This window comes from Lissotriton vulgaris, chromosome 1_1 (genome assembly GCF_964263255.1).
Source record: "Lissotriton vulgaris chromosome 1_1, aLisVul1.2, whole genome shotgun sequence".
NCBI classification, from domain to species: Eukaryota; Metazoa; Chordata; class Amphibia; order Caudata; family Salamandridae; genus Lissotriton; species Lissotriton vulgaris.
In genome coordinates this window covers 803724516-803796604 of record NC_141685.1, presented here as the reverse complement: position 1 = coordinate 803796604, position 72089 = coordinate 803724516, and positions in this window count along the sequence as shown.

Sequence of the window (72089 nt, the reverse complement as noted above, 5' to 3'; positions counted from 1 at the left end):
AGAATGGCAAAGGTGGCCCCTCAATTAATACATACAGACCAGAAGGGGTTTGTCCCGAAAAGACAAATTCAAGAACTAATACTATCATTGATTGGAACTATGGACTTAGCAAATGCACGCTCGATCTCCTTGGCAGTGATTCCCATTGTCGACTCCAAGGCATTCAATCGTGTTAGTTGGGCATTCCTCTGGGCAGCTTTGGAATCAATGGGCTTTGGCACAGTGTATATTATGGCACTTAAAAAATTATATGAATGCCCTATGGCTACAATCCTCCTAAATGTCTTTGTGACAAAGAGTTTTAATATCTATAGAGGTACAAGGCAGGGTTGTCCTTTGTCTCACCTTCTGTTTGACATTTATATCGAACCTCTGGCACATTTTTTGAGAAAGACGGTCGGATAATCCCTGTCCATTCACTCCCCTCTCACAGTAAAATAGCATTATATGCAGATGATTTGATAATCTACACCTCAGATCTGACCCGAATACTACTAAGGGTGGAGCAGCTAACGAAAGAATTTGGGTAGATATTCAGTGAATATCTCCCAGACAGAGGTGATGAGTTGGAATCTGGAGGGTTGGGGAGGTAGAGTGTGTGCCGAGATAAAATATCTAGGGATTTTCATAGACAACTAAATTGACGAGATTCCATTGCAAAATGTAAAGTGGGTGGCCAAGGAGGTTGATTGGTCATTATCCAGGTGGAAGAACCTTCCATTAACCATCTATAGGAGGGTTAATCTAGTAAAAATGTCTATTCTCCCTAAGCTGACATATTTATCCAGCTCATGTCATGGTTTTCAACAACCTTCCAGGAGACAGGTGGGATATGGGATTTTGAGGTCATCCTCCAGGATTTTAGTGTAAAAAGTAAAGAAGTTTCAAAGTGGTATGGGCAATTCCTGGAAGCAGAGGAAAAGAAACTGGAAACTCCTCATGCGATCTGGCGAGATACATTCCGAGAAGAGAATCTACGCCTGCTTTGGATGGACTCATTAAAATCATTATACTCAATAGTTACACCTGAAAACTTTAAAAGACATATTTTTTGTAACAAATAGGTTGTATGGGTCTCCTCAAAGAGTGGCTAAGTTCATGTTACTGCCAGTCCCCAGATGTAACAGATGCGATCTTCCAAAAGCCAATGATGTTCTCATTTTTTCATGTGCCCGCAATAAAAGAATGCTGGAAGGTAGTAGAAACTAGTATAAGAGATATTTTAGGGAAACCCATAATCTTGAATGTGGCCTTAGTACTCCTAGGGGTGGATAATAATTGACATAATACTTTGAACAGTAAGCAAAGGGGCCTGATATTTTGGGGCAGATTTACAAGCCCCTTGCGACACATTTACGCTGCCGTTGCGTCACTTCGGCGTAAACCATGCACCATGTTGCGTCGTATATACAACGTGACGCATCTAGGGAGATGCGTTACGTTGTAAAGCCATGCGTCACATGAAACCTGCATCAGGTTTCATGTGGGCGTTCCCTCGCAGGCAATCCTCGTAAAAGTGATGCAGTGAAATCTACAAGATTTTACTGAGTCACTTTTACTGCCATGCTGCGTCAAAACCCTGCGCCTGCTTGAAGCAGGTGTAAGGAGTGATGCAGCATGTTAGTCATAGGGCGCCCCCGAGCCTTGCTGGACTCCAGAATTGCGCCGCCTTTACGCCAGGGGATGCAACACGCATCTGCCCATCCGTGCACCACGGCGCGCTGCAGTGTAAATGCGGCGCATCCGTGGTGGCGCACGGGTGGCTTTGCATGTCGCATCCGTTCTGGCGCATCCCTGCTGATTTGCAGAGATGCGCCAGAACTCGTAAATCTGCCCCTTTATCTATTGCTTCTAGCCAGACGCGAGATATGTAAACATTGGACAGACCCTGTGCCCCCACATCCCACAGAATGGTTAAAAGTGGTTAAGTGGACTAGGAAAATGGATACTGAATGCAATCCATGATGGTCGGGGGAAATTTGGGAGGACTTTATAAAGTGGGCAAGGTAGCACCATTGTACAAAGTAGGGCTGTGTCAAAATATAACAATATCTTCCATAGTCCTATGATTACACCAGATCATGGTAGCTTGGGAGGTTATTACCCCCTGGATGCGATAAGAGCTTTGGAGGCTCAAGTGAGTGAATGCAACGGACCATGAGACAAATAAGGGCACCAAAAACGGTCCAAGACTTGCAGAATGCCATGGTGATATGAGGACTTTAAAAAAAAAAAATCTGCGCAGCATTAAGCTATAGCAAAAGAGCAACCACAGCACTGGTGGATAAACTTTCATTACAGAGATCGCACCCGGCAAGCAGTTCTTTCTCTACAAGGTGGGTAGTTCTCCACTGGTACCTTCATGTGTGATTTGAGTGTTTCTTCGGTGCCTCTGAATGCTTTCAAATTAAAGGCATATTTCTATGTTATTGTCTGTTCCAATGTATTTTGATCACATGACCAATTTTTTTTAAAAATGCGGTCACTTTTCCCTGTGCAACTCTTCTTTATCCCATGATTTACTTGCACCTGGCACCCAACTATGTCCATGGATGCCTAAATTTGACACAGTAGTCCATTTCTGTCTTTGTGATGGTAGACACTCCATGAAGTGGAAATCATAACTATGGTTAACTTGAGGTGCAAAACACCCAAAAATAAAATAAAGTAAGAGTACAGCGAAAATAAAATCTCTTTAATACCAAAGACAGCTAACATAAAATGAAAAAAAATAATGATGGGTCTATGAAGTTGCATTCAAAACTCTTATCGTACTAAACTGTTGATTCTGCCGCCAATCAAGTATGGTTGCCAACCCTGGCTGTAGTTTTGGATCTTGAGCAGCGAGGTCGGTGGCTACAGAACCAGGGTAGTCTTGCTTGGACGTCCACATGGGTTGCCAATTGGCAGATCTCCTTGCATAGGGCCTCTGGCCTCGACTCATAGGAGTCTGGTGGTCTCTTGGCCACAGCTGCAGGAAGGGACGGGGTAGGCATTGCTTGCTGGGGTGGGGGTTTTGGCTTTGAATGTTTTGTTGCCACTCCTTTCTAGAACTCCAGTTCAATCCTTCTCCTAGCCAGCAGGGTCAATGTAGTTGTTCAATGAGTCATATCTAAGTGGACATTCCTGCGGTTTTGAGCAAGTGCACTATTTTTGTGGCAACATGCAGACATTGTTAAAATTCAGGACCAAATTACTAATACTGGGGGAATTACGACTAACGATTACAGGGGAATTATGATGTATCCAAAGACCATCACTTAATATTACTGGAAACAGATCAATTAACTTAGTTGGTCTAGTTTTCCAACACATTTTTAATATGTCTTATTGATCAGCTAATACAATTTTTTTGATACAACTAAGGCATTTTTAAACTCACTATTCACACGTTTATCACTGACACTATCGCTTAGCTCCCACATCTTCACATTACCCGCTCAGCAGTAAATCTGGCATTGAAGCACACTGGGGTGGCACTCGGTCACTCCCACTGGGGCCCAATGATGAAGCATGTCACCGACCAGGTCGGTGAGTGAGGGCTTTCTAGACACACCAAATAGGTGTTGTTTTCCTTTGTGCTTGAATACTCCTTTGTTCTATAGTTAATAACACTCTTTCATTGTTGTTCATGTAGGACCATTTTCTACATATCAGATTGTTTTCTGGAAGTAAAGTCTATAAAATTGTGATTCCTGTGTCAGCAAAAAACAAGAGTTTTTGGCTGGATAGGAATATCAGCCAATACGAAATAAAGGCCTTTGAGGTGAACCTATGGGCTCCTGGCCCCTGTAGTGTCTGTGATGAGATAATGCAGCCTTTTTTTAGCTCAGGACCGCTCCACTTCACATTCGGCCATGGGAAGGGATGTCATATGACTCCATTGGCGGTGCTGGCGGAGTCTCTGGGTGCCCAGATCATATCAGACGCTGACGACACCCAGCTGCTCTTCACCTTTAAAAGGGCATGGAGTTTGACGGGGAAAGCATCCGTGTTTGCCTTGGGGCTGTTTTCGACTGGTTTCAGCGAAGCAGCCTCAAGTGCAACCCCGACAAATCGGAGGTGCTCTTTTTTGGCTGTCAAGTAGACCCGCCTTGGCAGGAATGGTGGCCAGTGAGCATGTCACCCCCTTCCGCTTCCTCTCTGGTTGCAAAAAATCTGGGGGTTAAAATCGACAACACCTTATCACTTAAATCCCAAATCTCAGGTCTTACCAGTACCTGGTTTTGCATGTTAAAAATGCTGCGTAAATTCCTTCCACTTATTCCTCTGGTTCACTGGAAACTGACGGTACAGGCCTTAATTTGTTCCAGGCTTGATTATTCAAATATCCTTTACCTTGGCTTGCCTGACTACCTCCTGCACAAACTACAGGTAGTCCAAAATTCTGCAGCAAGGGCCATTTTTGGCTTACCCCGCCATGCTAGGGCCTCGGAGCTGCTTCTGTCCCTTCACTGGCTTCCTGTCAGGAAGCGGATTACATTCAAAGCTCTCACATTGGCCCATAAGGCACTCCACTCGGTAGGTGCCCGCTACATCCAGAAACGGCTTTCCTTTTACAAGCCATCTCGATCTTTGAGATCTGAAACTCTTGGCCTGGCAACTGTTCCATCCATCAGGAAAGTCAGGACAGGTGGTCGTTCGTTTAAGTATCTCGCCCCAATACTATGGAATTCCCGTCCCGTCGAGCTGCGCCTCATTCCCAATCTACTGGCCTTTAGAAAGGCCTTGAAAACATGGCTCTATAATCAATAACTGTTATGTTCCCTGCTTTCCTTTTCTTTTCAGTCATGGGTCAGAAAGCGCTGGGACACTCCTCGGAGTAGCCGTGCGCTATATAAGACACCCATTAACATAACATAACATAACATATATGATGTGTGGGATCCATTTCTGCTAGGCCCTTAAGATCATGAATAGCAAATACAAGCTCTAAGAAGCAGGATGGTAAACTTCCATTGGAAAACATCCTTTACAACGCAACCATTACATCGCACTACACTTACAAAGCATTTCTCAAAACAAGGGGGACCCACTAGGTGGCTATGGACCATGGGTATCAGTTAAATTATGAAAACAAAGGTCCTAAGCCTAGAGCAATATTTCACACCAATGTTATATAGACCACAATAGGCTGCTATATACTTTTCCTTTGCCCAGCTGGGCAAGAGATATATTTATAAAATATAACAAGTATTTAGAACTTGGAATACATTTTGACAACAAACATTTTTGGGGAAGCACCAGTGGACCCACAACGCGGCCGACTGCCTCGGATATCATTCCTTCAATCGCGGATCGTGTATTCTACCGACCGCCACCTTAAGACAGGGCCGCCACACGGACCTGTCATGACATCATACACCGATCCACAATCGCGAATCATAACTGATACGCTCCCCACCCTGTATCCAACATCACGCGCTTCCTCAACAAACTACAATACCGTGCCATTCAGGACAACTCCTGCACGTATGCGCCAGCGGTTATTTATGCCCAGCGCCGGAGCCAACCCTCCTCTGCCTGAAAACCAGTTACCTCATATCGTTGCAGAGGCGTACATACTGTTATACCAGGCAATATAATTTCTAAGTCCTGAAGATGATCCCTTTATAATTTGAGCCCGGGATCGAAACGCCGTCGACTCTTTTTAGTAGACATACAGCTAATTAATGTATACTACTGTTTGTATGTGCTACTCTGGGAATTACTGTCAAAGTTGATGTAAAACAGTGCCCAGTTTGCTCACCTCTCTTTGCCTGAAGTAAACTTTCCTTTCTATTGTACTTTTTTCTTAATCTCTTCTCACCTTTAAGTACGGCACAGGACTGTGCTTTACTGCAAACAAAAATGTTTGTTGTCAAAATGTATTCCAAGTTCTAAACACTTGTTATATTTTATAAATAAATCCCTTGCCCGGCTGGGCAAAGGAAAAGTATATAGCAGCCTATTGTGGTCTATATAACATTGGTGTGAAATATTGCTCTAGGCTTAGGACCTTTGTTTTCGTAAATTAAAAAATACACTTACAAAGCAGTCATTACATCGCAACATCCTTTACAACGCTTGCACTGCAACACAGGCATTACAACGCATGACACTACATTGCATGTCGCTACAACGCAGGCATTACAACGCATACAATTACAACGCATACCATTACAACGTATAGTACCCTTACACTATCCAAAACTTACCCTACTGTTGCACCCCCTGGAGTTAGAATAGTAATTTTTACCCCTACACTATCAAAAACTTACCCTACTGTTGCACCCCCTGAAGTTAGAATAGTAATTTTTACCCCTACACTATCCAACACTTACCCTATTGTTGCACCCCCGGGAGTTAGAATAGTAATTTTTACCCCCAAACTATCCAAGGCTTACCTTAAATGCAATGTAATGGTATGTGTTGTAGTGGTATGTGTTGTAAAGGTATAATGCGATGTAATGGAATGCGTTGTAAAGGAAGTTTCTAAAAATGCGATGTAGTGTCTTGCGATGTAATAGAGTGCCTTGCAAAGGATGTTGCGATGTAAAAACTGCATTGTAAAGGCATGTGTTGTAAATGTATGCGCTGTAATGTCATACATTCCTTCCATTGCTTCTCCTTATGCTTTTATCCCTGAGGATAGCCTGGTTGCAGTGGATCTTAGACAACACATGCATGCCAGGCCAATGATACTCATTAAACAACCCAATGACGCATGTACACTATGCTTTGTGTTTACAAATAGTTTTACCTCTTCTAGACAGGTAGTGATGAATCCAAAACCTCAGTGCTGCACTCTTGTTGCTAGCCATGACTATCATACTTCCCTCCCATGTGACTGAGTAATCACCGCCCAGGAGGTCATGCTTCAGTTTGTTTAGAGAAAAGCATCACCCAACTCAATTCATACATTTTTACAAATCACGGCAATGTAGTCAGTCCTTTCCACACATACCCAATGCTTCCTAAGTCCCATAAATTGAGTTTTCATGGATATTCAACATCACTCTCCTCTTAACAATATCATCACGTAATGCTGTTTGAGGCACACTACAAACGGCCATCCTCAGACAGCACACACCAGACAGAAGTGTAAGACCCTCATGCGTATATAGCACCAAAGCCATGCACTTGTCAAAGGGCTGCCAGCCAAGAGCAGTCAAATACCACACCAAAACTCAACATAAATACACTACTCTCCTACACACCCAACATTGCATCTTAATTACCTACTTGCATAGTGTGGAGTATATAGAGAGTGCTTTGTTTCACCTGAGCAACAAGAAAAACACCATCCAGAGCAAAGAAAAGGGGAAACAGACTTCATCTTCATTACATCCATTAATTCACCTACGACATTATAAAGATTTTCAAGATGCAACTCATTTCCCTCTAAGACTGCTCCACAAAACACCCATAAAATGAGCATTGAGCAGATCTCTCTACCAACCTCACACAAGCATCAATAAACAACAGTCCCAATTGAAGCACTCGTAGGCCCACACGAAAGAGCGTCCAGATTGCAAACGTACTGGGGTGAAATAATAATGATATTATGCCCTCTACAAATGTCAATGACTTAGCATGACCCCTGTACTCGACCACACCCTGTCCTCACTATGTTTAACAAGAACCACAGTCGTCTTACCTTTTCGTATACTGCAGGTATCATTGTATAGTGACTGGGTAACAACCAAAAATGTTGACCTTGGTAAAACACACCTACTTCTTCTCAAACCTGTCTTCTGAAAAATACTGAGACTTGGAGCCACGTCAATACCTACTCATTGGGATCTATTCACAAAGGTGAATTTGGTCTAAATGTATGTTTATTGCTGAATTTACATTAATTACACCTGCCAGGAGTTCACAAAGGGATTCCAGGCTTGCATAAGTGCAATTAAATGTGTGGAGATCTTCGCCTGGAATGCTGAGTTGTCTGCACCCATAAGACCTATTAAGAAGTGGCAAAGCAGTTGTTGCAATCCATGGTTATCCTAATACGTTTGTAAATGTCCGCAAACATGGCTGTTTTATTGCACTCAAAAACTCTTCTGATCAGTGGCGGCCTGTACGTTTCCGGGGTGGTGAGTGAGGTGGCTCGGGTGGTGGGAGGTTTAAAAAGAAAATTCGCTTACCTGATTGCCGCATCTCTCCTCTGTCTCTCCCACACCATCCCCTCGATCCAGTCAGAAGAAGGAAGCACTCAGGCTCCCCAGAGGCAATCACAACACTGCAATACCGCATTGTGATTGATATGAGCATTGAGGTTTGGAGCTCAGACAGGGAATGGCCGCCTGGGCATATTCTCCACCCAGGCAATAAAGCAGCCTGGGTGGAAAACATGCAAACTGCGCATGATGGTTTGGCCCGGCCATGATGTCCGGCCAAACCATCACGCACACTTTAGAGTGCAGCCACCATTCCCTAACCCTTGTCACAGGAGTGCAGCCTGCTCCACCCGATACTAAAAATAAAATGATAATAACTGATGTTATTATCATTTTATTTTCTCTTTTACGCTGCTCCGTGAGCAGAGGGGCAACACTCCTCCACCTTAGCAGAGGAGCCGCCACTGCTTCTCAGTCCCTTTCCGAACCTGGTAAAGGTTGGATTTCTTCTTCAGCCAAGGGCTGGCATAAATCGTTTTCCAGGATGGAAAGGGGAATCCCAGATTTTGGAAGGGCGGAAGAACCAAGCTGTGCATCTGCATATGGGATATTATTTATCCTGTGCTGAGTTTGCAGCCATGAAGAACTCTGCCAGCAGGAATAGGCTCTCACTGGAGATTAATGTGATTAACGAATGAAAAATTAGGAAATTCAAAAGTGACACCCTGGACTATAAATTAGGGGAAGTTTGCAACTGGGCAGATATTTATGCCTGATGCAGACAGCAAAAAACGAATACCGGAAGATCAACAGATGAAACATCGTCATCCGATGAATCAAAATTCAGAAGACAACCTCTATTTGGGAGACAGGAACATAGCAAAACGAGCTAAAAACCATCTACATCCAGTGGAGGATCTCTATCAACCACCTCCAATGTGGCTTTTTTAGGAACAGGTCAGACTCCCTTAGAAGCACCAGGAGGAGCCCCAGAAAAAACAAAATCACAATAAGACTCAATAGCAAGGAACACGAGGAGTCAAAAACCTTAGTTATCAACACTTCTAAACAAGGTTTTTTCAATCTCAGGCACTACAGAAAGGCACATCATATGTAATAAACATATCACTCCAACCTATTAGATACTCAGGTCTGTACCTATAAATTGATGAGATCACTAAGGTTAAAACACTTTTTTCTAATGTCGTCCAAACCTCTGAAGAATCACATAAGGATACCCTAATAGGATTACGGAACAAGAGCAAGTTTGTACCACCTACCAGTCATAAGGTACTCAATGCCTTTGAAAAGGTAATTTCAAGAGACATAGAATGGATTTAAAAACAACCAAAATCCAAATACATGAACCTTTCCACAAAAGAACAACAAACTCTAAAACATTTGGCTAACAATCCCAACATAACCATTCGGCAGGCAGACAAGGGTGGTGCCCTTGTAATTATGGACACAGAATTCTACGAGGATCGTTTAAATGAACATGTTCATGACACCAATACATACAATAAAATTGATATGGATCCTACCAAGGAGTTTACAAAAATTCTAACTACCATCATTGACCAAGCAATAAGTCGGGGAATCATAGGAAGTAAGGAAAAGGAATTCTTGATTAAAAATAATCCAGCAATATCATATATTTAAATGATCCCTAAGGTTCATAAACATCCCACCTACCCTCCATGCAGACCCATAGTGTCCATCATTAACTCGATTCATGAGCCCATCGGGATGTATTTGGACAAAGATTTACAGCCAATTGTTCAAACAATGACCACTTACATAAAGGACACAACTAATTTCTTAACCATTCTGGAAGAGCATGAAGCAAAATATACCAAAGAGATGATTTTATGTACAATTGACGTAAAATCTTTATACACCTCAATCCTCCATGACCCCGGATTGGAAGCGGTTGCATAATTCCTAATGTTGTCGGAAATGGATCAAGAGTTAAAAATATTTCTCATGGATCTTCTCCATTTCACCCTTTATCATAGTTACTTTAAGTGGAACAATGAATATTTCAACCAATAATCTGAAACTTCCATGGGAAATTGCGCAGCACCTGCCTATGCGAATGTCTTCATGTATCGTTTCGAGATGGACAACATCTTAAATCAACATCAATTGTCTGATAACCTTATTTTATATAAGAGATACATTGACGACATTCATTCTATGGAAGGGATTTGAACAAGCCTTACTTCAAGCAATAGTCAAGTTGAACCAGGTAAATGACAGAATCAGTTTTACTCACACAATACACAAGGAACAAATTACGTTTTTAGATGTCATGATACACAACGTTGATGGGAAATTGGAAACCACAGTTTACACTAAAGCCACTGATAGAAATAATCTCTTACATTTCAAAAGCTTTCATCAATATTCTCTAAAGAAACATTTATCATACTCCCAATTACTGCTAAAATTACAGAAATAAAAAAAAAAGAATTTCATCGACAGAAAAATCTTTTAACGAAAGTATGCAGAATACTTTAACCAAATTCAGAGAGCGAGGCTACCCAACAGGAATCCTAGAAGAAGCAGGATCTAAATTCCAGAAATTAAAGCGTGCTAACTTGTTAAAACGACAAGTCAAGTCCAAAGAGGATAAAAGAATGGTGTTTATCTCAAAATACTCCACTGAAAGTCAACATATCAAGAGAATTCTTCTCAAACATTGGCCTTTATTAACCCTTGAGGATGACTTCAATGTAATATTTTTAAATCCACTCAGATTTGCATACCAATGCACCAAAAACATCAAGGAACCATTAAACCAAAAAGAGGATCAAAAATGTCTTACATATAAGGGTACCCTTCCATGCCACAATTGTGGGAATTACAACGCTATCAGAAAAGGAAAAGAATTTCAACATCCTAACCAATGAACCAAAATAAAACTAAGAGTGACATCAATGTGTGACAGCAGCAATTTGATTTACATGATCAAATGCCCATGCGGCCTGGCCTATGTGGGAAAAACAGAACGAAAGATGAAAACCAGGTTAAATGAACATAAAAGTAACACCTGTACTAGTGATGGAGCAAGGATTCGCACGTAAAGCGACTTGCTCTGATTCAAGAACCTCGCCTAACTTGTAATCATATTAATTCAACCTGTCCGTCATTTATTTGGCATTTTCCCCAACACGCGGGAGTCCCCAGGAGGCTTGCCTGTGTGTCTTTTCATCCTAACACTGCTTGCACTACGGAAAAGGCTGCTTTGCAGAAATCCAGTCTGCGCATGCGTCGGTCATACTCACGTGATGTGACGCACTCGCATTCTGGAGGGATTATGTTGCTCATGCGCACTGTTGCAAACATGGCCGCTTGTCTCTCACCACGCTCTCTGCTTGCCACCGCTGCTTCAGCCTATCTGTCTTTTTGCACTAAACTTTAATGCTATAGATATTATAAAATAAGGGATGCAGTAAAGTCTATAACGGTATGCAGTGTGATCATTTTTACGTATGATTCTAATTTGTTTTCGCTTACTTTTCATGTACCGCGTATCTGGGGGCTGGGGAAACGGGAGCTGCGCCATACTTGAAGCTCTTCTGAACCCTGTCACGTGACATGGGAGAAACCCACTGCGCAGAAGCTAAAACAAGCCAGCTGGCTCCTGAAGCACGATGCGCCTGGGAACCCATCTCGAAGATGCCATATTCTACCTTGACCAAGATACACTGTTGCTATATGCTGTGCACTTGTATTGTCTTCTGTATTCCTATGCCTGGGAACGTGAACCCAAAGGGGCGGGTATGCAAAATTTCATAATAATGATGTGAACACGAAATTCTAGGAGGTGACAATGACCAGATCACCTCTCCTGACCAATCATAATGTGGGAAACTGTCACTTGCAACATTTGTGGGTGGTCTAAGGGTCCCCAAACCGTATAACTGGCCTAGGGTAACTTAGAGAAATTGTCCGACTTGTCCGAGTAGCAGACCTGTCACTGACCCTACGAACTCTATAGGTGATCAATCTAGAGTGCTGCTGAGCACTCTGTCCATACTTTCCACAAACTCCTAGGGGTGGAAATAGTCCTAAGTGCTGGCAAAGCACTTTGCTGGGGAAATTCGAAAACCCAATCGGTGTTACTGGCGGATTACTTGCAGAGAGGGGTAACGCAGGCGTTGCATCCAAAGCTGTGGGTGTTGGTCGTACCTTGGTGAGCCCAGTCCTGACCCAAATCCTGAGGGGTATCCTGTCCTGACTGTCCGTGAGCTGTACCTGCTCGCATTCTGGTATTCCATTCCTTGAGGGTCCTTGTCCCCGTCTTCCCAAACTGACCCGTGGCCAGGGTTAGTCCTCATTCCTATCTAGGTAATTATCAATCTGTGGGTTTACGTCTTCCTATCTCTCTTTCTTCTCTTCTTAATAAAGCACTCTTGCCTGTGATATTGCCCTATCACCTTTGAATGCAAATTATATGCAATTGTTTATTAGAAATGTTCCACTTCTCTCCCTACCTGTAGGAAATTATTAAACTGTCGTATTATATTAGTGTGCTCCATTTTTCCCTCCCCTTTAGCATGGTTGCAGTGAACTTAGTAAGAATAGCATAAATAGCCTAGTTTAAATACACATTTTAGGTCCTGTTCATGTCCCATGCCCTAGTTTAAACTTATGGTGAATAGCTCTGTTCCTACTTCCCATACCTTGTAGGGTTCTCACTTACTCTAATGGTACTTGCCCTAATCCATAGTTACATTGTGGCATTAGTTTTATTGATTGATGTGTTAATTTGTATTTGGCTTATTATCTTGGCATATTCATTCTGAAAATTCTTGATAAATCTTTAAAACTCATCAGGTGTCTGTGGTCATTTACAGTATAAAGTGTGGATAAATGTGCTTGGCATATAAAAAGTTTTACTCCCTTTAGGAATCTTGTCACCTGTCCACTGCTAGCTCCTGATCCGTCAGGAGTAATGTGCCTGTGGTAAGTCAGGTACATGAATAGTAAGTGGTGTAAGAGTCACCCCCCGAATTACTCATAGTAGCGTGTAAGAATCACCCGGTTCACGCAAACTCAGTCATCATATGCACGCCAGGGCCCAGTGCGTGGAAATTGGTAAACTAGTGACCCGGGTGACCTGCGCGCTCTATCAGTAATTTTCTGGTAGCAGTAGTATGGTTAGGACTAGTTAAGATAGGTAGACAGGATAGTTGATAAACAAACCGTGAAAATAAAATGTGCTGCTGAAATTTCTATTGCATGGATTCAAATATTGCGCAAATGTTTAAAGGATTTGTATATGTATGTAAATGATTTTTGCATTGCTGCTATAAGTGTTATATGTAAAATTAACAAAGAATTGTTTGTAAGTGTTCAGTGTAGTCCGAATCCCCGGGGAGGTAAATAGCTAACGGTGAGCAGAATCCGGTTAGCTGGAAAAGTCACTTGTTGTGAGTCATTAGTGCAGGGTTAGGAATACCTGGAAGCACTAATTAGGATCTTTTTGCATCTGAATAAATGATAGCTACGAGTCCTTTTGTATAAAACTTCCATTGTGATATCACCTAGTAAGGGTCACATGCGGAAGGAGTAATAGGGTCTCCGAGGCTTGAATGGTAAGTAAATTAGTCCGCTGGTGAAAGCCTGGCTCAGTATATATCCCGGAAAGAAGTGGATGAGTCAGAGGAGTAACAGGTTCTATATTGCTCGTGTGAGGGGTTAGGCAAAGAAGTCTATCCGGAGTGAATGAAAAGTAGACAGAAGTGGTTTACTAGTAGTGAAAGAAAATTTTTCTACCTGTTTAGAACACTCAGACACAGTGGCAAAAGTTGCGTGTTGTTGACTAAGATTTGCATTCGCACTTTAGGAAAAGTTAAAAGTTTCCGTTACCTTGTGAAGGAGGGAGTCAGTCGGAAGACTGCTCTGACGTCACTCCGTGCCGCTCTGGGATTGGTCGAGACAGCGGGTGTGTAGTTGAGCCGAAATTGTAAGGGAGGGGTGAGTGCCGGAGCGTGAGACCTCGTCTCGCGAAAGGGCCGCGCACCCATTGGACAAAGATTTTTGTACTCACAGAGTTGATTGGTTACTACGAAATAAAAGTCGCATCAGCATTGGAAGCACAAAGGTAAACAAAATTAATCAACAGGAGCTTGAGAGGGGTCTGGAAAGGTGTATGTGGTATCCTGAGTTCTTACCTAATCCACAAAACTTAGGCTTCTATAAGGAACAGATTTTACGAGGTAGACCGCACATGATGTACGGAGTAAAAAGAAAAATGTCATTTGCCGATAAAGTAAAGAATTTTTTTTAAACGGACAAGCCCATTAGAACGAGGGAGAGGGTGATCATCCCTCCACCGAATACTCCTGCTTCCTTCATGTTGTTTGAAAAGGGGTATCATACCTGTGTATGGCTAGAGAATTGGGCAAAGTATACTGCAGATGATGGAGTTCTGGCATTTCCTATTGATGGTACGTTTAATGGCAGAATCTTGTTTAATTTGAGGACCCGCATGAATGAATTACATCCCAGACCCAGGTTAACCCAGTAGGAAGCCCTAGAAGAATGGGAAATTGAGGCTGTGGAAAGAGATAGACCCCGGATGGACAAGGGAGTAAGCAAATGGTATCCGAGGGTCCATAGAGAAACCAAAGAGCAGAAAATGAAACATTGGAGACAAAACATGATGGTGGAAGGATTGTTTCCAATGATGGGGGTATTAGAACAAGGGAAAGGGAAATGTAAAGAGAAGACCCATCACTTAATGGCCGTGGGGGACTCTGAAGATGAGCACCTAGAGGATTTATTGATGAAAACCCCCCCTCCCTATGTCGCAGAGTCAGAACCGCTGAGTTCACCAAACCCGTTTTCCAAATATCCTCGATGTCGGAGGGATAGTGAGACAGATGGAACGGGAACAGATAGTAAAACCAGCGATGGGTATGGGTTTTGCAAACCTAGTTCTACGGTCCCAAATTACCGCCCGTTTGGAGAAGACCCCCCTCGGTTGGTTACTCCGACAGCCCCAAGTATATACCCTCCCTTGGTACCCCATGTATTGCACGACAATTCTGCAGAAAATGCTTTACGTGAGCGAGAGAAGGAAGCCCTGGCTAAACAGCGAGATGATTTAATTCGGACTATCGCCCAGATACATCTTCATCCAGATTCACTGACTATCCCAGTAACTATCGGTCCGGCTATTCCTCTTTACGGAGATAGACTGGCTAGTCCACGTCCCCCTGTTATGACCCCAAATATGCCCACTCCTAGCATTCCACTCCCGAGAAAAGAAGTGCTCATAGATGATGATCAAGAAAGTGAGTGCGAATGAGTGGTCCTGATGGATATGCCCATTAGGGAATCTAGAGCTAGCATGCCAGGACCAAGGAGTCAGAGTAGGGCAAAAGAAGTTCTGATTGAAAGCACATCAGGGGTTAGGAGTGCCACAGTAGTATCTCCCGAAGAATTGGACAGATGGACCAAAGAGTTAGAAAAAGAGACCACACCCCAACCCAAACACTTAGAAATCTATAAATTAAGGATAGAAATAGAGGAGCTAATGGCTGGAAATGTAGGATTAGACCGATTAAACTCCTTCAGCGAAGAAGAGTTACTGTTCATCAGCAAAAACCTTACCCGGAACGCTAGATTGCTCCATGAGAGATTGATGGACACAGCCACAGAAATGGGAATCGATGTCAGTCGCTCCAAAATCCTTCAGAAACCCTACAGAGTAGATTTTACAGACAAAGACTTAGAGAGCTTGAATGTGGCAGGAAAACAGATCCAGATAAAAGAATTACTGAAGCTCTTACAGAAATGGGGGGATGTAGGAAAGTGGAGAACCCGGTGGGCAAAGAAAAAGGAGGACAGTAGGGCTAAGTCTCAAACTTCAGAATACGTGCTTAAAGAAGTAGATCCCGCAGAAAAATTGTGTCCCATGAGAGAAGTCCCGGGGGGAAAATACGTCCATGTTCCTTGGTCCCGACAGGATATTGTGTCATTTACAAATGACTTTCCAAAGTTACGGGAAAAACCAGTTGATTGGTACAGGCAGGTCGAGCGCTTCATAAAGGTTCAGAAATGTCTCCTAAAAGACCTGGATGGGTTTTTCGACATTGTGGTGCCTGTAGACTTGTGGACCGAATGCAAAATTGAAATTGATTGGCCCAATGATGAGTATGTGAGAGACCCCAAAACTGGAGCTCCCTCACCCGAAGTAATGAGGAAGTAGGATCAAGTCATACAATACCTCAAGAAAAAGGTGCCCGCAAAAGAAACCGATTGGACCCGGATAGATAGAACTACCCAAGAGCGCGATGAAACTGTCCACTCCTTTTATGAAAGGTTGCTACAAGTATTCAAAACTTACAGTGGGATTGATAATGTGGACATGAAAGACATGACCCATTTCAGTTACAGATTCGTGCTAGGATTAAGGCCTGAAATATCCCAATGGATTCGAGACAATAAAATCAGTTGGCAGGGAAAGCCCATAGATGATGTCCTTAAGTACGCCAAGTACTGCGAAGATGAAATAGAGAATAAAAAGAAAGCCCTCAAAGAGAAAGTTATGTGGGCACAAGTGAAATTGGCTGAACAGCAAGAAAAACAGTTAAGTAAATTGAATTCTAATAATAATGCCCAGAATACCAATGCTGGGGGAGGAGGGAAGCCCCGGGTAAAATTGAGTCGGGAAGAGGCTATGAAGAAGTTCCCCTGCCACGGGTGCGGCCAGATAGGGCATTGGAGAGACGAGTGTCCACACCTACAGGCCGGTAATGCCCCTATAAATGGTTTAAATCCACAGGTGCAGAAAGAGGGGACGCGAAAGAACCAGCAACAGGTAAAGCTACCTCCAGTACCTCGCGCTCCTAGACAGAATTGTAAGAATCAGGGTCAGCAGAATGAAAGGGCAGAGATATGGGAAGGAGAGAATGAGAGAAATGCAGCAATTCCGCAGTACTTGTTAAACGATTCTTTCCTCTGTGATGAACAAGATTGACGGGGCCTGAGGGGGGAGGATAAGGAGTGCGTGCTTGGCACCTCCTTACCGGTAGACCAGACTGGACCATACATTGAAGGAAAGGTTGAGGGAAAAGACGTCACCTTTCTGTTGGACACTGGTGCTACCCGGTCCACTGTGAGAACAGTGGATGTTCCTAACCTACCCCTCTCGGGAGAAGCAATCCAAGTAGTGGGTGTCTCCAATCAAATAATCAGTACTCCAGTAACCGAACCCATGGAAATCTGTATAGGAAATTTTAAAGAAATGCACAGATTTGTGGTCTGTGATTCCAGTCCTGTGAACCTATTAGGACGCGATTTGTTGTGCAAAATGAACTGCACCATCTTTTGCACATCAAAAGGTGTCGAAATTCAGACCCCCGATGAAGATGGCTTGTACAAACTGATGTTAGTGAGACCTGACACTGATATTAGACCCTTGTCTGTTGAAGACTTACCTGAAGAGCTCCAGTTAAGAGTGGTACCTGAAGTATGGGATTTCACGGGAAAGGATGTAGGCTTAATGGCAAATGTGGACCCAGTTAAAATAGCAATAAAAACAAATGCTGTATACCCCAGAACAAGACAGTACAAAATGAGTGCAGAAGTAAAAGCAGGAGTCGCAACTGAAATTAACAGATTGCTCGAAGCAAACATCATACAGGAAGTGATGAGCAGTCCCTGCAATTCACCCATCATTGGGATTAAAAAGCCTAGTGGAAAGTACCGGGTAGTGCAGGACCTACGCAAGGTAAATCAAATTGTTGTACCTTGCTGTCCCATTGTGCCCAACCCTGCAGTGATACTATATCAGATTCCTTGGAATGCGGAATGGTTCACTGTCATTGACTTGTGCCATGCATTCTTTTCCATCCCATTACATCCAGAAAGCAAGTTCCTTTTTAGTTTTGAATTTGACAGCCATATCTATGTCTGGAATCGTGTCCCTCAAGGGTACACTGAAAGTCCATCGATTTTCAACCAGATCCTAAAGAAATGCCTTGAATCTCTAGTACTGCCAAGAGAGTCCGTTTTGGTGCAGTACATAGATGACCTGTTAGTGGCATCTAAAACTCAAACTGACTGTGTCACAGACACCATTGCCTTGCTGAATCACCTAGGAAAGGGAGGACATAAAGTATCACCTGACAAATTACAGTTCTGTAAAAACTCAGTAAAATATCTGGGGCACCAGATAGAGAAAGGGATCCGAAAAGTCACTACAGAAAGGATCAAGATAATTAAAACAATGGACCTGCCCCGAACTCAGAAAGAGGTAAGAATGTTCCTAGGAGTTGTGGGGTACTGCAGGCAGTGGATTGTGGGATTCGCAGCTCTAGCCAAACCTTTGATAAAAATGACCAAGAAAGGAGTAGAAGACCCAGTCAGTTGGGACAGTGAAAGCATGTCCGCTTGGGTAACATTGCGAAATTGTCTATGTACCGCTCCTGCATTAGGTATGCCTGATTATTCCAAGCACTTTGAACTGTTCTGTGACACAATAGAAAATTGTGCGCTCTCAGTCCTGACCCAGGAGCATGGGCTGGTCAGGCGTCCCGTGGCCTACTTTTCGGCCACTCTAGATCCAGTGGCTGCTGGATTACCCGGATGCCTGAAGGCAGTAGCTGCTACTTGTGTCAGCCTAGAACAGAGTGAGAATATTGTCATGGGACATCCTGTCACCGTATATGTTCCACATTCTGTTGTAATCCTACTGACAAGAACCAAGACCCAGTATCTCACACCTAGTCGGCTGACTAAGTATGAGAGAATTTTGATTGGTGCTGAGAATGTAACAATTTCTCGGTGCAATGTTTTAAACCCTGCAACACTGTTACCTGTTCCTCTGGATGTAGACGCCGAGGATGAAATGGAACATAACTGCATCGATTTAACAGAATTCAGCACTAAGCCTCGTCCTGACATCCGAGAAATAGCATTACTTGATGGGGATCTTACAATCTTTGTGGATGGCTCGTGTTTAAGACATGAGAGTGGAGGTCTGTGTGCTGCCTATGCTGTAGTCACATTGACAAACACCCTGGAAGCCTCTTACCTATGCAAAGTGAAATCTGCACAAGTAGCAGAGCTCATCGCGTTGACAAGAGCATGTAAGAGGGGTAAAAACAAAAGAATAACTGTTTATACCGACAGCCAGTACTGTTATGGGGTTGTTCATGACTTCGGCCAACTATGGTTACAAAGAGAATTCATGACTTCCTCAGGTACCCCTATCAGGAATGGAAAGGTGGTACAAGACTTGCTGGAAGCTATTCAATTGCCCAAAGAATTGGCTGTGGTCAAGTGTGCGGCTCACAGATCCGGAAATGATGATGTGACAGCCGGAAACCGATACGCTGACCAAATCGCCCAGTTTTGTGCCCGTCACCAAATGTCCCTCCAAATTGGGTTATGGGGTGGAAACAGCTGCCAACTGATGTTGTTTGAAAATGTGTCAACATGGGAGGAATTGAGAGACCTACAACAGGCAACAGACAGGGAAGAAAAAGGTAGATGGAGGGCGAATGAATGCAGAATAAGGGATGATGGTGTGGTGGTAAACTCAACTGGGGTGCCTGTACTGCCCGACAGCCTGATAGATCCCATGGTCAGGATGATACATGAACCAACACATATGGGAAGGGACGCAATGTGTCGTGTGTTTGACAAGGTGTTCTATAATTCAAAGTTCAGGAACCAAGCGGAAAGGCTTTGCCAGAGGTGCCTAGTGTGTCAGCAATTCAATGCAGGAAAGAGGACTGTAGTAGAACAGAGTACCATTGGAAAGGCAGTAGGTCCCTTTGTCAGGATGCAGGCGGACTTTATAACAATGCCCAGATGCAAGGGATATAGGTATGTCCTGGTCATAGTGTGCCTGTTTTCCAGGTGGGTGGAGGCCTACCCAGCAAAGAAAAATGATGCCCTAACAGTAGCCAAACTGTTGCTCAGGGAGTTGATACCTAGGTTTGGAATTCCTGAGACGATTGAAACAGACCAAGGTGGGCATTTTGCCAACGATGTCCTAGACGAACTCTGTACAGCATTTCAGATGAAGCAAAGGCTGCACTGTGCCTACCATCCAGAGGCTTCTGGGGTAGTTGAGCAGATAAATGGTACAATCAAGTCCAGATTGGCGAAGATGTGTGATTCCACCAAAATGAACTGGATAGAAGCTTTGCCCCTTGTGCTGATGAGTTTGAGAAGTGTTCCAAATCGAAAAACAGGCCTGAGCCCCCACGAAGGGCTAATGGGGAGAGTGATACGACAGGCATGGGTACCTGGACACAAACTACTAAGCATTTCTGATGATTTGGTACTAGAATACTGCAAGCAGCTGGGTGACCAAGTGCGTTCTCTCTCTCACCAGATTGGAGAGACAGCTGACGACTGGCCCAAGACTCCAGCACATAAACTGCAACCAGGTGATTGGGTGGTGTTGAAGAAACACACCCGGAAGAGTTGCCTTGGACCAAAGTGGAGAAAGCCAAGACAAGTGATCCTTGTCACCACTACTGCTGTAAAGTGTGCTGGTGTACCGAAGTGGATCCATGCCAGCCACACAAAGCGGGTAACCGGAGAAAACGCGACTGAAGCTGAAGGCAGCACAGCTGAGGAGACTCCCGAAGAGGGTCCGGATCTCGCTGACATCGAACTGCCGAGCACAAGTCGAGACGTTGATTGGTTCCCTGCCGACGACCAGGTTCTTGATCCAATACGAACCAGGAAATATTCCTACCTAGACAGTGAGTGGGATAGTCCAGGTGAGACAGAACTAGAGGACGAAGGTCAGGTCAACGAGACTCACATCACACCTGATCAGGAAGTAGGCCAAGTAGGGACAGATCAAGACATCGACACTCCTCCTGAAACTCCGGAGTCTGGAAAGGGACAGATAGTGGTCAAGGTTGAAGTTCATGCGGAAGAAAATGAAGGGAACGAAGTGCATGAACAGGAACAGATAGAACTAGATGAACGTGTTCAGGAAGTAGAAACCAAGTCGCAAATACAACTCCAACCTGAACAAGGCCAACTTAGGGACCAGGCAGAAGAAATAGATGAAAGTCCTGGGACTAGTCAGACAGGAAGGGAAATAGACTCTGTCAAACAGAAAGAACTAAAACAAAGTGAAATAAAAAGAGTGCACGAGGAAGGCCAAGTGTCCTCGACCACTGAAAGTCACAGAAGCAAGGGTGAACCCCGATACGTCAAAAGGCTGAGACTCCGAATAAAGACAGTTGAAGAAAAACTGAAAGACCAAAAAAGGGCTGAAAGTGAAAGAAAAGCAGCCCGAGGCAAGTCTCTGAGAAAGAGCGACAGAGTAAAGAAACAGAACAGGCTGTATAGGAGCCCTGAATGGACATACTTGGTGTTAGAAGAAATTGATGAGCCTAACCACAGTGGCAAAAGTGACGAAGAGTCCGGTGCTGATCGGAGTTCTGACGAAGACCCTCCTTGAGACAAACCCGAGTGAACTCTTGGTGTAAGAAGACAAAAAGGGGTTGCAAAAGCCACCTGTAAGCTATAATGTCTGATTCAAGCGTAGCTGGAAGATCCAGATTTAGGTGTTGCAAAACGTGCTGTAAAATATGCTTATGTAATATAGCTTGTTTTATAGTGATGTGGATAGGACTAACAGTCTTTATACCTTTTATGATAAGTAAAGATCCTAACTTGTCCCCTACTGAACCTGAAATGTTAGACACAGACGTTGTACAGACTGTAGAAACTCCACGAAGTTTAGAACAACATGACAACCCAGTTAGTCTGAGACACACACGACCAAATTTAGAAGCATCAGATGAGGGCGGACTACATTTTCACAAGATGAGAAACCGGACACATTTAAATGTTTTCGCTAACCTTTTAGTGCATTATGTAGAGGCTATGGAAATAGAAGATTGTTATGTCTGCATGAAGCTACCCACTTCTGTAGCTGAAGGTGTGACATATCATCACTTACCCCTAACCTACGGAATTTCCTGTAGTATATTGGCAAGCTTGTTTTAAAGAAGCACTTTACAGTACTACTATTCAAATGCTGACGTAATCTTTTCTGAACTTCCTATTAGGGGACACCTGAACCTTGTACATATTAGGAGCGAGGTAACCCGTTATATGGGAGAATATTTCCTGACAATAGGTGACATAGACTTAAATGAAGCAAGACAAGCTAATCTGACCTGTTCTTTGCAAGAGCAGGAAAAGATGTTTATAAAAATGGCAGACAGAAGGAGGGAAAAGTTTCAGAAAAAGGCAAATGACGAAAAGGATAGAGTCCCTAGGTGGGCAGAACACATGGACAACACCTCGCAAGGCGAAGCTACTCCTGCTTTGTTGCTGGATTTTGAACGGAAAGGGAAACTTTGTCTCCATAGAGAAAGGACAGAATATTATAACAATGTATTCATCGGTTCCAGCGAGTGTGAACATAATTACAAGGTAATTGGAGGTTGGGGTTTCAAAAATGGGTCAGAACCTGTGTTTCCCGGAATTTATTATATATGTGGGAACAAGGCTTATTTCAAATTGCCGGATCACTGGTATGGAAGCTGCTACTTTGGCATTGTTTTCCCGAAAGTATACCATGTGAATAATGCTGCTGGAAGCAATGAAGAGACTAATGGCTTAGCGCGTAGAAAACGTGAAAGCGTAGGTGAAATTATAGGTGATATTTTTAGTGCACTGATACCTGGAATGGGGGTAGTTCTGAATACTCACAGAATCTGTAAATTGTCTACAGTAGTGGATCGGTTATCAACTGACACTGCTGCTGGATTCCTGCTGGTCAATACTGAAATGATTGCGATCAGATCAATGGTTTTACAGAATCGCCTTGCTCTTGATACCTTATTGGCAAAAGAGGGCGGAGTCTGTAGAATGCTGAAGGCGCAACATTGTTGCACCTACATACCTGACAAAAGTATCGAACTTAAGAAATATGTAAAGAACATAACTAATTTGGAAAAATAACTCAAACCATTGGAGGTTGACAGTGCCTGGACGAGACTGACTGGAGGTCTCTCCTCTATAGGTAGTTGGTTTTCTAACTTAGGTAAAAATCTTCTGTGGAAAATACTGATGCCAATAGCTGGAATAGGTGTGGTTGCACTGATCATATTCATCTGCTGTAAATGTCAAAAATGCAAAAAGTACACCATAAATAAAAGAGGAATAAAACGTAATATTGATGAGTTAGAATTAGAAGAACTAAGGAATCAAATATACAAAAAGGCAAAGAATCACCACTCTCATAGAGAAGCCGAAAGAAAACTTAACAATAAGTTTGTAGAAATTGAAATGCATGATATGGAAGAATGAAAGTTGGCATCTGTTTCCTTTGTAGTGATGATAGTAAATATCATCAAAGAGGGGATTGATGGAGCAAGGATTCGCACGTAAAGCGACTTGCTCTGATTCAAGAACCTCGCCTAACTTGTAATCATATTAATTCAACCTGTCCGTCATTTATTTGGCATTTTCCCCAACACGCGGGTGTCCCCAGGAGGCTTGCCTGTGTGTCTTTTCATCCTAACACTGCTTGCACTACGGAAAAGGCTGCTTTGCAGAAATCCAGTCTGCGCATGCGTCGGTCATACTCACGTGATGTGACGCACTCGCATTCTGGAGGGATTATGTTGCTCATGCGCACTGTTGCAAACATGGCCGCTTGTCTCTCACCACGCTCTCTGCTTGCCACCGCTGCTTCAGCCTATCTGTCTTTTTGCACTAAACTTTAATGCTATAGATATTATAAAATAAGGGATGCAGTAAAGTCTATAACGGTATACAGTGTGATCATTTTTACGTATGATTCTAATTTGTTTTCGCTTACTTTTCATGTACCGCGTATCTGGGGGATGGGGAAACGGGAGCTGCGCCATACTTGAAGCTCTTCTGAACCCTGTCACGGGACATGGGAGAAACCCACTGCGCAGAAGCTAAAACAAGCCAGCTGGCTCCTGAAGCACGATGCGCCTGGGAACCCATCTCGAAGATGCCATATTCTACCTTGACCAAGATACACTGTTGCTATATGCTGTGCACTTGTATTGTCTTCTGTATTCCTATGCCTGGGAACGTGAACCCAAGGGGCGGGTATGCAAAATTTCATAATAATGATGTGAACACGAAATTCTAGGAGGTGACAATGACCAGATCACCTCTCCTGACCAATCATAATGTGGGAAACTGTCACTTGCAACATTTGTGGGTGGTCTAAGGGTCCCCAAACCGTATAACTGGCCTAGGGTAACTTAGAGAAATTGTCCGACTTGTCCGAGTAGCAGACCTGTCACTGACCCTACGAACTCTATAGGTGATCAATCTAGAGTGCTGCGGAGCACTCTGTCCATACTTTCCACAAACTCCTAGGGGTGGAAATAGTCCTAAGTGCTGGCGAAGCACTTTGCTGGGGAAATTCGAAAACCCAATCGGGGTTACTGGCGGATTACTTGCAGAGAGGGGTAACGCAGGCGTTGCATCCGAAGCTGTGGGTGTTGGTCGTACCTTGGTGAGCCCAGTCCTGACCCAAATCCTGAGGGGTATCCTGTCCTGACTGTCTGTGAGCTGTACCTGCTCGCATTCTGGTATTCCATTCCTTGAGGGTCCTTGTCCCCGTCTTCCCAAACTGACCCGTGGCCAGGGTTAGTCCTCATTCCTATCTAGGTAATTATCAATCTGTGGGTTTACGTCTTCCTATCTCTCTTTCTTCTCTTCTTAATAAAGCACTCTTGCCTGTGATATTGCCCTATCTCCTTATGCAATTGTTTATTAGAAATGTTCCACTTCTCTCCCTACCTGTAAGAAATTATTAAACTGTCGTATTATATTAGTGTGCTCCATTTTTCCCTCCCATTTAGCATGGTTGCAGTGAACTTAGTAAGAATAGCATAAATAGCCTAGGTTAAAGACACATTTTAGGTCCTGTTCATGTCCCATGCCCTAGTTTAAACTTATGGTGAATAGCTCTGTTCCTACTTCCCGTACCGTGTAGTGTTCTCACTTACTCTAATGGTACTTGCCCTAATCCATAGTTACATTGTGGCATTAGTTTTATTGATTGATGTGTTAATTTGTATTTGGCTTATTATCTTGGCATATTCATTCTGAAAATTCTTGATAAATCTTTAAAACTCATCAGGTGTCTGTGGTCATTTACAGTATAAAGTGTGGATAAATGTGCTTGGCATATAAAAAGTTTTACTCCCTTTAGGAATCTTGTTACCTGTCCACTGCTAGCTCCTGATCCGTCAGGAGTAATGTGCCTGTGGTAAGTCAGGTACATGAATAGTAAGTGGTGTAAGAGTCACCCCCCGAATTACTCATAGTAGCGTGTAAGAATCACCCGGTTCACGCAAACTCAGTCATCATATGCACGCCAGGGCCCAGTGCGTGGAAATTGGTAAACTAGTGACCCTGGTGACCTGCGCGCTCTATCACTAGAAGTTCTAAATCACCATTGGCCACACACTGTAATATTCACAATCACAATCCTAGCCAGTAATGGTTCCTAGTGTTAGAGCAAACCCAGATTCTCCCAGGAAGAGACAATACGCAACATCTATTACGCGGAGAGATATTTTGGATTAACTTTTTAAATACTGTATATCCAAAAGGACTTAATGATCGAGTGGATTTTAATTGCTTTTTGTGAAACCACCTAACAATGAGGACATTGTAAATAAGCATTGATATAGTTGGTTGGAATCACGACAGTGAAAATATTTTCAACAATGTATGTAATAACCTTTTGTATTTTGTTCTCAGTTTAATACACAGGCACCTTTGACATGTATTGCGGCTGTTTCACACTGAGCCTTATTTCAAGCCCCCCTTTTTTTAAGCACCTATGTTCGGTATGAATAACTAACCAGGCAGTCTATAGCAAATCTCTTCGGGGGTCTTTTTTTCCCTCGAATACCATCCGATTATAGAATTTTTTTATTCCGCCTGTGCGGTCATGTGGCACTCTTCCGTCGATTTAGGGTGTGGCAAACAATTGTTTACAGACGCTGAACACGAGGAGGCTGGCGTTTTTTTGTACTCGTGGTAAGAGGCATTCCCAATTTATCGCGGTTAGTGTTTCGCGTAGAGATAATCTAGAGAAATGACGAATTTTCTTACGTTTTGCTGTTGTTTCAGCACAAGACACGCCCAAAACTAGACATTAACTACCGCATGCACACGCAGTTGGAACTCGTGAGTTTTTTCCTCTTGAATTGTATTAAACGTATCACAGGCTTGTCGATTTGTCGACTGTGGTAACAGTTTCCATATTTGTATATTAATTCAAAGGCCAGACACTATTATTATTGTTTGGAGCACACTGCGCTAGAACCTTGATCCTGAATGTAAGTTACTATTTTGTTTTTGACACGAAGTTGGGTGAATGATACTCTTGTGACATTCTCGCACACAATGTTCCTTTATTATTTGGTGAACCCTTTGAACTCGGTTTACCATGGTTCTTTCGACACAAAACCTTTTTGCCTTTTTACTTTCACATGTTTTCATAGTTTTTTGTACCATGACTACACGGTTACAACCAGCGTTTTTGCCGAGGTGCACCTTGGGAAAAAAGGTTTTTTCAAATAAGAAACAGCTTGAAACTGTGGTTCATAAAAGTGAGATGTTTACCGTTTATTATAATGCTGTGTATATCCTTTTTGCTTACACAAATAACAGCCCTTGATGAAGGGCTAGGCCCAAAATGCATTGGGCAAGGGCTTTAAATTATTGATGAACATGATTTGTGTTTGAAAAATATGATGAACAATTGGAAAAGAAAGAACATTTTAATAAAATATTGCAAGAAAGATCTTTAAGAAATTGTCAATGAACTTTATTGAAACTATATTTTTGAGTGCACATGGGGGACGTTTTCCACTGTTGGGATAACACTATTCTGATACATTACCTCCGGAGTCATATGCATGGAAACCTGCGCGCGGGGCAGCTATCAGTGTGTATTCTTGCGAATGTCTATGAATTCCAGAAAAGGGTAAATCTACTGTCACAGAGTGGTGCAAATCCAAAACTGCTGATTTGTTATTTTCTTTGTGAATTGAGCCCATAGTTGCTGACAGTGCATGTTCAGGTAAAATAACTCAAAAATTGAATATTGTGGTTTTATGTGAGAGCTGGAAAATGTCTCAATCATTCATTTTTAACACTGGTTGGTCACCAAGCAAGCTTGTCAGATCCAGAGCTGGTAGCTGTGTGTCAAAACCTTTAAGATTAAAAATGATTTGGTCTCAGTCAAGGGAATGGGCTCACTTTCTGTTCTAGGATATATCCACAGATGATATACTCTTTAGTGAACAATTGACCTATTATGTATCTTGCTTTTCTGTATTTCAATCAGATCTTATGCATTTCTATCTTTAGGTCTTACTAGTGTGACGTTAAAAACAAGGTTGGTGGAGGGTCTAAGGGGAAAATTATTTAAAGACCAAAGGACAGACAAACCCCTTATTCACAGTATAACAATACAAAAAGGACTGTCAATGGTCTGTACAACTAATGGGGGCAAATGAAAAAGAAAAGAAAAATGTGACGGACTCTGTGTCTACCTGTAAGGTGTGTACAACAAAAAGGAAATGAATCCCATCAGCCCACCCATATGGCAGAGCTTCATCATCTGGGATAGAACCAAAGATGGTCCGGTTAAGGAGCCACACACCTGTTGGAATTATGTGCTTCTCCAAACCCAAGGAACCACCAGTGATGGATCGTACCAAAAATCAAAACAGTTTGAGATGGTGTGGGATATTAAATTACAGTGAGAAAAAAATCAAAAAGTGTGATGTAACATTGGCTCCCATGATTTAAGGAAAAGTTTATTAGGGAAAATCATGGTGTCAAGATTAAAATGAGTGTGAGACAGTTTGAAATAATAACTGTCTGTTAAGGATGGTATTTGGTCAACATGTTTCAGCCATTGTAGGAAAGTTTAAGCCTACCCGGCTTTCGTCAGGACCTCTTGAACACTACAGCAATTAAGCTTGACCTAAGCTTAGTGAAAAAAGCAAAAATTAACACAAATTAATGATACAAAACATCCTACCGTACAATGGATTTTCCAGACGGGGGATGTCTGTTTCATAAAGTATTTAGGATTCTTTCCTAAAAAGGGAGATACACAACAACAAATAAGTAGAACACAGACACACATTTTTACTTTTTTGGCGCCATATATTTCTTTATGCCAATAGGTCATTCTCCAAAACGATAGAGATATGTTTTTTTATTTATTTTGACTCACCCAAAAATGCTTGGGAGAAAGCCTCACCTCTTCCTGGCCACTGCTCAGGGTTGGAGGCCCGCTCTAATTTGTGAAATAGAATAGTGGGTGTCTGGTTAGATCACATCCATACTAATGATTCACTGGCACAAAGTGCCAAAAACCTAGGCATTGTTTCTGAGTACATGACAGACAGCAAATGCAAGGGCTGGCGTGAGAGTGAGACACAGTTAGTAACAGATCTCTGATTCTAACAGTATATCAAAGTAAGAGCAGTAAAAAAGCTCTTCAAGGCTAGCTGGTAGCGAACCTAGTTCATTTAGTAACAATAATACATAAGGAGCTCATCAAACTCTGCTATATCATTGTAATCCAACAGCCTGTATGTTGATATCCAGAGCGCTCTCCTAAACGCTCTCCTAAGAATAAAAACGCTTCGCTGTGTAAAGCTGGAAAATGAGCGCTCTCCTAAGTATAAAGTAGGAAAGCGCTTCGCTTTAGAGAGCTGCATGAGCTTGGCTTGCGTCGCCTCCTCACCTGTCCGTCGGTACCCCTGGACTGATCCTGAGCCGAGGGGGAGGTATCGACTGGAATAGGGAGGACGTTAATATATGTTACATGGGCCAATGGGGATGCTCCAGAGCTGTAGGATCAGAGTGGAAACTGCATTATCAGCCAATGGAATCATTTTTACTTAACTGGAACAGGGAGGAAGTTAATAAGTATTGCATGGGCCAATGAGGATGCTCCATAGCTGTAGGACCAGAATGGAAACTGCAGTATCAGCCAATGGAATCGTTTTTACTGAAACAGGAAATGGAAACTGCATTATCAGCCAATGGAATCGTTTTTACTTAACAGGGAGGAAGTTAATAAGTATTACATGGGCCAATGAGGATGCTCCATAGCTGTAGGACCAGAATGGAAACTGCAGTATCAGCCAATGGAATCGTTTTTACTGAAACAGGAAATGAAAACTGCATTATCAGCCAATGGAATCGTTTTTACTTGGCTGGAACAGGGAGGAAGTTAATATGTGTTACATGGGCCAATGAGGATGCTCCATAGCTGTAGGACCAGAGTGAAAACTGCAGTATCAGCCAATTGAATCATTTATACTAGAAAAGGAAGTGGCTGCTTCTCAAAGGAAGTACTCCACAGTACTTGGACCAGCCCACACACAGTGTAGCTATAGGACCATAGTGGAAACTGCAGTATTAGCGAATTATAAAGTGTTTATTTATTTGCTTATGAGTAGTTTCATAGGGAGACCTGCACACACCGACTAAAAGGGATCACCTATGTTGGTGGGTACAAACCCAAGTTCTTAATTAAAAATGTGTTCCTAAAGGTCACTGAGGGTACAAGAGATAATATTTACTATGAGACTCTCCCCTCTATGCTGGGTCCTGCTTGTTGTTGTTGCTGCAGATGGCCCTTCCCGATTCGGGTGTTGGGAAAAGATGGTTCGTCTTCCCAATGAACCTGGGGCTGGCCTCTCCTTCTACCTCTGCTCCGTCCACGGCCGTCCTGAAACAGCCTGGTCATTAAACCATTGTGGTGGAGGCTGAAAATTGGGCATTGGTTGCGGGAATTGTGGCTGATGATATCCGTCACATTTTTCTTTTCTTTGCCCCCATTAGTTGTACAGACCATTGACAATCCTTTTTGTATTGTTATACTGTTGTCTTACTAGTGTGACAACATTACAGGTTTGCTATTATGGCCAGTATCATGAAGCACTACTTTATATCCTCAGTTACCTCCACTAGATCTATACTTCTTGTACACAGGATCTGAGGCTGCCAAACACCTCAGAGGTGATGATGTGGATGTAAATTGTAGTATACTTCAAATATTCCTGAATTTGAAGTTAAAGGTGACAGGATTCATTAGATGGAATTCACACAAAATTTTCATTTTGTGTTTAACTGAGTTAAAGTTGATAATAAACAAAGGAAAATTGGCCACACAGAAAAATAATGGTTTATATCATTATTTCTCTATTATCCAGCAATACAATTCATGTGGGTTATTCCTATACTAATATAAATCCTATTTGTTAAAGTACGAACACATCATCACCTTAAGCGTTTCAAGCCGCTGGGAGCCGTCTGGGAAATTGAGTGAGCTATTGCCCAGAGTTAGATGTTGCTGAGCTGAACTGCCGCCAGCGATTGAACTGTGAGCCCCTCGCTCCAGATTCAGTTGCTCCGGCTGCTGCGCCACACCTCTCAATTCCTGTTTAACAAGAAAAAAAAGCTGTGGGCAGATACAAAAGCAATTAAAAGCAAGAACTGGGATTTGATTTATCAGACATAAAGAGGGATAAGATAGTTAGTTGGCAGTTCAGGGGTTTGGTCCTGGGCCAGTGACTAACCTCTACTGTGTATGGCCAAGGCCTGTGAGCAGCACAGCTTGGCCACCTTCATGTCTGGCCAAAGGTCTTTGGCTGTTGCAGTGGTTGTTCACCACCCGCTTGTATGGGTGAATGGGGTGGTCGAAGCCCAGGGTCTGATTAACCCTTCCTGCTCATGTCCTTTTGCTCCGCACAGCAAGGTTTGTCTCATGGTAGGTTGGGTTGAGCGGGTGACCTGTGATCCAGCGGGCTACCAATCTGTGGACATATATCACTATATACTTATCTGGGCCCATAAACACACTCACTCATATAGGTCATTGAACAATGCTGGGGATCAATTTATAGGGCTAAAATTGTAGATTCAACTTTCTACTCTATTACTGATCCGAAGCCCTTTCTATAACTAATGGATCTATTTTAGTCGAATAGGTTTTTATGATTATATCATTATTTTATTTACCTGATTGTCTTATTGAATAATCACAGACTCAGGTAAGTTTTAAATGCTTATCAAATTAATCATAGGAGCAAAACAAATTACAGTGTTAACTCCATCTTTCAGAGGAAGTAAGATCGGTTTATCTAAATTTAAAATAAGATTTACATCAACAAGTACCTCAGGAAAGAGAGGATAGAGAGAGAAAGGACATTGACACAATACACATAGTTAAATTTACCTAGGATGGTGCGAAAATCATACCCTCCGGCCAAGTGTTAATGGGCTCCTTAGAAAGATCAGGTCACAGGTACTTCAGAACAGGATAGGACAGGACAGGTGACCTCTTCTGGATTCAACGCCTGCGACTCACCCCTCTCTGACACTAACTTCCTCCTTGATTCTTCTGCGATCTTTTTCTAATTCTAATTGCTTTAAAATTCTAAGTCTGCTACTTCAGGTAGTTGATCAGCATTCGGACAGCATCTCAGTATTCCAACGTTCTGGCTGCAACTGCTCTAACTAATCTAACTAGCTACCTCAATTATACTTTCTCAATGGCATATACCACCCCTAAATGTTTCAACTTTTGAAACCCCTATTTCTGATTGGATGGGCTGAAGGAATGATCATCACATCATACTAAGTTTTTAATACTTTTCTTACGTTCATTCTTTTAAGTTTCCACCCATTAATTTGTTCTCCCAAGCTTTATTTCCCACCAGTATTTACACATTTTGTGGAGAAGTTTGGAGAAGTGTGGCTCACTGGTTAGAGTGGCAGACTCTGAAGCAGAAATCAGGCCCGGGACCAGGGTTCAAGTCCCGACGCTGCAGGGTCTTGGGTTCAATGTCAGTGGACTCGATAATTCTCACCTCGGCACCTACTCAAATCATGGGTCCCACGCTGCAACTCTAGGCAATAGCTTGCTTAATCTCCATAACGGCCCCTACAACACTGGGATGCCTTGCTTCACCTTGGGGGTGCCCAGGAGGGGCATCTCACAGGGAGAGCCAGGAAGGGTTCCACAGCGTTATATAGCGTTGGGGCAGCTGTGCGCTTTACAAAATACACTACATTTACATTTTATCAATAACAATGTATATATTTGAGAGTTGACTATTGATTCTTCAGGATGTTCAGCTGGTTCCCAGGATATGTGTGGAGAACTTCCTTGGATGAGTTTCAAGACTTGAGGTCACTGTTTCGGAGTTGTACCTCTTGCGCATATAGGCAAAACCACATGGGTGTCAGCCTTTAGCATCATTCAGAGGCCTAAATACGAACTAATAGAGAGGTAAAAAGAAAAAGTATTACATTCAAAATAAAATGATTTCACTGTATACCATCTGTCTCTACTCTAATCCCATTTACTTACAAAGACTATTTATGCATAAGCACTTAGTATATAACTCGGTTTAGTTTAAGCAAGGCATATGCTTAGCACATGAGTTTCCAAGAGGCCATATTAGATGCTATTGCGCAGAAGAAGAATTTTCCCTCCAAGAGTTAGGACGTATTGCAGCTGACACATGCGGAGTACATTTTCCCGCGTTAGCAGCCATCTTTAATTACACTCAGGTTACTTGTTAGTAAAACACATAGGCTAGCTTCCCCTATCTAGAAATATATGGAATGTTGTGCATATTAGTATTACGAAACATTATTAATATTTTGTTACGTGATTATATGAGAGGATTGCGTCCATGCAAGTCTCTGTTTCACGAGTCCTTGCTTTATCCCCTGAATGAAGGAAAGGGCCCCGATCATTACTGCGCACAGCCTTAGGTCATGTAGTGTGGCAAGACCTAGCCACAGGCTGCTTTCAATCACTGCTGCATACCACTGAAGGATGTGCGCAGCAGGTCCTGGCCAGGGTTTTGTGACGGACAATTCATTATTCCTAAAATGAAGGGGCATATTAGCAAAAACCTTGTTAACCCCTTCGATGCTCATGATGGAACGGTTCCGTCATGAGCATCGGTTGAGCTGTGCTCATGACGGAACCGTTCCGTCATGACCACGCCCATTAACATTGGGGCCCAGCATAGGGGATAAATCTGGGCAGCAGCCAAGGTGTTAAAGTTATTGCCGTTTTAGCGGCAGGAAACTGCCGCTAAAACGGGCGATAATGGAATTGCTAATATGCATTATAGAATTCCAATAGAAGCCCAGGTTAGATGTCCTGCACATCTAACCTGGGCTTCGATTTGAATTTTATAATGCATATTAGCAAGCTCATTATCGCTGTTTTAGCGGCAGTTTCTTGCCACTAAAACGGCGATAATTTTAACAAGGTACTTGCTAATATGCCCCTAAATGCTTAAGTGATGCATAGACTTACTTTGGTGATTCCAGTGTGCACTTATTGGAACTTTGATAAAGAAAAACACACAAGGCCGCCTGCAGGTCTCTTTCAGAAGCCCCAGAATCCCTGCTGAAAGTTCTTCAACTTTCTCCAAGTTCATGAAAAATGCAGACATTCGAGGCTTTCTGCTATGAGCCCACAGATCTAAAAGATCTATATTGGCCATCTGGAAATCACGTAAACAAAACCCTTTCATACATAACACATTGATTGTATATCAAAACACATGCATGGGAATGCGTAGGCTTATTGCGGTATTTACAAAGTGCATTTATTATAAGTTCATATAAAGACAAATGCATGAGGTCTGTTGCCCCGGAACAGAAAGCCAGGTGACCCGGAACAGAAAGTACATCACCAAATTTATTTAAAAAAAAACTGCCTATGCTAAAGTGCACAAGAAGTCCACAGCTCGCAACCTAAATCCAGCCCTAAAACTTCACTGGTAGTGGGGACGGGGCGAGGGATGGGGACGTTTGCTTGCAGTCCCACAGAAATCTGGAACTGACTTGCTGACTTCCCTCGTACAGAAAGAGGGTTGGAAGTCTGTAATACCTAGCAATGACTTCATTTAGCCTTTTAAAATGTAGAGAGGTAATGCATCCGTTCACCTTTACAGGGTTCATTCATAGTGAAGTGAGAGAAAAAACACACACGTGGTCTGTGGGCCTATGAAAGGAAGTCCCCTCTCCAAATCTAGTAAAAGTATTATGTCTATGGGACGTTTTGTAGCAGGGTCCTAGACTTACACGAACCCTGGCAGCCGTGGGTGAGTGAGAGACGTGGTCAGTTAATTTCATCAGAATACTTCCACTTCTAAGACAGTGCATGTTTCTTGAAAAAAAAGGATCTCGCCTTTGTGCATTGGGATCGGTCTGAGGTGGGGACTACAAAGTTACACTAGTTAGTTCCCTGAAATTGCTTGGGATGGCTTCAGGCATGTCCCAGACCTCAGCGTCACAAGCAGAGACACCTGAAGATGTCATAAATATAAAGAGCACTTCTGATGAAGCGGAGACAACCAAGGTGTGAGATGTGTGGGAATTATATCATTACCAAACTCACCAAAAGAAAAATATGTCAGCAATTTAACTTTCAAGCTTTGCAAGCTAGTCCATAGTCCGGGACAATCTGTCCTGAATTGTTTTGGGACATGAACCAAGCCCTAAGCCCAGTGTCTACAGCAGGAAGGCAGAAAAAAAGAACACCAGCCAGGAACATCTGGAGGCTGAAGATGCAACAAACCTTCCTGAAATAAATCATGGAGAAAAACTGCCGGAACCTGTTTCTGGGATGAAGAGGTTATGAGCGACTGCAGTGCCTGTGCTCAGCCCTGGTCGCCCCCACGCTCCTGTGCTGCTCCTGCCTTGCCAGCCGCTTCCTGTGTTTGCCTGCTGCTGCCGCTTCCGGTTTCTTCGTGCTCGGGCGACCCAGCCGCCGCTGAGCCGGGGTTGTGAGCGATTGCAGTGCCTGTGCTCAGGCCTGGTCGCCCCCACGCTCCTGTGCTGCTCCTGCCTTGCCAGCCGCTTCCTGTGTTTGCCTGCTGGTGCCGCTTGCGGTTTCTTTGTGGTCGGGCGACCCAGCCGCTGCTGAGCCGCCCGCCCGCACCAGCTTCTTCCCGCTGCTGCCTCCCTGCGGCCCCGCCCCCTGCCAGCCCATTCGCCGCCCCGCTCCCGCCAACCAGCTGCTCCGCCCACCCGGCTCCCTACTTAAGGGGACCGTGCCACCTCATCGGGAGCGACTGCAGTGCCTGTGCTCAGGCCTGGTCGCCCCCACGCTCCTGTGCTGCTCCTGCCTTGCCAGCCGCTTCCTGTGTTTGCCTGCTGCTGCGGCTTCCGGTTTCTTAGTGGTCGGGCGACCCAGCCGCCGCTGAGCCGCCAGCCCGCACCAGCTTCTTCCCGCCGCTGCCTCTCTGTGGCCCCGCCCCCCGCCAGCCCATTCGCCGCCCCGCTCCCGCCAACCAGCTGCTCCGCCCACCCGGCTCCCTACTTAAGGGGACCGTGCCACCTCATCGGGAGCGACTGCAGTGCCTGTGCTCAGGCCTGGTCGCCCCCACGCTCCTGTGCTGCTCCTGCCTTGCCAGCCGCTTCCTATGTTTGCCTGCTGCTGCCGCTTCCGGTTTCTTCGTGGTCGGGCGACCCAGCCGCCGCTGAGCCGCCCACCCGCACCAGCTTCTTCCCGCCGCTGCCTCCCTGCGGTCCCGCCCCCGACAGCCCATTCGCCGCCCGCTCCCGCCAACCAGCTGCTCCGCCCACCCGGCTCCCTACTTATGCTGCGCTCACGCACGCGCAGCGTTGACGCGTAGCGGGCGCGCCGATTGTGCGCCAAAGGCGCGCCAAAGGCAAGCCCGTCTGTGCCCATCTGCGCCTGGACCGCGCCCAGCACCAGGACCCCTGGCCTCCACCGCCGATGCAAGACTACATGACAGACCTACGACACCGCCACTCTCAACGCACTTAATGCCGGCCGGAACCCTGCCTGCTACCGAGCCACCCCGAGACGCACCCATGGTCCCTTCGCCTGCAGAGCCTGCCAATTCACCTGCTACTGGACCTGTACCACCCCCACCGAGTCCAACAGCAACCACCTGAAATGCATCCTGCTCAACACCCGCTCCGTCCACAGGCACGCCGTGGAACTCTGGGACCTGGTCGACGCGACAGCACCAGACGTCGCCTTCCTCACCAAAACCTGGATGAACCCCTCCTCAGCGCCCGACATCGCCATAGCCATCCCGGACGGCTACAAGATCACCCGGAGAGACCGCGTCAACCAGACGGGAGAAGGCGTCGCCATCGTACACAAGAACACCATCCGCATCTCGACTAACTCCGACGAAACCTTCACCGCCGCCGAACACCTGCACTTCCAGATACACACCCTCAGAGGCACCCTCATCTACAGACCACCGGGACCACGCGTTCAATTCAGTGAAGACATCGCAGACTTCATCAGCCCGCACGCCCTTCCCTCCGCCGACTACATCCTCCTAGGGGACCTCAACTTTCACCTGGAGAACAACAACGACAGAAACACCACTGCCCTGCTGGACAACCTCGCCAACCTCGGACTCAAGCAACTGGTGAACACCCCCACCCACTATGCCGGCCACAGGCTTGACCCCGTCTTCTCATCCAGCAAGCACATCTCCTTCAGCTACGCCACCGGACTCTACTGGACCGACCACAGCTGCGTCCACTTCAGCTTCAGAAGAACTACAACCCACCACCACCCGCAACAGGTCCCCGCCGAAGCTGGAGCAAGATCACCTCCGAGCAGCTCACCGCCTCCCTCAGCCAGAACACTCTGAACAGCACAACGGACCCCAACGAAGCAGCCAGCAACCACACCAAGTGGCTGACCGCCTGCGCCGATGACCTCGCACCACTAAAGAACCCTCCCAGCAGACCCGGCAGCAAGAAAATCCCCTGGTTCACCGACAAACTCAAGGAATCCAAGAAGAACTGCCGCACCCTCAAGAAAGCCTGGCGGCTCGACCACACCACAGACAACAGGACCGCCCTCAAGCACGCCATCCGCAAACACCATCAGCTGATCTGCGCCACCAAGAAGACGGCACTCAAAGAACGACTGGATAACAACACCCACGACAGCAAGGAACTCTTCAGCATCGTCAAAGAGTTCTCCAACCCCAGCGCCAGAAACAACGACATCACTCCCTCGCAAGACCTCTGCCACTCACTCGCCTCGTCCCGCACGATGAACTCCATCCACTCCGGATCACCAACCGACCCGTGCCCACACCACGTCTTCAACAAAGCCGACGCCACCATCGCACCCCATCTCAGAGACACCATCAACTCCTCCTTCCAAACCGTCACCTTCCCGGAGACCTGGAAGCACGCCGAGCTGACCGCCCTCCTGAAGAAACCAACGGCGGACCCCACCGACCTCAAGAACTACCGTCCCATCTCACTCCTTCCTTTTCCGGCCAAAGTCATCGAGAAGACCGTCAACAAACAGCTTGCCGCCTTCCTCGAGACGAACGGATCCCTCGAACACTCGCAGTCCGGGTTTCGGGCCAACCACAGCACCGAGACCGCCCTCATCGCCGCCACCGACGACATCAGAACCCTGATCGACAACGGGGAAACAGCGGCCCTCATCCTCCTGGACCTCTCTGCAGCATTCGACACCGTCTGCCACTGCACCCTAGTCGAGAGCCTCAGCAACGTCGGAATCCGAGAGAAAGCTCTGGATTAGATCATCTCGTTCCTCACCGGAAGAACCCAGAGAGTCCGCCTCCCTCCGTTCAGATCCGAGGCCACCGAAGTCATCTGCGGCGATCTTCACTCAGCCCAACCCTCTTCAACGTCTACATGAGCCCCCTCGCTGCCATCGCACGCCAGCACAACCTCAACATCATCTCCTATGCCGACGACACCCAGCTCATCCTCTCCCTCACCAACGACCCCACCACCGCCAGAGCCAACCTACATGAAGGGATGAAAGACGTCGCCAACTGGATGAGAAACAGCCGCCTTAAACTGAACTCAGACAAGACGGAAGTCCTCATCCTGGGATCATCACCCTCCGCCTGGGACGACTCCTGGTGGCCCCCGGCCCTGGGCACCGCTCCCAAACCAACGGACCATGCACGAAACCTGGGCTTCATCCTGGACTCCTCCCGGTCAATGACCAGACAAGTCAACGCCGTCTCATCCTCGTGCTTCAACACCCTGCGCATGCTCCGCAAGATCTTCAGATGGATCCCCACGGAAACCAGGAAGACCGTAACCCAGGCACTCGTCACCAGCCGACTAGACTACGGGAACACCCTCTACGCCGGAACCACAGCCAAACTTCAAAAAAGACTCCAACGCATCCAGAACGCCTCCGCACGACTCATCCTCGACATCCCCCGACACAGCCACATCACCAGACACCTGAGAGACCTGCACTGGCTCCCCGTCAGCAAGAGAATCACGTTCAGACTCCTCACCCACGCACACAAGGCTCTCCACAGCCTGGGCCCCAAGTACCTCAACGACCGCATAAGCTTCTACATGCCCACCCGCCAGCTCTGATCGACCAGCCACGCACTCGCCACCGTACCACGCATCTGCAGAGCCACCGCCGGAGGAAGATCCTTCTCCTACCTGGCAGCCAAGACTTGGAACTCCCTCCCCACCCACCTTCGGCGAACCCAAGACCATCTCACCTTCAGGAAGCAGCTCAAGACCTGGCTGTTCGAGCAGTAACCTACCCCCACCCCCCCCCCCCCCCCCCCACCCCACCCTCCAGCGCCTTGAGACCCTCCCGGGTGAGTAGCGCGCTATACAAAAGCCTTGATTGATTGATTGATTGATCAGTCAATTGCACTGAATATCATTGGCGATGTCACACGTGGTAGCATCAGTGAAGCCATCAATTATATAATTTAATATGTATTGGTGATGTCATTGAAGATACATTTTGAGATGTGCTTAGTGATAGCAAGTGTGAGATTATGAGCAGTGCATGTCGATGGCCTGAATGTTGATTTGTGTAGCTTACCATAACTTGCTAATTTCAGGATTGTTGGGGTTTCCCTTAGTAATTATAATACCTTTTAAACTCAGGAGTGGCCCGGGCAGGTAAGAGCGGACTGAGTGACTGAGTGGGGGGAGATTTTAACAGACGACGATGAGGGGAAATTATTTATTTAATTTTCCCTTGTGGTCATCTGTTGAATCCCACCCCAACCGGGCCCCACAGTTCTTACCTGCAACGGCCCCTCCTGCTTTAACTGTATCTTTTTTCAGGACACTTTAAAACTTCAAAGGAGATTTAGAAAAGATTCTCGCCCTCATCAAGAGTATACTGCTATTTGCATGGGGATACTCTAGTTCTGGATGGTATCCTTGCACCAAATTCAGAATCCTTGCACCAAAATTGCAGTGATTACAACTTTTCCCCTAGAATTGGGAATAACTGCACAGACCCGGTATTACCGGATCCTTTTCCATGAAGTTCTCCCAGATATGAGCTGCAGGCATCCAAGGGGGCCGAATGGGATGGTGTCTCTAGGTTTGGAATTATCAGGAAATACTAGGTGTGGAGTTTGCAAACCTGATAATTTCAGTCCTGGAGACATATTGATTTGCAGGTGGCAAACTTTCACTTGGAGATGTTACTCAAGATGAAAACCTACCACTCGTACTGAGGATCTAAGAGTCAGTATGGAGTGATATGAATACAGAGGTCAAATTTAGAGAGTAGAATAGATATAGTATAAAGACTTCATGAGAACTGAGAGTGCTAAAATTTGACTGCTGAATAGAGTAAAGATAGAGGCTATTTGATCTGTTTTTCCAGAAACCAAGTTGGCATTCTGTGACTGCAAGAAGTCTAAATACAAATGTTATATGGAGGTATTTATTATGAGTGATGAAATTAACATGTAAAAACGTATTATCCTAGGGCCATATGTAGGTAGGTGTTTTGCGATCGCAAACCTTGCGATTTGCAGAATCTAGGGTGTTTGCGATCGCAAAAGTGAGTGTTGCGCTGTAGGTAAGTATTTTGCCTCGCAAAATTGGGAATCGCAAATTTAGAGATTAGAAATTTTGCGTCGCAAGGAATCTGCGAAAATAATAGCGAAATCGCAAGCTGCGTCCCAGTATTTGCGAAAATCGCAAAATGTGTTGCGCAAAGTGCGAAATCGCAATTTGGTATGTAGCAAAAAATCGCTAATAGCGATTTAACGAAATTCGCAATTTTGCACTTCTCAAATACCACCAACTCAGAACAGGTGGTAACCAGGTGCAACCTATTTAAACAGGCCCACAATGCCACAGAGGCTTCTCACAATGGCTGGCCTGTATGTAATAGCCAGGAGGCTGCGTATCCGAGAGGCTGAACAGAGAAGGAGACTCCAGGAGAGGATCTACAGAACAAGCATCACCCTCTACCAGCGCACTGAGAAGGACATCCATGTGCACTACAGGCTGCACCTGGAGCTGATAGAGGAGCTGACACCCGTACTTGAGCACCCCACATACAGGGCACACACCATTCCCACCCACATACAGGTGTTGTGCTCACTGCACCTCCTAGCATCAGGGAGTTTTCAGGGGGTAATAGCCGCAGCAGGAGGGGTCTCCCAGAGTGCACTTTCACGTTTTTTTCACGCTTTCCTTGATGCTATGATGCAGAGGATGCATCACCACATACAATTCCCAAACACACAGCAGGCACTTGACCAGACCAAACAAGATTTTTACCAAATAGCACAATTCCCCCACGTGATTGGCTGCGTAGACGGAACCCATGTCGCACTGTCACCCCCATCACACAATGAGTATGTGTTTAGAAACAGAAAATCCTATTATTCTTTAAACATCCAGGTAGTCTGCAATGCTAAACATGTAATCACAGATATAGTAGCAAAATTCCCAGGAAGCATACATGATTCCTTCATTTCCGACACTGTGGTTTACATCGCAGACTCACAAATGGCGAGTTTGGCGAAGGATACCTGCTAGGTAATTGCATAGCACACACACACACACACACACACTAGTAGGAAAGGTCTGAACTGGCAGGACATTACTTAACATCAACCTACTTTTACTCTGTAGGAGACAGTGCATATGCTGTGCGGGACTACATCCTCACACCCTACCTCAATCCAGGCACAGCAGCAGAGCGGAGGTACAACAGTGCACACAGAGCCACAAGATGCACCATTGAGAGGACCTTCGGAATTCTAAAAAGCTGTTTCCGGTGACTCCATAAGAGTGGAGGTACCCTCAGTACAGCCCTGAGACGTGTTGCAAAATTGTGGTGGCCTGCGCAATGCTACACAACATCGCTACCAAGAAGGGCACCCCAGTGGATCTGACAGATGCAGACACATCAGATGAGGAGGATCCAGCTCCCCAAGCAGACGTGTAGGTGGAGCCGGGGCAGCTGCCGGGCGCCTGAGACGTGATGACATCACACAGAACTACTTCTAGGTGAGAAATGAGTACACAATGCCAAATGATGATGCCCAAAAAATAGGTTTATTCCTTTAACACGAGGGTAGCTAATGTCACACAGTGTGACTGTAAGTATGTTGGTAGCACATGTTGATGTCACAGGGCCTCCCCAGTTGGTTCAGACGCCAACAGGAAGTACCGACGGAAAGTGCGGTGCTTCACTCTAATCCCTGAGCCACTGCCAGGTGGGGTGAGGCCTTCACTACTTACAAGCTATGTGAACGACATAAGCTGTGAGTCATTGACAAGACGTTTCACTTGGATACCGCAGGTGATCTCTGTACTTGTCTGTTACACCCTTTTTTAGTTGTCACTTATCATTTAGTTTTATGTATGCAGTAGCACGCAATTGTTAGTAAGGTCCTGATGAAAGCAAGGACAATTGTGTCCCTTGGTTGCTGAAACATGTCGACCCAGTTCCACCTCTAGACAGTATATTTTCTCTAACTGTCTTTAACAATTTTTCAACATTGGCGGAGTGAGCACCATCTGAATAAAGTTTGTTCTGTGCTCCCTCATCCAATTTTAGTTACACACACTATTATTATTACTTTTCACATTTTTAGCACTGCACTTCCCCAGTCACACCACATTTTGACCATTCACTAGCCCGGAGGAGTGGCCGACCATACCATCGTCTGCTCAGTGAAGGAGACCTTTTCACGTCTAGGTCTCTTTAATACTGAGTAATACATACCTGCATGGATGGTTTTGAAAATATCCCAAATGATGAAGGGCGGTATCGAGTGGTGACTGATGGGTGATTCTGACCATCTATTTAGGTTGTCATTATACACCATAATTTACAGGTCAGCTTTAGGCGTTCCTTGTCCCTTGTCTGTACTTTATACACCATAAGTCCTCACTTCTTTGGTAGACCCTCTGGCACTTCTTTGTTGTTTTGATGTCACAGTGCCATCATTGTTCTGAGTCAGTTGGTCCATATGGCATGTGTTGCCTCACAAGATGCCATAGGTGCAGGCTGCCCCTTCATCTCCAGCCTGCACACCCTGTTGCCCCTCCTTCTGGCTGCGCACTGGCCTCACTGCTGTCTTTCCCTGCTCTGGCCTGACGCCTACTCCAGCGCCTTTCAGCAGGAATTGGAGGAGTTGGGGTGCTCCTGCTGGACTGGCCATCAGTGTCCAAGCTGCCCGGTGTCCCAATGCCACCGCTGACTACAGCACACAGTTGATCAAGCGCATGCTCGACCTGCACCAGGCCCCTAGCCACATCCTGGCAGCAGTGTGCCATTTCGTGTTGCATGCTAACACATCTTCTAGCTAGCATGGAGATTGCAGTAGATTGGCGGGTCACAGCCTTAGTGAAGAGGTGCAGGCGGGTGGTTAGGCGATGTTGTTCCATACGCCTGGCCAGCCTGTCTCTTCTGTTCTCCCTACAATGAGCCTCCAAAGCTGCAGACATGGTAGTTACCCCAAGCCTCAACTCTGACATATGGCGGTTATGAGTGGCTAGTTGGGGCTGTATTGACAAAATCTATTTGCCTTGCAGGCGGTGTGCACGCAACATGCTGCCCTCCAGGCCTGCAAACACTGAGTCTGTTTCTGAGGAGGCATTGCTAGTGGTGGCCCATGCCCTGCCTCTAACTCCCTCTTGAGGAACTTTTGTTTCCTCTTTCGGCTGTGTTCTTCTGGCTGCTTGTCACCTCCCTGAGAATCCATTTCAGCTCCTTGCAGATGCAGAGTCAAAAGCACACTCCGTCCTCACAGTCTCTCAGGCAGCAAATGAGTCAGAAACAGGTGCAGGCAATCAGGTGCAGCATGGGCAGTCACACTTCCTGGTTGTGATGTCATCATTCTGCACCTGAATTGCTACTTTCCATTTTTGTGATTCCTTATTAGCGATTTCGCTATTAAGGAATCGCTGTTTGAGTAATCGCTATTTAATTCTGCGAATTTTTGGTAATCGCTATTTTTTAGCGGTTTTTACCTACATTGCTTTTTACGATTCCGAAAAGGCGATTTGCAGAAAATCTCATTTTTGGAATCGCAAAACTGACTTTACCTACATATGCCCCCTAGTTCTTTATATTAGTCAATTTGCTTAAATGCCCTTTATGAAAATTACGCTGAAATATAATTTGTATGCATAATGTTTTAGACGATGCGAAAAAGCACAAAATGCATTGAGTGTAATATGCAAACATCACATTTAAATGAAACTAAATTGAGACTGACAGATGGAAAGAAATTGAAATAAGACTTGCATGAAAGTTATGCAAATAAATTTAATTGAACATTTAAATAAGACGTGGGGTACAAGGGTGGAGATCTAGTTGGTTTGTGCAGCAGGGGCTAACAAAATGATCCCCTTAGCAAATTACAGGAATGCTAAAAAGTGAGTTGTCTGCCACTCAGTGGGGGCCAGCTGCAATTAACAGAGGTAGGGCGCCAGGCACACCGAAGGGATCCAATAAAGTAAAAAAAAAACAGCAGTGCACTTAGGCTCAAAGCTCTGAATCGTGGTACGATTTAAACTGTATTTATAACAGGCCACGACTGAGAGCCCTGAATTTGAGATTGAAGGCACTTAGAGTTTCTCACAGTGCCTGTCAGTTAATTAAAGGAACTTAATATAACAAATTTCAAAAGATGTACTTACCTTACTGACCTCATGCTGGGGTCTCCTCTTCATCTCTTGCCAGGATCCATCCATTGAATGGGAGCCTGGGCATGCTCTCCAACCAGGCTGTAATGCAGCCTGGGTGGAGAACATGCAAAGTACGCATGACTGTTTGGCCGGCTGAGAGGGCCGGCCAATCAGTCATTGCGCACTTACAGTGCTTCCACCACTCCTCACTTCTGTCCGAGTGCAGGGGATCCCCACCCCGCAAATACACCCGCAGCAGGATCAAATAAAATTATAATAACAACAGGTATTATCATTTTATTTTCCCTTTATTTCCACTGCTGAAAGCAGTGGGACAATGCTCCTCCGCCTTAGCACAGAAACCGCCACTGCGTCTCTCATCAGTCCTGAGCTGACACACATCTTGCAAGTTATTGGGTTCACAGAGGATGATGAGATCACAGTGCAGCCACCGCCCCACTGCTGTTGACAGGAAGCACTGAAAGGAAGGGTTGACACATTCTGAGAGTGAAGGAAGATACAGTTGTCGCACCACTGGTTTCTGGCACATCTGTCTCCTCTTCAGCGCTATTTTGCAGTTTATTCAAGTCTTAGAATTCTGAATTACTCCCTTCTGGGTTTTCTGAATGGTTGTTCGAGGAAGTGTGGGAGAGGCAGAAAATGGTGTGTTGGAGAAAAGACGAGGAGCTAGAAAACAGAGGAGGAAGCGAGAGGTGAAATCTGGATAGCATATAGGGGTGTAGAAGTAATTGAACTGATGGGACAGACGGCAAGAGGGATCACTGGGAGAATGATAGCAGTAGTCACACATGTTCTCTATTTACAAAGCCCCCAAAAAAATATAGACTCAGGGTTTGGTCTTCAAAAGTGGCCACAGCTTGTTACTTTTTTAAAGCATCCCACGTGCAGAAAAAATACCACAACAAATGAAAAGGTTGAGCAAGGACTATTTCAAACAAATGTAGAAACATCATGAAAGGAGCAGAGAAGTGATACAAAACACATTTTTTGGTAAATAGTAATGAACTTTATAGAGTGTGTAAGACAATTCTCTTGGCAATCTTAGTGCAATTTAGCAAAGTCAACAGCAGGCAGCCTGATATATGGTCAAGAGAAGACCAGTCTGATATGTACATTTTTCAAGAAACAATAATTTATTGGCAAATCCTTTCATATGTATAACGAGAGATTTAGATGAAAATGACTCAAAGCATTTGGGGGCCAGAAATCCATGGCCAAGCCCGAGCACACCTCCCCAACAGAAAAATTGTTCCGATACGACCAACCCCACCGTAGGGCCTTTAGGCTAGTCTAACCACCAACCGGTCATGGGTTAAAATCCTATCTAAGTGTGTGAGACACAGATTATATAGCAATACGGAGTGTCTCTTGTGCTTACCCCTCAAGAATACTGGTCAACAATCTGAAACAGGGTGTGGGAGGCTATCAGTGAGAATGCCCTCCTCCCTGCCTAAGCTTTAGTTGGCATGCTCATCTGGCATCTTAAACTTTTTCTAAAAGCAGGCAGTTTTCATTGTCAGATACATGTAGGTCATCTTCTGCAAATACATTGCTGCATTGGGATTGTAACAGGCCATGCCTAACAGTGGAAAAGAAGTAGCACTAGAAGAGTTTTTTTCATTCATCTTATTCAGTTTTGTAATTGACCGATTTTGGATTTTCGTGCTTACCTCAGGTTTTTTAAAATGCCCGGGGGAATATTTAAACCACAGAATAGTTGCATGGGAAAGTATATTTCTTACATTATCCAGTGCATATAGTATTGCATCTAAGGCCTCCCTTCCTTTTAATTCTGGGGACACCATATCATTACCTCCTGGGTTGACGATCAAAATATCTGGTTCAGCTACAGACTTTGCTCAATAGAGGATTGCAAAATGAGGAATAGTTGATGCACTCTCACCAATAAAAGAATGTATGCACCCCAAAACCCTCATGGAGGGGGAGGGCATGCCTTTTCTTCTGTAGATGGAATAGAGAGCAAATATATATTTAAAGGGATACTGAATAAAAAAATGCCCCCGATCCCCAGAGACATTTCCAAAAGTATGTCCCCTTAAGCATGTTGAGATCACACCTAACGCTCACCACAATTGGACTTCCCACTGTATCTGACTGTGGTCAGCTCCAGGGTGGCAGCAGTAGTTGCAGCTCTAGCCCTAAAGAAATAGAAAGCATAAACCTATGTGGATAATTCCAACTTGCATAAAAACCTTTGGAATACTTTAATGAAATAAGGACGAGTAAGGGGCATCATAAGCTCTAGTTCACATGCTGAAATGGCACCTAAAACTTTCTCTTTAAACCAGTCCATTCCATCATCAGGTACATGTACGCTATCTTCTGCAAATATTTTATTGTGGTGGAATTGCAGCAGGCGACGCCCAACAGTGGAGATAGGGTAATGCTTGAAAAGTTTTTCAGATTTAATGTTCTGTTTTCGAATTGACGGCTTCAGGGCTTCATCATGCAAGCAGTTATCCCTTACTTTTAGTACTGCATTTAAACTAGGGATGGGCCGAATTTGCGTAGTTGCCCTACACATATTATCGCAAAATTGCTCTAAATCTCAGCGAGCACGCAGAACTTACGCTAAGGCACCGAGATGGCTTTTCCCTCCCGCTTGGGATGTGTTTTTGCGTGCTCGCAGGGAAATATATCTCTAACTTGCCCATGTGGTCGCTAATGGGCGCAGCCATCTTGCTCGCGATGCTTTTTCCTGTTCTGGGTCGAATTATGTGTTCGCGATCGCAAACTCTCGCAGGATAGCGCGACTGGCTACCAACAATCCAACATCTCGTGGCACGCGCGAATGGATAGGAAAACTCGTCGGCAAACGCAGGGATCTGGTAAGTCGCTACCGCGCGCACGATAACGCATTTTTTAACACGAACAAGAAAAAACTTCTGCTACGCAGCGGATAGCGGACGTTTTGACATCTCCGTGTTCTACGCGGAATACAAAAATGTCCAAACTTCGCAACTTTCGCGAGCGGAACATAATTTTCCCCCTAGGCCTAATCTAAATGCACCTTCTTCCAAGATACAGCATATAATTGCCTCCTAAGTGGGTGATTAAGATATCTTTCCCAGGGAGGTAAGCTTGCACAAAACAGAATTGCTGATTGACTCTCACCCAGCCTACTCCCAACCAGTGGTGTTCTGTGTCCCTGGTCTATGTTGCATTCATCAACTTTGGATTTAAGCATCTCTCGGTTGCCCAGCAGATGAAGGAATTTCTGTACCATAAAACGCTCACGGGGACTAGCCTTTTCTTCTAAAGAGGAATGACATGATCACATACATGTTGAAAACGGCACTGAGGAACAAATTATCCAGATCACATACACATTAAAGGGGACACTGAAGAACAAATGCCTGGTGACTCCCGCCGTCAAACCCCAAAGTCCCCCTCCCCATTTTTGTGCCTTTATACTAGGTGGGGTTACATATTGATATAAGGTGCAGACTGTGCAAGTCAGAATCCTTCCTGTCTTTATTGTGTGCATGTCTAGACCTCATGAACAGAATCTGCAGCAAAGGCCCCTTCTCTTTCTATGAACATTCATACGTATCGTCATGCCCTAACTGCATATCTAGATGGGGAGAACCTTCAACTCAGTTGTAGGTATATCAAATGTATGTCTGCAACAGAAAAATACTGAAATATTGGAGGATAAAACAATTTAATTATGAATAAAATATAAAATAAAAATGTACAGCAAATACAGAAAGCTTGAGTTCTTGAGTTTGTAAATATCTATTTATGCATGTACATATGGGACTTCATCCAGTACAATTTTATATCTCCTGATATTTTTCCATGTGAGTATCATGTTAACATCTCTATATATGTCTACCTCTTATGTATGGTTAGGTATCTACATATTATATATTTTGCTCCCCTGCAAACAAAAGACAATTGCCCCAAACCTCATCAAATCACCACTCTATGACTCATCCTATTTTTCTTTAAAATATTACTACTTCTAGTCTCTGACTCTTCCCAAATCTCTTTTGCTACGAACTCCTAAACAACTCTTTCCAAACTCTTCCATCCTGTATCCATCCTTTATCCTACTCATCTAAATAACTTGGTCTCTGGCTCATCCTAAACCTATTTTACTACAATGAACTACAAACTAATCCTTTCTAAACTCGCCCCTTCTCTATCCATCCTTTATCCTATTCATCCAACTAACCGACTCTCTGACTCATCCCAAACCTCTTTTACTACTATGAACTCCCAAACAACTCTTTGCAAACTCTTCCCTCCTCTATCCATCCTTTATCATATTCCTCCAACTAACAGACTCACATGTCTACCACTTCCGACACTCCCAATAACAATTTATATTTCCCCCTGATATTTCCCCACTAATCTACCTTTGGGTTCCGGAGTAGCGTGCTACTTCCCAAAAAGTGCTTCAATGCCTTGTCAGGGCTAATTAGCGCTATATATATATGGTTACAATTACAACTTCAACAGTTGGACTTCCAATGCCCTGTGCCCTGTATCTGAGAGGGGGCCCAGTGGAAGAAGGATAATTATATACAAATTAAACTCAATACAAAGACAATAAATGCGTCTACAATGTTTTTCAACACATTATAGAACAAACCAAGGATATAGTATCCAACAATATCATTTCGAAAAGGTTGAGTAGTGCCCCTGGAAGTGAGGAATGAGGTGATATAGTGAGGGTAGTGCAGGTAGGAAATAGTGACAATAAAAACAGATGTGTATCTGATGTATCCAAAAATCAATTCTGAATATACATAACGGTCAATGATCCAAACTAAATTTTTTCATAGAACACATGCCGCACAATACATAGTATGTAAAAATAGTGGATAGGGGGCTGTGTTTGAGCAGGGACTTGTCGACGTTTCGACCCCAGACAGTGCAGGATTCAGTGGAGTCCTTGCGGCGGGGTCTTCATCAGGACAAAAGGGGGCTAGCAACCTATTAACCGCATGCGCGCTAGCGGAATTCCGCTCGCACGCTGGGTTTTGCGAAAACGCATGTTACGTGACGAGCTGGGCTCGTCATCAGCGTGCGAGTGGGCTACGCCATGACGAGCCCAGCTCGTCATCAGCGTCGAAGGGGCTAATATCAAGTAATAGGTACACATTACTTGTCTACTCAAAAATGCCTTAGTCACACAATTAAAATTAAAATGAACACACCATTAGAGGGCCTACCTATTAAATTGGTGCCTTCTGTCAGATAATCACATTCAAAAAAATCCGCGAGAAGACCGGTACGTCCTGCGGAGAGCTCAAACATTGTATGAATATTTTTTTTTTTAAAAAGGGAGAGGAGAGTGGAATGAATTACATTAAGTGCATTTAGATGAGTCAAAAAGACTTACAATTAACTTGTAAATGATGGCGTTATGGCGAGATTAGAAGGTTGGCCCGGGGACGCTGGGCATTGGAATTCACTCGAGGTATCTACACAATTAAAGAATACATTTACTGATTGTACTTCTAAGGCTTGCTGAAAGGAGGGAGAGATGATAATCCGGCAGAAGTGGCTTACCGGGTTATAATCATGAAAGTAGAAAACGTCCCTGTGGAAACACGAAGCTCCGCATAAGTCAGGGTTCGTGCGCTGAAAGGACGGAAGAGTAGAGCAACGAAATTAGTGTTGCGCTCAAAATTAAGATAATAATCAAAGCATAGATATGGAATTAGTCGCTGTGTATCAAGCACGCTTACCGATTCGCGATGCGACCGGCGTCTTCACGGCAGGGTCGGGACTAAAGGCAGCATTTCCTATTTTGTCCGTAACCCAGGCAACCAAGGCACGTGACCGCGTTAGAGCTAGTGAACAGACTACGAGACACTCGGCACACCGGCACACATAGGTGCTCAGAGAAATCCATTAATTACTGCATAATGCGGACCCGACTGGATTGGAAAAATTAAGTGGGCAATGTGTCAAAATGTGTCAAAATGCCGAGCCTTCCTGAACAAAGCGTACCAAGGAGAAATGTGTTTATTTCTCCTTGCTACTTCCTCTTTTTATACGTGCTGCTGTAAGACAGACCCTCTTGCACTTTGTTGCAAGGATACCAGCGTTGGCACTAGGTAGCACACAGTGCACCAGAGCTAAGAGAGAGCAGAAATGCACTACATCTTAGTACTTATGGTTCCTTTCTGAAGTCTCCTTTTCACGCAACGCAGCAACTTTACTTGCTGCCCTGTGCTGCTTTAAAGTTTAGTAAATATTCCCCCAAGAGTGGTGGCCAGATGTACCCATGTCCCCTTACTCTCCATGCCAGTAGTAGGTTTTCATGATCTTTTCATACAAAGTGTGTTCCCGTAAAATAAAGACTGGAGACTTGATCTCCTGAGAAGTGTCATGTGCTGCCAATACTGCAAGCTTGGGCTCATGCAAGCCCCAAAGAAAGCCAGTGCGCATGCCAACTTGAATACAGGTGTTTCATAATTTGATCAGCAAACCGTAAGCAATGAACTCAATAGGCTACCCAGCCTGTCCGTGACTTTAGGATGTCTAGCGAAATCTATTGTCATGGGTACCTGGAAAGAGTCTTTTCCAGCTATTGATAGCTTTTGCACCAGTAAAGCATTAGAGCCATGTAACAAAAACAACGATGGCGATGGCTACTAACTGTTTTCTAACAACCCTTCTGCACTTTCCATAAGTCCTTTGATCTGGTTGAACCTCAATACATTCCATGAGGTGAAGGGTGGAAAATTATTGTCTGCCATTTCACCTGACAGAAAGGATGACACTTCCCTCTCATAGACTTTGTGCAATAGGTGCGATGAGCAGATCTGGGAGTATGGAGTACTAAGTCTCCATAGATCCAGTGGAATAGGAAGCCTCAACTTGTCTGGTTCTGGTGGAAGGGTCAGAAACTCTGTCATCTTAAAGTGAAACAAGACATCAGTGATGGTGTTATCTATCCCAGGACATGACTTGCTGCAAAGTGGACGTTGTGAAACCAGCAAGCTAGACCCAAGCTTTTAACAACTTGAATACAAGATATCACTTAGAGTTCTTAAACTTCTTCCCAAACCTTTATTGCTACTACTATGAGGAACAGTTCTAGGAAATTCAAGCTTCTGTTGAGACCTCTTTCAAGGTGAATCCTCCATGCACATCCACCAGTGCTTGAATATAGCCCCGAAGCCCATTCTTCCAGCCAGATCAGTATAAAGGGCCAGATCAAGGTTTGAGGAAACCAGCTGGGGCCATATGGAAGTGTTTCAGGAAATGTGCCCCTATCTCCATGTCCCTGGAAAACCTGGTGTGGTTGTGCTTTCTCTTTGGCCCAGACAAAGCTCTTTCCATGATGAAAAAGGGCGACCCATTGGAATGACTGCGACAGCAAAATTCTGTTGCCTCACTAGAACCTGCAGTTGGTTCAGCATCCCTTTGGAGGTGCTTAGACCACATTTCAACACCTCCTTAAACTGGGGTACTTTTGACCTAGGTAGAGTACACGTGCCCTTTATAGAATCAATTCCAATTCTCAGGAAAGAGAGCTTGGTGGTTGGACATTTGATCTTATTTGAGGCTGGAAAGACTCTTAGGACTTAGCAAAGGGCCACAAACTCCTGCAACTTTCAGCTGCATTCCAGAGAGTTTGGGTCTCCAAAAATGAGAACCCACCCTATTGGCGGAGAATATTACATCACACTGTCTTATCCTTGGCCACCCATTCCAGAAAAGAGCTGAAACGCACACTATGGGCATAAATGTGTTTACATGGCATTTATCACCAAATGAGATCCTCAGGAAGCTGAAGTCTTGTGGGTAGGCTAATAGTTGCCTGAAAGTTGACTCTATGTCACATTCAGCCATCATCTGATTGCATGCTGCTCTGCGTTTGTCATCATTATTGATAAATTATGAATATGGTGGTATCTTCCTTGCTCTTTCTTAGAGAACTAGTTCCAATGTGAAACATATGAAACATATGAAACCTGGCAAAGGGGAATCCTTAAATCCCCCTGCTACCTTGCCTAAAATAAAATTATTTTCAGTCTTTTCTTTTGCCAAGCGTGGGGCAGTGAAACTGATTTTTGATTGATGATTAGGTATAGTTGGGCTAGGAATGGCCTGTGAAGGACTGTGGAAACATCATGGAAGCTGTAAAATGTAGTTATGCATCCTAATTCTGGTCACTTCTATCATGAAGGTGCTCCATTAGCCTCCTGAAAGCTTTGGTGTTTGATGCTGCTTTCACCTGCCCTGCTTTTTAAAGCACTTAGGGGCGATTTATCAAACTCATGCAGCGCAGTACAGCACAGCACAGCAAGCCACCTTACTGTGTGGAGGAGCAGGAATGCGTGGTATTTCACATTATGCTGCACATACATGTCATTTCCTTGCACTGGCACCCGTGTGGCTTTCTAGCACTAACACAGGCACCCTTGTGCCATGGTCCAAGGGTGCCTGCATTGCGGGCAGGATAGCTTTTGTTCGGAAAGGGGCATTTTCCTGCACAATAACAATCCTCAGAGGCATTTTCTTCTTTTTAAGTGTGCTGCAGAAGGCAGCACACTTAGAGGAAACAATGAGGAGAAATAAAGATATTTCTCCTTGTTGCACCTCCCCTCGGGAGGCATAGCATTATGGTGCAGATCTGTTGGTAAATCTGGAAATGTACCAAAATCCATGGGTGGATGCATGGGATCACCTATTTTCCACCCATGGAACGGCTCCCTTGGACAACAACATAGTGATTTGTGCTGCGTGGGTCCAGATTTGCCAAGCCATGCGAGGCAGTGCGGGGTGACCTTGCATGGCATGATACACCTTACTTTAGTGTTGTTTCGCCCTTGCACATTCCATGCATAGACCAAGGGTTACACAACACATTGATCAATTATGTCAATTCTATTTCCTTACTATAAGGTCCCTGTAACATTAGTTTTTTTCAGTGAGTTTCAAAACATTTTTATGTTTTATTTCCTAGCTGTAACCTGTAACCTTGGAGAACCGATATGTGAGTGAGTGCATAAGTAGGTGAGTGGTTTTGCGTTATTTAACCCCCATGGAGGTGGTGGTCCCGGAGCTTATTGAGCCATGGAAGCAGGCCCCGTGTGCCCCCTCCTTGTTTTATCAATAAAGCCCTAGGGAGGTGGTCATCCCCATGGGCTCAATGAGCCTTAGGGGGGGTGCCCTGTGCACCCCCTCCTTTTTTATAGAAATGCCCCCAGTACATGACCAACCTGTGGACTCTTATCAAAACAAGAATGGAACCCAATGTTTTTTTTTCTGCAGATTTGCAGCTTCGTGGCATTTACATGCCAAAATCTTTTTTTAAGGGTTGTTTGGCGCTGTCAGGGGCAACAGGGTGACCTCGGAATCACGGTTAGGGGGGCAGGGTATTCCTACTCTGCCCCCTTTTGTTTGTTTTTTAAAAACGTTTTTTGTGGGACTTGGCTGAAGTCCCAAGATGGCTGCCAACACTTCCTGTTTGAAGTGTTAGCAACCAATCAGATTTCAGCACGGGGACTGTCGGAACCTCGATATGTAAATGTGATCCTTTTTTTAATATCTTAAAAACTACTGAATTGATTTACACCACATAGCAATAAGCAATCTTTCTGGACCAAGAGCTAGCTTTCTGCCAAATTTGATGCTATTCCAGCCAGCAGTTTGGAGCTGTACTCATGTTTAATATCCCTATGGGAATTAACATCGAAGAATGGCCCAGAAACTTTCCATGCACAGCAAGATTTACTGGGCACTTTTTGGGAAAATGTTGCGAAGAATCGTCAAACGGCGCTAAATATATAAACAAGTCATGAAAGGCTCCTCCTTTGGAAATATGGTCCTAAAATATCTATCTATCTATCTATCTATCTATCTATCTATCTATCTATCTATCTATCTATCTATCTATCTATCTATCTATCTATCTATCTATCTATCTATCTATCTATCTATCTATGTTTCCCAAAGGCCCACAAGCAATTTTGAGCGCACCCGCTGTCTTTGAAAACAAGGGTTTTATTACTGGCAAACAATGGTGCTTGAATCCGGTAAAGCGTTTAACGGCCGACGCGTTTCGAGGACCACCTCTTCTTCCTGGGCCTGCTTCATGACTGTTAAACAGAGTTCTCTCTTAGTGGGACCTTAATGTACTGCATGCCGATTCACCCCGCCCTTAGTAGATGTGTGCTTGAAAGCTAATTACATCGTTAGGATAGTGCATGCTGGGTTGCATAGTCCATTCACAAGAGATAATTAATCCTTGGTAGGTTCTGTTAAGAGTCATTTTCCGTATATTAACTTTCCTTAGTAGGACCTCCGAATTCGTGCCACTGTTTGTTTGAAGCCCAAAAACATCACTGACAGACGAAGAGAAGTTTCTTCCTCACAGCCTCCTTTGCAGGTGAAGGATGGTGCAGCTCAGCGCGGCATGGGCGCCGCGTATGTAATTTGTTTCCCAAAGGCCCACAAGCAATTTTGAGCGCACACGCTGTCTTTGAAAACAAAGGTTTTATTACTGGCAAACAATGGTGCTTGAATCCGGTGAAGCGTTTAACGGCCGACGCGTTTCGAGGACCACCTCTTCTTCCTGGGCCTGCTTCATGACTGTTAAACAGAGTTCTCTCTTAGCGGGACCTTAATGTACTGCATGCCGATTCACCCCGCCCTTAGTAGGTGTGTGATTGAAAGCTAATTACATCGTTAGAGAACTCTGTTTAACAGTCATGAAGCATGCCCAGAAAGAAGAGGTGGTCCTCGAAACGCGTCAGCTGTTAAACGCTTCACCGGATTCAAGCACCATTGTTTGCTAGTAATAAAACTTTTGTTTTCAAAGACAGCGTGTGCGCTCAAAATAGCTTGTGGGCCTTTGGGAAACATATATATATATATATATATATATATATATATATATATATATATATATATATATATATATATATATATATATATATATATATATATATATATGTGCTTTGCCGAGGGCATAGATTCTCTTCCCCCGATGATAGGAAAGGATTAGGATCTGTAACTACTATTGTTCCACATTCCCCCTCTTATCTGGTACTTTACCAGGATTAGATAACAACGACTTCCCTTTTAATGACGCACCAACTTGGTTTCCATGAAGGGTTCGCGCTAGATAACAACAACTTCCTTTTTAAATGACTCACCAACTTGCTTTCCATGAAGGGTTTGTGCTAGACATGACACTTACTTACTGTTTTAGCTAATGAAGACTATATATATATATATATATATATATATATCCACAAAGAAACAACGCTTCTTCCGGAGTGCTGGGACCCGAGAAAGTTGGCGCAGATGCCGGCGAAGCAGTCCGGTTAATTTAATCCATCCAAAGAAGCAAAGTTCATCATGCGCTCTCAGGCAGTAAGGCAAAGGGAACCCAAATGTAGAATTTGCAGTTTATTACACAACGCGTTTCAGCTCAACAGCCTTGTTCACATGTAACCCAACACAAACAAATCCGGCATTAAATAAAGTTCATGGTTGTGGATCAATCATCGACATAGACATGGGACTAGTAAATGTGAATGGCTGACATGTTGGAATGGTAAATAACGTCGACAAGGTTGTAAGTATCATTAGTCAGATCAGACATAACATGCCTTTTGATTCACAGCGAGATGCATACAATACATGTATAATCCAAATAAAATACTTAGCAGTGATAAATGAACCCAGCACAGATCAAAACTATGTTAAATAACATGTTGAATAACAATATTCGTGGTCCAAGTCAGTATCAAATCTCCCTGCTCATGTTAACAAAAGTAAGTTGCATCAAGTTGTAAGGAGATAAAAAAACGTATTTTATCTCTCCTGATCAGACAAAATCAACCTTGCATTGAAATATATGACTGCCGATTTGGCATGTTCTCAATTTGAATGAGTGGGCAAAATTGAATAACATAGAGAGATTAATAAATAAATAAAACGGGGTCGTTACGTAAAATACATAACCTAATACACAACCAAGTACTGCTGCCCCGTATAAACTAGACCACTAAATAAATTCATGATCATTGAAATTTAATCACTGGATGATAACAAAGAATCATAGACAAATGTCGTAATCAATTATACCCAAGATTATATTGATTCCAATCATCGCAGACCTCAAAAATAAAGTTCACGGTCATCAACCAGAATGGCTGAGTAAAGTCAGGAAGTCATGGACGAATTTCAAGAACAGATAGTCCCAAGATTAAAGTGATTTCAGTCATCAAACCTTACAAGCCGGTGTACCAAAGTGTGACTTAATGGAAAGCGGTGATTCCCAGAGTGCAAAGGATAGGTGCGCCCGTGCAAGTGAAGTCCAGTGATGGGCCCCTTCCTTTCCTGATATGGAATAAAAGACACAACAAATACATTTTAAAATCAATTGATACAAAGGTTTCATTATGTTGCAGAAGAAGAGTCGAAGAGTATGAGATACAGTTGAATGTATAACCACATGGAACTCGTAGTCGGAAAACTAATATACACATAGTCAACACTACTCTCTCAAGTGACTGGCAAGTTCCTCATCCATGTTGAGACCCCCAGGGAATTTTGTTTGAAACTCAATTATGAGCCTTGATTCTCGTCTCAGACTGAGCACCCTATCGCCACCTCTGGGATGCTTAGGGACATGTTCCAATATGAAAAAGTTCAAATCAGCAGTATTGGAAAAATGTTGTTGTTCAAAGTGGCGTGCGACCGGGTACTTAGGGTCATGATTAGTAATAGCCCTGAGGTGTTCAAGAATTCTTTTTTTGGTCGCACAACTGGTGCTGCCAATGTACCAGAGTTTGCAGGTACACTCAATGGCATAGATGACAAAGGTTGTACTGCATGTGAGAAATTGTGTCAATTTTTTGGTGATGCCACTGTACTCTACAGACCCCCTGTATTTGCTATGTTTACAAGCCTTGCAGTGACCACAGGGGTAGAAACCCACTAGGCCATGTTGTGACATCTTGGGTTATTGAGTGATGTCATTTCTGACCACTAGATCTCGTATATTCCTATTTCTCTTATAGGTGATAGTGGGTCTATCTGGTATACTACTGCCCAGAGTAGAGTCCGTTTTCAGAATTTCCCAATTCTTGGTAAGGATTTTTTTGACTTTGTCTGTCTCAGAATTGAAAGTCAATATCAATCTTGTGGGCTCATCGTTCTCACTTATATCAGTGACTGGGTGTTCCTCTAAAGTCTGAGATCTCTCGATTCCATTCGCTCTCTCTTTGGCTTTCTTAAGAACCCAACTGGGATATCCCCTGCTCTCAAATCTAGTCATAATGGTGTTCTGCTCCTTAAGGTAGGAATCAGTGGTATTACAGTTTCTCTTGGCCCTCAGCAGCTCACCATAAGGAATACTCCATTTGAGTGCCTCAGGATGGCTGCTGAGGGCATGAAGAATACTATTACCTGCCGTGGCCTTGCGGTACAATGAAGTACAAATCTTGAGATCCTTTATCTCCAGTTTTACATCTAAAAATGCAGTGTGAGTACTACTGATATTGCCTGACAGAAGAATGTTGTACTTGTTGCAATTTAACTTGATAATGAAGTTCTCAGCATCAATTTTGGTTCCTCTCCATATGATGAAAAGGTCATCAATGTAGCGAAGCCACACGATGAACTTCTCAAAATCCCTTGCTAAGGTGGTACTGCTGAAGATTTCTTGCTCCCAATATCCCATGAACAAATTCGCAAAACTTGGGGCAAAGCAAGACCCCATTGCAGTACCATTGATTTGCCTGTAGAGGGCGCCATTGAAGGAAAAAATATTGTTAGTCAAACAGAATTGCATCATTTCCATTACCATTTTGGAATGTTCACGATAACACATTGGTCTATTGCTCAAAAAATGATCACATGCTTGTAAACCATGTTGATGATTAATTATCATATACAATGAATGTACATCCAAGACAATGAACATGAATTCAGGATCCCATGTGATATTATCTATCTGACAAAGAAAATCTTTAGTGTCTCTGATGTAACTCGGTAGTGTCATGACAAAATCTCGAAGGAAATGGTCCACATATTTAGAAATGTTTTCACTGATACTGCCAATGGAGGAGACTATGGGGCGTCCAAGGGGGTTGGTAGCATGTTTGTGAAGTTTGGGTTATAAATATAAGATGGGGAGTTTAGGAAAATCTCTTTTGAGATAACAGTATTCCTCCCAAACAAGGAGTCCCTTGTCTTTCCATATCTGTAATTTATCCCAAATATCCGTGATGCTCTGATTATACACATCAATGTTTACAGGTATATAGAAATTGGTGTCATTGAGTTGTCGTTGTGCCTCATTGATGTAGGCATCTCGGTCAAGTATAACAATGTTACCGCCCTTATCGGCAGGACGTATCACTATATTGGTGTCTTCATATAGTGTCTTCAGTGCTTTTCTTTGAGTGAATGAGAGATTGTTTCTAAACCCTCTGTACCCTCGATTGTTTTTCTTTTTTCTTAGGTCTACCAACCCCTTGATAATACAGTCATGAAATGTTCTATACAATCGCGTGGAAGTATTGGCATAAAGGTGGATTTGACCCTGAAATTAGTTTTGGCAGGTGCATCCTGTGTCAAGTTCATATCATCAAGACATTGGGTGGTAGAGATAGACCTATCCTCCGCTATATTATCAATGTTATCATTTAGATCTGACATCGCTAGAAGTGTGTCAACATCTCCAATTATCAAATTGGAGGAGCTGGATCTGATGTTGTTGGAATTACTAGTATTTTGACCCAATCTTTTCAATTTGTGCCATTTCTTTAGTTTTAGTTTATGCACTAATTTAAAAACATCTATTCTAGTGTCTGTAAAATTGAAGCCTGTGGTAGGGCAAAAGGAAAGACCCAGGCATAATGTTTTTTTATCAAAGTCAGAAATCAATCTCTTGGATAAATTAACAACCGTTTTGTTTACTGTTTGTGTATCCATTAGTAGTTCTTGTTTGAGCGTGTCTTTCGGGTTCCCACTACGCCCTTTGTTTTGTTGGTATTCCCAACGTTGTCTGAGTCTTTTCTTGCGGTTTCTCCTCTTCCCCGGCCTTTGCCCCTTCCTTGTCCTCGTCCTCTCGGTTTCGGTGAGGCATACTCCATTTGGTTCTGTTTTTCTTTGTGGCAATTTTTCTGCATCACCCGGAATTCTTCTAAAAAATTCTTTCTGCGGACAACTTCATCACTGGAAGCACTCCCCACTGTGATGTCTGATTCAGTATTGCTGATGGTTTGGTTATCATTCAGGGTCTCACTGGTATTACAAGAACCAGTTGGAGCGTTGTCATTTTTATATAAGTGATCATATTTGCGGCTAAAAGTTAGTATTCTCCCGCAGTCATAATCGGCATAATCTCGATTCATTTTACGCTGTTTTCGTAATTTAATTTCATCTTCCTGCTTTGTGAGTCTTTCCTTCATGATGTCAAGTGATTTTTTGAGTGTTTCTTCATCCATGAGTGTGGATAATTCCGAGATTATGTCACCAATCTCTTTCAGAAGTGTCTCTCGGTCTATCCAAGCATACTTAATGAGTATTTCCAGCATACCTTTAGAACTGACCGCTGAGTGTTCTGACCACTCTTTTAACATCAAAGGGTTGGGCGCCTCCTACATGGGTGTGATAAAAATTCTCAGACCTCGAGGTACCATGGCTTGATCTACATAGTTTTGAAGGGAAATAGCTTACCACCATTTAGATATTTCGGCGCGTTTCAATTTTTCCAATCTTTTGATTTTATCATCTATCGTTGATTTTTTGATTCGGGTGCTTTGATATTACCAGCATTTGTCGTACCACCAGATTTCCTGCAAAAGAGAGCAAGAGCAGCCGCTCTTCTCCCCGACTCTTCTTCTGACATAGTCGTGCTCCAAAAAACTGCAAAATGACGTATTTGTCTGTGAGTCCCTTTGCCAATCGCCCCCTCCCTGGTAATGGGAAGTTACTTTTGCCACAGTCGAGATATCTCTCCCTTATTTAAAAGAGTCCAAGGGCGGTTACCGTACTTCTCCAAAATCGAAAAGCAACAGTTTAATTATTGTGGAACCCCCTCACCGCGGTAAACACTGCACATCAGGCCGCTGCCCCGTGGAAAATTCTGACTAGGGTCCGCCGACCTGTCGTCACGATTTCTCCACACAAGTGATGGACCTAAAATGGCACGGCTTACCTTTCACGGGGGGTAGTGCGGTGTGATCGTCACAGATGTCCACTATCTTGGGTGAAAATCACCTTGCTGGGCCGGTCCGGTGCACTCCTCCATTAATATCCACAAAGAAACAACGCTTCTTCCGGAATGCTGGGACCCGAGAAAGTTGGCGCAGATACCGGCGAAGCAGTCCGGTTAATTTAATCCATCTAAAGAAGCAAAGTTCATCATGCGCTCTCAGGCAGTAAGGCAAAGGGAACCCAAATGTAGAATTTGCAGTTTATTACACAACGCGTTTCAGCTCAACAGCCTTGTTCACGTGTAACCCAACACAAACAAATCCGGCATTAAATAAAGTTCATGGTTGTGGATCAATCATCGACATAGACATGGGACTAGTAAATGTGAATGGCTGACATGTTGGAATGGTAAATAACGTCGACAATATATATATATATATATATATATATATATATATATATATATATATATATATATATATATATATATATATATATATATATATATATATATATATGTATGCATGTATGTATGTATGTATATATATATATAAGATTTGTGGATAGGGGTTATAGTATAAAGACAATACAAACCGCCATAAGAAAATCACGGCTAAAAGCATGAGGAGAATTGTTAAAATACAACCCTAAACTAAGTATATCACAAAGCGGAGATGGCAGTCCAGTAAGATTAATAATGACGTACTCAAAGCAGGAAAAAGAACTTAGGAGTAGGGGTGGGCGGCCAGCTACGCTCCGTGCACGGAGTGTGCGTAGTGCCGCCTACTCCGCATTTTGCGGAGCGGGCGTAGCCAGGCGGCACTACGCACGCTCCGCAGACGGAGCGTAGCTGGCCGCCACCCGCCTCCCTCCCGCCCTCCCTAAATACTTTAAATTAAAGGAGACAAATAATTTAAAATGCACTTACCTTGCCCGCCGCTGCCCGCCGCGTCCCCGGGGCTCGCTATCTTCCGTCTTTGGTCTTCTTTATTAATGCGCATGCGCGGGCGGCCGCGCATGCGCATTTTCTCGTGAGAAATGCGCATGAGCGGCCACCCGCGCATGCGCATTAATAAAGAAGACGGAAGACGGAAGATAGCGAGCCCCGGGGACGCGGCGGGCAGCGGCGGGCAAGGTAAGTGCATTTTAAATTATTTGTCTCCTTTAATTTAAAGTATTTAGGGAGGGCGGGAGGGAGGCGGGTGGCGGGGCTGGCGGCCAGTGGTGTTTGCGGAGTGGGGCTACGCGGAGTGCGGAGGTGGGCGTAGTTTCTCGCCCACTTCGCGTAGCTCCGCGAAGCCCCACTCCGCCAACTCCGCCCAGGGTTACTTAGGAGTATTGTCAGAAGAAATTGGCATTTTGTTCAAGATGACCCACTAATTGGAGAATTGATGCCCACTAATCCGTCAATACCTTACCGTAAAGGTTTGAGTATGGGCATTATTCTTTCCAAAAATAGTCAGGAACATCTAGGTAAAGAACCATGGTGGCCAATTAGCAGAGGCTTCTATAAGTGTCTGGCATGCAAGGCGTGCCAACATGGTGTGAACACCAAGAAATACACTACAGTAATTCCAAAGACTACTAAGGAAATTAAACAACATCTTACCTGTAGAACTGAGTATTGTGTCTACATCTCGGAATGTGATTGTCAACTCAAGTACATAGGAAGTAGCAAGCTGCAGATCCATAAGAGGATTTTACAGCACCTACGCGCTATCACGAACAAAGATCAAAGCTACCCAGTTGCCAGGCACTTTGAGGCATGTCACAATAGTAGACCTCAGTGCCTAAAATATTATGTAATTGAATCAGTCCCGGTTACAAAAAGAGTGGGTGACAGAGAGGCCTGTATGCGTAGGTTGGAGACCAAATATATTCTTGAGTTTAACTCCAAATGGCCTGGATGCCTCAATACCACGGAGGACCTCCACACATATTTATAAATTGGACTAGGCACACCATAGTAAGATACATGGGTAATAGACCTATATTAACAGCACTTAAGTCAGATCGGAAAGAGGAATTGGATTATACATTGCATAATTTGCACATTTTTGTATTCATACTGTGTAAATTATATTGCTTTTTTTATTGAATATATATTTATATTTGCGATGTATAATATTGACATGATTGATTTTAGACTTCTTTTAGATATTAGGGTAGGTTTATCCAAGTGTCTTTTATGATTGCTGGTTTTAGTTGTGTCACCGATATCCTTTTTGTATAATAGGTCAATTTTATAGTGTTGTTGTAATTCATTTTAACGATTCAGAAAAGGGGGTGGTGATGAACAGAGTGTCTGATATAAGCAGACCACTCTTACCCAGTCCAAAGATCAGGGCTTGATCCATCACCGTTATTTATCTCACTGCACCATCCCAGCTCAGCACCTGGCTATATGCAAATCAGTCTGTCCCTGGCCCAGTGCATCATGGGAACAGGGCAGACTAAACTACCAAGCCAATTCTTCACCAGAAAGGAGACAAGCTACCGGGGACCGGTTTCTGGCATTTCAGCCGTCTTCGGCCCGGCTTGCTTGAATCCTGATGGTGCAGTGAGAAAGGGACTCATGTCTGAGTATACCCTGCCACACCTATAGTGGCCAAAAACGATTCAGAAAAGGGGGTGGTGATGAACAGAGTGTCTGAATTAAGCAGACCACTCTTACCCAGTCCAAAGATCAGGGCTTGATCCATCACCGTTATTTATCTCACTGCACCATCCCAGCTCAGCACCTGGCTATATGCAAATCAGTCTGTCCCTGGCCCAGTGCATCATGGGAACAGGGCAGACTAAACTACCAAGCCAATTCTTCACCAGAAAGGAGACAAGCTACCGGGGACCGGTTTCTGGCATTTCAGCCGTCTTCGGCCCGGCTTGCTTGAATCCTGATGGTGCAGTGAGAAAGGGACTCATGTCTGAGTATACCCTGCCACACCTATAGTGGCCAAAAACGATTCAGAAAAGGGGGTGGTGATGAACAGAGTGTCTGAATTAAGCAGACCACTCTTACCCAGTCCAAAGATCAGGGCTTGATCCATCACCGTTATTTATCTCACTGCACCATCCCAGCTCAGAACCTGGCTAATTGCAAATCAGTCTGTCCCTGGCCCAGTGCATCATGGGAACAGGGCAGACTAAACTACCAAACCAATTCTTCACCAGAAAGGAGACAAGCTACCGGGGACCGGTTTCTGGCATTTCAGCCACCTTCGGCCCGGCTTGCTTGAATCCTGATCCAGTCACTTTGAATATATTGCACTATAGCACGTGGTCACTTTATAAGCTACTTAATGTATGCTACCCTCGTGGTTATACAGGACATGCAAAATAGGTATAGGAGCTAAATATGGCTATATAAATGCTGAGACAATGATGATCGTTTGTAATACGCATTGTCAAGTATACCCAGTGACTAGACAATATTTCACAACTGAACACATCTTCTGTATGGTTCTACGATATTAGTTTATCACTTTATGATTTTATTTATTCTTATGTAACAATAGAAATGTATTGGTTTTTTCGCAGTTATGATTTTGAACAAGTTCGGTGAGCACTTGTTTAGTTTGAATTCTAAGACATGTAATGTCAGATGGATGAGGTTAAAATAATTTAGATGTGTTTTGGAGGTTGGAACCAGCTTTTATGCAGGTATTATGCAATAGTGCTATGTGATTGTAATAGGCTATTTTTATTCCAAAACACTTTATAGACATCTTTAGCTATAAGGTATTATGCAATAGCGCTATGTGATTGTAATAAGCAATTTTTATTCCAAAACACTTTATAGACATCTTTAGCTATAATGTCTAAAATCAATATAAAGGTTTTTATGTATTTATACAGTTAGCAATGTAACTACAATTATAAAACATACGTATTTATACTGATAGTATTTTTTCTATATCCATCAATTGACATGTGACTGCACTTTGCACTTTAAAAAGGGTTGAGCACTTTGTAACGCCATGTGACCAAGGCCGCTGGGACGGCCGAAACGCGTCATGGCAGTCTGTCTGTTTGACAAATAAATGTATGCTGTTAAAAGTTGGTCCTTGCCTCGTAATTCATCAATGGAGAGCGCAGCTGCTGCGAGGTATTGCAGATATATATATATATATACATATATATATATATTACCTACTGGCGGTCGCCAGTAGGTATATACAGTTAGGATTTTTTCTCTATGGGATTTTAGAAAATTCTATGTCTAATAACTTTGGCGTTTGTGGACGGAATTGGCTGAAATTTTCAGGAAAATGGCACATTTCGTTTCTGAGCAGCCCCTGAAAATTTGGGGGGGGTTCATCAAGGGGGGGCTGAGAAAAAAGGGGGGTCCCAAAACGCGTTTTCCCATGTTAATTTCCATAGGGCGGTTGGCCTCACTTTTAGATCGAACGGCTGAATGGATTTGCATGAAACTTGGCAAAATTGTAGGGACTGTTAGCCCGATGTGCCTTTGCTAGGTCTCAATATATGTGCTCCAGTGGATTTTGATAAATTAACGTTCAAAAAAATATATATATCTGTGACAGCGCTCCGGGTAGCGCTCCGGTTCGCGTAGTTGACGCGTAACGGAACTTCGCGAAGCGAAGCTGATTGGCTCTCCGGTGTCTGTCAACATTCTAAACAGTCCGGAGCGGCCGCCATCTTGTGTCTCGGTAGGATCGAGAGACAAGAGGAGGCCAAAACGAAGGGGGAAATGACCAGAAGGGGGCATAGTAGATCCTCCCTGACCCCCTAGGTTTGATGTGGAGGCATTAAAAGGGCCCCGCTGGGCAAAAAAAAAAAAAAATTGTTTTTTTTTGCGTGGGGAGCGCCCAGTACGCTTTTGTGCAATGGGCAGTGGTAATCTAAATGATGAGGGTGGGGGGGCATCGTTCAAAGCACAGCATGCATAAACACGAAAATGTTTTTATCTACCACGTACTTGACTTATCTCTCTGAGATGCATTCCCTTGTGTTTCGGCAATGGTAGTCTGTTCATTACATAGATCGCCCGAGGGCGGTAGTACAGACCGCGCGTAGGAAAGGGTCAAAAGCCAGGGGTATAGGAGTATGTAACAAGCGAGCCATTTAATTGAAAAAACTAAACGTGACAAACGGTTGTAGGATCAGTGAAGGTTGATTTTTTAATTGAAAGTTTAACAGGATCAGTTACAATAAAATCGTCCATACGCACACCATGGGCGAGTATTATGGGTTACATTACTTCGAAGCTTTATTAATACAATAATCAATAATGAAAAATCGACATCAATAGGGTTGTCCGTATTCCCAGTCAGTACCCTTCCCCGCCAGCCATGTGCACAAAGACCGCATACATCCCCCATAACGTCAAGGCTAAGTAACTAGAACGTCATAAGGAGATGCAAGTCGCTCCCATACTGGCGCCATTTTGGTCGAGGCCAGGCAGGTCCAGAGTATAGTTTAATGTCTCCAATAAGTAGCGGCAGGACCAGAATCCCTTTCGGCAGTTCTGGATTTGTTATTACGAGCACTAGAAAACAAGACATTCTGGGCAATACCACCCTTGACGCAGCCCTTTATTCTACAAGATGGTGTCTTTCAAAAGCCAGGGGTATAGGAGTATGTAACAAGCGAGTCATTTATTTGAAAAAACTAAACGTGACAAACGGTTGCAGGATCAGTGAAGGTTGATTTTTTAATTGAAAGTATAACAGGATCAGTTACAATAAAATCGTCCATACGCACACCATGGGCGAGTATCATGGGTTACATTACTTCGAAGCTTTATTAATACAATAATTAATAATGAAAAATCAACATCAATAGGGTTGTCCGTATTCCCAGTCAGTACCCTTCCCTGCCCGCCATGTGCTCAAAGACCGCATACATCCCCCATAACGTCAAGGCTAAGTAACTAGAACGTCATAAGGAGTTGCAAGTCGCTCCCATACTGGCGCCATTTTGGTCGAGGCCAGGCAGGTCCAGAGTATAGTTTAATGTCTCCAATAAGTAGCGGCAGGACCAGAATTACATTTATGAAGAATGTTGAAGAGTAGTATGTTGAAAATCTGAAGCCATCGTTCTACAAACTCTCAACCAGCCTTGGATGGAAAAATCCTGAAGAATGTACAAACTGAAAAACAGTTTTTGTCTGCATAGCATCAGCAGCAACACTTGAGTCAGCGTTGTGTGAAGCCGCCATCTTGATCCAATCAATACCGTCCCCTTGCACACATTCAGGGACCAGGCCGCAGGGCGTGTCTTCAGATCAAACGGATTGTGGGACAAGGTCCAGAATGGAAGAGTCAACAAAAGGCAAAAAGTTCCGCCGGACCCCGGGAGCCGGCCGCCTATGTCGGGGGTGATCTCAGGCCACACCAGGGCAACAAGACTTGGGGAGGGGGCAGGAGCCAAGCGCCCCCTCCAAGTCCGCGCTACCACACCGCCCCTCGGGGGCCTCCGTCAAGCGGTTCAGGGAGGCACCGCAGGCAGCTGTTCTTCAGATCAGTGGCTCTCACCGGCAAGGCTCCCCTCCATTAGCAGCGATCGTTGGCACTGTGGTTGCTGCCGGAGGCCCCGCCTAGTCAACGCCCCGGCCTCTCCATGTCGTAGGCTGCAAGAGTGGTCGCAACTCTGCTGGCCGAGCGAGAAATACCGTCCCCCTGCACACATTCAGGGACCAGGCCACATTGCGAGGGCACCGCAGGACGTGTCTTCAGGTCAAACGGATTGTGGGACAAGGTCCAGAATAGAAGAGTCGCTGTATCGCAAGAGTGGGTGAAATTTAGCCGGATGGCGGGTGAGACGCTGTAATAGCAAGAGCAGGCGCCACTCAGCTGGCCGAGAGAGACTTGGTGAGGGGGCAGGAGCTAAGCGCCCCCTCCCAGTCCGCGCCACCACACCGCCCCTGGGGGGCCTCCGTCAAGCGGTTCAGGGAGGCACCGCAGGCAGCCGTTCTTCAGATCAGTGGCTCTCACCGACAAGGCTCCCCTCCGTCAGCAGCAATCATTGGCGCTGTGGTTGCGGCCGGAGGCCCCGCCTAGTCAACGCCCCGGCCTCTCCATGTCGTAGGCTGCAAGAGTGGTCGCAACTCAGCTGGCCGAGCGAGACTTGGGGAAGGGGCAGGAGCCAAGCGCCCCCTCCCAGTCCGCGCCACCACACCGCCCCTCGGGGGCCTCCGTCAAGCGGCTCAGTGAGGCACCGCAGGCAGCGGTTCTTCAGATCACAACAGAGTCTCATGCTCGATCGATTGAGCTGGCCGAATCAGGCAACAAGAAGGTGTGGGGGGTGGGGGGGGCACCTCTTGCTCAACCACCACCTGAGGAGGTGGTACTCTCTTCCTAGGAGGTGGTGGTGGTGGTGGGGATGCACCAGCTGAAGCTACAACACTTGCTATTGCTAAGTGATGAAAAAAGGTCTTCCTCTCACAAAGATGAAAGTCAGAGTGAGGAAACAAGGAGGGGTTTTCATCATTTGGGACAAAAAATAGTTCTCAACCAATGAAAAGTGTTATTTTTAGGTCACATGACCTAGTCTTACATCATTAGGAACCCAAAAGTGAAATGAACCAATGAAAAGTTTTATTAACAAGTCACATGACCTGTTATGCTTACGTTACGCGCTCCGCGCCGCGCCCCGGATCGCTTCCGGGAAGCTGCGCTTCGCGCCTCGTGCACCGGAGCACTTCCGGGTGCGCTAACGCGGCGCGTCATATGACAGAAGGGACAGGCAACAAGAACCATCAGTCAAAGAGGGGAGGGCAAGTTCTTCTCTACCGGGTCACGTTGGGGCTCCACCGGAACTGATCGAATTGGTAGTCTACAGTGTTTCTGGATGTTTCAGACTGAAGCTGGCGTCAGCATGAGAGCATTCCGTGGCTACGTCGTGGCCATTCCGCGAGCAATCATGGCAGTCGCTCCCCACCGGAAGTCTGCGGGTGTCGGGGGCCCCGGTGACTCTTGTAGAATCTTCAAGGCTGAGGGGACGCTTTTGGGAATGGGGCCCATGCCTTAGCAGTCAAGCGTCCAAGTTCCAGGGTTGCCCAGAGCCATCTTTGCAGGCCAGGCCCAAGTCTGTGGAGCCGACCGCCATTTCCTGAGCTCCGTGGCAGCCACCTGTCGCAGTACCGCAAGAGTGGGTGCAATTCATCCGGATGGCGGGTGAGACGCTGTAATAACAAGAGCAGGCGCAATTCAGCTGGCCGAGCGGGGCCCTGTGCCGCAGGAGCGGGCGCAACTCAGGTGGCCGAGTGAAGCGCTGGGGTGTAGCTGAGAAACCTCCACCTGGGGAGGTGGGGGAGGCTCGTTCGCGACGCTTCTCCCTTCCAGTGCACCCCACGCCGTCTCCTGGCACAGGTATATGTGATGGTTGGACCAGGGCACCGCAGGACGTGTCTTCAGGTCAAACGGATTGTGGGACAAGGTCCAGAATGGAAGAGTCACCAAAAGGCAACAAGTTCCGCCTGACCCCGGGAGCCGACCGCCTATGTCTGGGGCGATCTCAGGCCACACCAGGGCAACAAGACTTGGGGAGGGGGCAGAAGTCAAGCGCCCCCTCCGAGTCCGCGCCAGTACACCTCCCCTCGGGGGCCTCCGTCAAGCGGCTCAGGGAGGCACCGCAGGCAGCGGTTCTTCAGATCAGTGGCTGTCACCGGCAAGGCTTCCCTCCGTCAGCAGTGATCGTTGGCGCTGTGGTTGCGGCCGGAGGCCCCGCCTAGTCAACGCCCCGGCCTCTCCATCTCGTAGGCCGCAGAGTAGTCGGGGAGAAATCCCGGGAACGGCGGCATGCATTTGGATCGATGTTGCAGCAGGCTGCCATGTAAATAGTTATTTAATAAAACGTTTTACCCTGTTACTTTGCTGGTGTGTTGTATATATTTATAATATTTGCATAGGGTTTGTCGTTGTTTTGGGCGGGGTGGGCGGCGGAGCCGAGCTGTCTTACAGCCATCATGGCGTTGAGCTCAGTTCCTCTCACTAGTTTCATATTTCTCATGAGGGGTTGTTCCTAATGTTTCTATTTTAGCGAGGTCAAAAAGAGATCCCATTAGTGGCCTACTGATTTTGCTTGATTCCTTTTGTTTTTTCTAACGATTTTTCACTATCTGCAAAGACTAAACAGAGTATTGCGACTCTGTGCTTGTTTGTAAATAGAGAATGAACCAAAGAGAACCAATTCCAAAACAGTAAATGCTTGGATAACAATCAATAAAATGGAGAGGCAAGCAGGCACGACGGATTACAACGGGGGCAAAGGCCTGCATTACCTACCCTTCACTATCTGCAAAGAGAGAATACTCCTAAAAGAAAAGAGGGGGGGTGCAGCGTTCAAAGCACATCAGCGTGCATAGACACGAAAATGTTTTTACCTACCACGTACTTGACATTTTACAGCTTTTGATATTTGCTATTAAAAAAACCATTGAAATTCACTGAAAAAACCATAGGTTATAGACCATATACAGTTAGGAATTAGCATTTACAAAAAATTCACTGAAAAAACCATGTGTTATAGACCATATATAGTTAGGAATTAGCATTTACAAAACCTTATTTTACTCACACAAAACCATTGAAATTCCATATATAGTTAGTTGCACTAACTATATATCGCGTACCCGCAATCCACTGCTGTTGATGTCACATATTACATCATTCATGACATGGTCAGTGACATCACTGATGACATCACTGGTAGTGGCGATTGATGAGTCTTCTTGAAATTTTCCAAACTTTTTGGCCAGCTCAGTTCTGCTCCTTCCCTGCAAGTTTGAGGTTGATTGGTCAAGCGGGGGCTGAGAAAAAAGGGGGGTCCCAAAACATGTTTTTCCCATGCAATTTCCCTTAGGACCTTTAGCCACGGCTATAGCCCGAACGGCTGAATGGAATTGCTCCAAATTTGGCAAAGAGGTAGTTATTTGGTGTAAATCTGTTCAGTATTTCCTGAGAAAATTAGAGTTAAAAGTACATATATATCTATGGGCTCGGAGGGTCCGCGTACCCTATGCGGAGCCTGCACGCACCCTGCCGTGCAGGAGCTGCTTTTCAATTGGCTGTCAACATTCCAAATCAGGAAGTGTTGGCAGCCATCTTGTGCCTCGGTAGAACCGAGGCGGAAGAAATCAAACAAAAACACGAAAAACACGAAAAGGGGGCAGGGTAGACACTCCCTGACCCCCAGGCCTGCTCAGTGGGTCCCAAAAAAATATATATTTTTTTTAAATCACGGGATCCTAGTAATAAAAATAAAAAAAGAAACTCGGTCTCCTGCGTAAAATGTTTTAATGTGCACCCAGGGGGCCAAATCCCAGGGGCATTAGTAAAAGAAAAAGTGTGGGGGGGTCCCAATCCCCCCCACACTACCCTGGGGACCACCACCCCGGGGTTCTAAGATAATATATGCGGGGGGCTCATGGGGCCCCCCTGCAGCCCCAGGAACCGCCACCCCTCAGGGCTTTAAAAAGTTAACTGGGGATTGCTCTGAGCCCCCCCAGCCCTAACGGGCCCCACTGCAGCCCCGGGGACCACCGCCCCCGGGGCTTAGGAAAATTGGGTGGGGGGCTCTGAGGCCCCCCAGGACCAGGGACCGCCACCCCTGGGATTCTCAAAAATGTGGGAGGGGGGCTGCGTGGCCCCCCTCCTGGAGCCCTCGATCGCCCTGGGGACCGCCATCCTCCAGCAGTATCCCGGGGTGCCCATCCCCGGGACACTGCTGTTTGCAATGGCAGGGCAGGAGCCTCGTGGCTCCCACCCGGCCATTGCAAACTGCTTTCCTATTTGGAAGAGAGAGCAGGGAACCTGCTCTCTCTTCCAAATAGGAAAGCAGATTCCTTTTCCATATGGGGAGCAGCATACTAGCTACTCCCCATGTGGAAAAGCAATACCGGCTCCCGCAGGATGCGGGGAGCCGGCGCGACCATGGGGGGATTGGGGAACCCCCACGGTCCCCAACAGAGTGGGACGGCCCCGGGGAATGTGGTCCCCAGGGACCACCACCCCCGGGGCTTTTAAAAAATGTGGGAGGGGGCCATGCAGCCCCCCTTCTGGAGCCCTTGATGGCCCTGGGGACCGCCACCCCCCCAGGGCCGGCTTCTGCAGTGTCCCGGGGTGCCCACCCCAGGGACACTGCTGTTTGCAACGGCAGAGCGGGAGCCTCGCAACTCCCACCCTGCCATTACAAACTGCTTTCCTATTTGGAAATAGGAAAATAGATTGCTTTTCCATATGGGGAGCAGCATACTAGCTGCTTCCCATATGGAAAAGCAATGCCAGCTCCAGCAGGATGCGGGGAGCCAGCTGTGACCGTGGGGGGATTGGGGACTCCCCCACGGTCCCCAACAGAGTGGGCCAGCCCCGTGGGATGGGGTCCTTGGGGCTAAAAGTGGCCTCAGGAGGGGGGCAAGTCAGCCCCCCTCCTAATAATTTTCTTTTTTTTCAAAAAGGTCCATGCCCTGGGGATGTGGTCCCCGGGGCAAACTATGGCCTCAGGAGGGGGGGCACATATTTTATATACAAAGAAAAAAATTGGGGGAAGGCCCTGGGGGATGGGGTCCCCAGTGCCAAAAAATTTGAAAAAGAAGGGGGGCTGCACAGGGATCAAAAGGGATCGCGGCCGAAAGCCATGCCCCCTTATTGTACCACTCTGCAAACACGCCCCCTGGTGCATTTGCAGAGGGGGAACAAATTCCCCTTGTACACTGGGGGTCCCTGGGGGTCAACTAGCCCACCAGGTACCTCCAGTATGTGCCAGGGGGCTTAATTGCAGTGAGGTGTTCTGAGGCCACGTCCCTTTTTACACCTCTCTGCAACACAGCTCTGT